A 69,842-nucleotide genomic window follows, 5' to 3' on the forward strand; every position below is an offset into this window, starting at 1 on the left:
GTGCCTTGTACAATGGTAATGCCACTTCCCTATCTCAACTGGAAATACCTCGTCTAATGCATACGAGGATTACATTAGCCTTTTTCACGGTCACATCACATTGACGGCTCATAGTCATCCCTGTGATCAACCCATACACCCAGGCCTTTCTCCTCCACTCTCACTTCCAACTGATAAGTCCCCAGCTTATAGCAAAAATTCTTGTTAGTCCTTAAATGTATGACCTTGCACTTTGCACTATCAAATTTCATCCCATTTCTATTACTCCAGTTTACAAGGTCATCCAGATCTTCTTGTATGATATTCCAGTCCTCCTCCGTATTGGCAATACCTCCCAGCTTTGTGTCATCCACTTATTTTATGAGCACCTTCATATTTTTTGTGCCAAGGTGTCACGGAGTCCCCGGGTGATGCTTTGGAACTGCTCTCCACAAAGCCAGTCAGGACTTTGGGGAGCCTCCTCTCCCTTGGAGCAGACCGTCTTCAGGGCAAGAAGCTCACACGGCTTCACCTTCCTGGGTCTGGCCTTGGAGCAAGCAGCATATGCCCCTCCGTGCGCTTCCCACAGCGAGTCCACCCAGGCGGGGTCCTGGGGAAGCCGGAGAGTCCTGCACCCCCACTTTGCAGTCAGACGTGACTCTCAGCCAGCCAGTAAAACAGAGGTTTATTAGATGACAGGAACGCGGTCTAAAACAGAGCTTGTAGGTACAGAGAACGGGACCCCTCAGCCGGGTCCACTCTGGGGCCCAGAGAGCCAGACAACCCCGTCTGCACTCACTTCCCGTCCCCCACCAGCTCCCAACTGAAAACCCCCTCCAGTCCCTCCTTTCTGGCCTTTGTCTCTTTTTCGGGCCAGGAGGTCACCTGATCTCTTTGTTCACCTTTAGCTATCCCCTTGCAGGGGGGGAGGGCCCCAGCCATTTGTTGCCAGGAGACAGAGTGTCAGCCATTTATGCACACTGGAGACTTAAGAAATGCATAGGGGAAACTGAGGCACCGACAGTATTCAGAGGAAACATTAAGAACAGTCCCACTTTGTCACACAAGGTCATTAATGAAATGTCAAATAAGACTGGTCTTAAGACCGATCCCTGAAGAACTCCACTAGTAACCTCTCTCTAGCCTGACAATTCATCTTTCAGCATGACTTGTTGTAGTCTCTCCTTGAATCAGTTCTTTACCCACCTTTCAACTCTCATATTAATCCTAATCTTCTCCAATTAAACTAATAATTTTCCAGGTAGATTAGATCTATTGCATTTCCTTTGCCTAGAAAATCAGTTCTCTTCTCAAAGAAAGAGATCAGGTTGGTCTAGCACAATCTACCTTTTGTAAAACCATGTGGTATTTTATCCCAATTACCATTTACCTCTATATTCTTAACGATTTCCTCTTTCAAAATTTGTTCTAAGACTTTACATACAACAGAGGCCAAACTAATGAGCCTGAAGTTTCTTAGATCACTTTTTTTCTTTCTTAAATATAGGATACTGTATTTGCAATTCTCCAGTCATAGGGTACAACCCCAGAGTTTACGGATTCATTAAAAATCCTGCTATTGGATTTGCAATTTCATGTGCCAATTCTTTTAATATTCTTGGATGGAGATTATCCAGGGTCCCTGATTTGGTCCCATTAAGCTGTTTGAGTTTGGCTTCCACCTTGCTTATGGTAATTTCAGCTTCCATATCTTGCTCCCATTAGCCACCCTGCCACTGCCCCTAAGCTCCTCATTACCCTTATTCAAAATTGAGGTAAAGTATTCATTTAGGCATTGGGCCATAATCTTTAATCTCCACCCCACCTGCAGTGCTTAGAGGTCTCACTTCTGCTTTTCTTGTTTTATTTTTATTTATATGGCTGAAGAACCTTTTACTGGTGGTTTTAATTTCCTTTCCAAGGTCCAGCTCTGCTTAACTTTTGGCAATTCTCACTTTCCCCCTCCCAAAAAGGTTGCTGTCCTTGATGATCCCTTCCATTCCTTGTAGGCTTTCTGCTTTCTCATCTGTTGGTTCACCCTACTTGGCCTGCAGCCTTAGAATCATAGACTATCAGGGACCTCATCTAGTCCAACCCCCTGCTCATAGTAGGACCAACCCCCCCAGGCAGATTTCTGCCCCACATCCCTAAATGGCCCCCTGAAGAATTGAACTCACAACCCTGGGTTTAGCAGGCTAATGCTCAAACTACAGAGCTATCCCTCTCTTCCCACCCCAATATGTTTTTCCCTTCCCTACGCATTTTTTCCCCTTGCTTGAGATGCAGGCTTCCGATAATTTCTACAACTTTGACTAAAAGTAATTCCAGGCCTCCTCCATATTCAGATCCTCGAGTTCATCAGTCCACTTCCCTGACTACTTCCCTTAATTTGTTTAAAGTTTGACCTTTTGAAATCAAGGACTCTAATTACAGCAGTGGTTCTCAAACTTTAGTAGTGATGACCCCTTTCACATAGCAAGCCTCTCATTGCAACCTCCCCCTCCTATAAATTAAAAACACTTGTTTATATATTTAACACCATTATAAATGCTGGAGGCAAAGCGGGGTTGGGATGGAGGCTGACAGCTTGTGACCCCCCATGTAATAACCTTGCGACCCCCTGAGGGGTCCTGACCCCCACTTTGAGAACCCCTGAGTTACAGCCCTATTTTTGTTTATCTGTGTCAAGTTGTCTTGCAGTTGTCCAGAACATTAAGAACAAGGGCACAAACCCCAAATTTGTTGAGTTCTGTACTTATATTTCATCAACCAATCGTTAAGTGTAAACTCCTCAGGCACTATAACGGCCTTAACATGGAGTCAAAGAAAGTTCCCTGATTACTCCCATCTATCTCATCCCTCAGCTGAGTTGGTCCCTTACACCAAGAATCACAGCAATATTCAGGTTACTCCCAGTCCCAAAGGACCAGTCACTTACACCTTAGATCTCACACCAAAGACAATGCTTGTATAATAAAATATCTAAAGATTTATTATTAGCAAAAAGGAAATGAGAGTTATTTTCAAGGTAAAGCAGGTAAACATACCCACACCAGTTGCAATCGTAAATTTCAAAAGATAATAGAAGCTTCTATGATAAGCAAGCCCAATGTGTCCTTTAGGGCTAACCCAGGCTGGGGTTCTCTTGCTTATGATTAGAAAACCTTGCCTCCCAGAGTCAAAGCCCCATAGAAATCCAGTTCCTTCTTGTTGGGGATTTTTGTTCCCTCCCATCATGTCTTTTGTCCTTTTCAATGTCCCACAATAGTCCACGTGGTGTTGATGCCCTTTTCCTGTTGGGGAGGACTTAACACCTTCTGCTGGAGACCAGCATTTTACACTAGTTAACATCTCTCTCCTGTCTGCTGATTTGCAGTTACGGAGGCTCACAATATAAAGGTTTAAATAGTAGCTTACAATATGGGATACAGATGTTATAAGTGATTAATGCTGCAGCAACTCACAAGCGTTCAATAAAGTCCAAACACATTCTCATAAGCTTAACGCCTATTTTAATAATATTACCACACAGGTGAGCCAGACTGGGTCCAGCTGTGTATTTGTCAACGTTCAGTGGAGATGTGGGGGCCTTGGCATGAGCTGGCTCTTGGTCTACCAGTGTCACAATCTGTCCATTTAGCTTAAACTGAATTAACTCATGATCACTCGAACCGAGGTTCCTCTACAGCCAGTTCTATGAGGTCCTTGCTAATTAACATATACTAAATCTAAAATGGCATCTCCTCTTGTTGGTTTGGGGACTATTTGGTGAAGAAATGTGTCAGCGCCCTCTGGGGCACCTGGCATTGGCCACTATTGGTAGACAGGATACTGGGCTAGATGGACTTTTGGTCTGACCCAGTACAGCCGTTCTTATGCTCTTAGCTATCACATCCAGGAATATCTGGGCCTTACCATTATAAATAGCACTTGCCCTCCAATATATATCTGGGAAATTAAAATCTCCCATAATCACACAATTCCCAATAGTATCTATTTGATCAAAAATACTAAAAAGGTCTCTATCCATATCCAAATTGACTCCTGGGGGTCTGTAACAGACCCCAAGCACTATCCCAGTGGAGACTCTGTTACCTTTCTTCCCCAAAAACAGATTCCATTTTATCCATTCAATCACTCCTAATTTCTTTACGGTCTACCTCGTCATTAATATAGAGTGCTACTCCGTTATTTCTGTCTTTCCCGAACAGCACATACCCTTCAATACCTGTGCTCCAGTCATGACTACTATTCCACCATGTTTCAATTATCCCTATATCTGGTTTCACTTTGAGACATCATCAAGTCCCCTGTGCTCAGTTAGGCCCAAATAAACCTAGACCACCATGGACAGGTGTTTGTCTAACCCGTTCTTAAAAACTAATTGAAGTCTTTGCACTTGTTTTATTGAATTTCATCTTCTTGGTTTTAGAACAATTCTCCAATTTGTCAAGGTCATTGTGACAGGTTCCCCCCGGGGTTCCACCTGGAACTGGGGCACCACTGAGCCCCCTTACCCACCAGCCTGGGCTCTCTCACACACTATATTGCCGTGACAAGCTGCAAAGCCCTCCAGCCTGCACTTTCACCAGCATACATACAAGTAGGGACACACCCAGATAGGGTGACCAGATGACAGGAAGAAAATATCGGGACACAAGGGGGGGGGGGTCACTGGCGGAGCAAAAAAAACCAAAAAACCGAGTGCTGCCGGTGTAAGGACACAAACAGCTCCCTCTCCCAATTCCCTACTGTGACCCAGTGCTGCCGGCAGTCGGGGGCGGGAGCTGAGAACAGCCCAGGGCTGCGGGCAGTCAGAGGAGATTATGCACCCTTCCTTAGGTATGCATACCTTCAGCCTCTGGTTTTTAGGAGCGGGGGAAAAAAACCAACAGAGAACAGCTGAGTGCTGCCGGCAGAGAAAAAAAAAAAAAAAAGCGGAGTGCGGCGTCCCGACCGAAGATCAATCGGGACGCGGGATAAATACCTAAATATCGGGACGGTCCCGATTTTATCGGGATGTCTGGTCACCCTAGACCCAGATGCAGTTACATGTAGGCTCTCTGACCAGCCTGGGCATAGGAAGGCTACAGTTAAGACAACTCCCAGTTCCCCAGGCACGCACCCCCTCTGGAGTATAAACCCAAAATTATACCATCTTGTGTTGCACACGGAACTGTACAGCATAAGCTCATAAAATTCACCCCCTCCCTCAATGTGGAGAGGAATATGCAACAGCCTTTGCCCTTGAGTTACGATTCCCACACACTTCACTCCAACTCACTGGTTTAGATAAAGCAAAAACTAGTTTATTAACTACAACAGATAGATTTTAAGAGAGTAGAAATTTTAGCAAACAGATCAAAGCAGATTACCTAGCAAATAAACAAAAAACACAAACTAAGCTTAATATACTTAATAGATTGGATATGAATTAGCAGATTCTCACCCTAAGAGATGATACAAGCAGGCTGCAGATTCTTAAGGGGAAAGCTGCACTTGCTTACTGCTTGTAATCCCCAGGTGTTTCATTCAGAGGCTAGAAATCCCTTCAGCCTGGGTCCAGCACTTCCCCCAGTTCAGTTTTTGTTCCTCAGGTGTTTCCAGGGCTTGGGTTGGGAGTGAACACCAGATGATATCACTCCCCACTTTATATAGCTTTTGCATATGGTGGGAACCCTTTGTTCCCAAAGCTTGGTTCCCAGACCAGTATTTTTTTCTGTGGAAAAATACTGACATCCCAAGATTGAGTCCATCACATGGCCTTGTAGAGTCATAGCAGCCATTACTCAGGGGCTGTCTGTGGCGTTTTCAGGAAGGCTCCCCAGGTGGGAGATAAGCTTCTCCTAAGGCCTATTGTTTTTTCCTACTGGCCCATTGCCATGAATAGGCCCTTCCCCGCCCACTATTTAGACTGAAAGCACCTTGTCTAGTAAGCGTTACCCAGGTGTAACTACAGTTGAAATACAGATACATAATCAATATTCATAACTTCAGATACAAAAAAGATACATGCATACAAATAGGATAATCATATTCAGCAAATCATAACTTTTCCATAGACACTTCACATGACTTAGCTTGCATAAAATACATCGTAATTATGCCATACTTGTAACATAATAATATCACTGTGAAGAATATGGGGTGCAGTGTCAGTCATTTTGAATTCTAATCCTGCCCTCCAAAGTGCTTGCGATCCCTCCCAGGTTGGTGTCATCTGAACATTTTATAGGCATACTCTCCACTCCAAGTCATTAATAAAAATATTGAACAGTACTGGACCCAGGACTGACTCCTGCAGGGCCCCACTAGATATGCCCTCCCAGTTTGACAGCAAACCATTCTTTGAGTATGGTCTTTCAACCAGGTTTGCCCTCACCTTATAGTAATTTTATCTATACCACATTTCCCTAGTCTGCTTATGAAACTAGTAAGTAATGAGTGGTGATATTATTGGTTGGTAGCCAATCACATACTGAGGCATTGCCACGATTGTGTATTTGTTTAGCATGAACCATGTGTAAGACTCCAAATTAAGGGCTGTTCTGAACTCAGCAGACAGAGATGGAGAAGGCAACACACATAGGGAGACCCAAGGGCAGATGTGAGCTCAGCTGAAGGCCAGGGTTGTGGGGAAGACACCTGGCAGAGGTACAGGGTTCTGGTCCTATCTCTGCTCAGACTCCCTGTCTGACCTGGGGGCCGGGGCCAAGTCACTCAATGCTCCAGATTCTTTCTTGTGTCAGAGCCCTGCTTGGAGGGTGGGGGCAGGGAACCAGTTACAGCTCCCTCAGCCTAAGCCTGTCCCAGTTGCAGAGCTCCACGCCCCCTGTGGGAGTCAGAGGGGCAGGGAGCGGAACCAGTACTGATGTCTGTGCTAGCAGCGAGCTCCAGAGGAATTCTCTGCTGCCCATTGGCTGCCCTTGGTGCTGCCTGACTGACAGGAAGGGGCTGTAATATGTTCCAGAAAGTGTCGGCCTCTGTTCTCCGTCTGTAAAATGGGGTGATCCCGGCCCCTCTGGTGCATTTTGATGGGGAGCTCTCTAGGGCAGGGACTGTCCCTCACTGTGCGTACATGCAGCAGTACAGGAGAGTTCCCTCAATGAGAGGTGTGTTTGCCACTAGTTAGTTAGTGGATATGGGGCCAGCAGATGGCGCTCAAACACAGTGTTTGGGTTCTGCAGGCCCAGCAAGTGGGTCCCAGCGTGCAGCTCTTAGCACAAAGCACCTGATCTCTGGGGGTCTGGTCTGGCCACTGCTGGGGTATGCTAATACAACACTCATTTCCCTTTGTTATCAGATCGAGCTCCCCTCCAAGGCCCCTTTGCAGGGAAATGCATCTCCTGCCATGCCCCTTGCCTTTTATACAGGGAGGTGCCAGTGTGTTTTGGAGGAATCTAGCTGCCCTTCACTATGTCTGCCATTGCACTGGGCTCCCGCAGGGCCCTGGACAGGCACCCCCACAAGGAGGCCAGGAGTGAATGTCCATAGGAGCTGGACTCCCCTCGCACTCTCGGGAGCATGAGGCACATAGCCAGGGAGCAGTGGCTCAGGGCAGCTTCCACCCTAGTTCAGGGCAGGCTTTTAGCAGAACCTTACGTGCAGTGAGTGCCACCTCATGGCCACAGAGCAGTCTGCACTCAGGCAATGCCCGCGTCCAGACAGCAACTACGGCAACCCCTCCCGCCTCTCGGTTCCCCAGGAGTGATCTGGTGTACCCACCGCCTAGTGGGTCCTAATGGCAGAGTCTCCACTCGGACTGGCAGGAAGGAAAGGGCATGATCCTTCTCCCTTAGGTGGATCCACATCACCCTCTATCCAGACCAAGGGCTCAAGGCCACTGTTTGGTCCTTAGATCTTGTCGGGGAGTCCAGTGGCTATAGAGACCATGGAAGGATTCTGCTCCCATGTCCACCAGTGTAAATCCAGGGTCTCCGGAGCGCTTCCAGCATTACAGAGGAACTTGGCGGGGCAGGGTCCAAAGGCAACCAGCATTGCCCTGGCTAGGCCATTGCAGTTAAGGGGAGTGCTACCAGTGACTTCAATGTGAGCAGTTAGGCCAACGCCAAGCACCATCGATGAGCTGCGGCCATGGGCCAGATGTTCGTGGAACTCCACAGGCCATGTACTGAATTTTCCGGGCAATCCCCCTGGGCCAAACCCAGCCCGCCATGCCAGTGGAGAAGACGCTTTCTCCATCCCAAAGCAACCCTCAGCTTGTGTCGCCAATGGAAATTAGCTGAAGAAATTAGCACCCCCACATCCCAGGGGCAGGGAGAGGCGTCTGTGCAGCCAGACAATCACCATGTCACAAAGGAAGCCAGGCCAACTCCTTCAAAGCATCTTTTATTTAACTTGTCTGCATTAATTCCCATCTGTCACATTAGACACTCGACACTTCTTATCACTCTTCTGCTGGACGAGGGACACATGCTTGGGAAGGGAACCGGGAGCTTCTTCGGGGCTACAGACAGTTCATATTTCTTTTCTTCCTTCCTTCCTTCATTGTGCAGGTGTCTCAGAGGGCCCTAGCTTCCTTCAGCACCACGCAAACATAATGCATATGCAGCAAGATCATTTAACCCCACCAAGGCAGGGCCTAGGCCTGGCCGGTGCAGAAGAGAGTGATCGGCACCTTGCGGTCTGTGCCCCCTCTATGAGCCCAAGTTTCCTGGTGCAGCTGTATGCTCCCAGGATGTCACCACCACCCTTCCCCCTCCCTGTGCCTCCCCGCAGCTGGGATCGTTGGCAGCATTAGGATGATGTCACGTAGGCAGTCGCTATATACTTCCTGTCGTTGCCATAGGTGGATTTGGTCCAGGTGTAGGTCTTAATGCCCAGCTGATGGCCTCCCAAGCTCAGCCGGCACCTGAAGGAGGAAAGTCCACATTTCAGCACTGCCTTGCTCCTGACTCCACCCCTCTCGCAGACGAGCAGCTCGGTGCTCAGGGACTGAGCCCATGCCAGGCAGTGCTGAGGGTAGCCATGCTGACCCCAGAGCTCAGTCCAGAATGCAATTGGATTCACGTCTCCCCCACATCACCTAGGCCAAGACAAGCCTCCTCTTAATTCCCCTCACCCCATACTCCGTCCAGAACCAGGCTCTGACTGGGAGCCCAGCAGGGAGGTCAGACCGAGAGGTCACCTAGAACAGGTATGCTGGGACAGGTCTGTGTGCCCACCTTGGCCCTGGAATTCCAGGGGGTGAGCGGAGTCTGGTTGAATATCCTCCCACCACAGGGCAGTGGAAGTGGGTGCTTCTGGCTCCACCACCTTCCCCTTGGTGGGGCAGACTGAGTGACACACAAGGTATGCAGTACTGTTGGTCCAACACAAGACATGATCTCACCCACCATGTCTCTCTGACTTGGAAGGGACAGACGCTAGGGACAGGCACAGTACTTACATCTTCCCCGGCCGAGCAATGAAGCACAAAGTGTAGAGGCCAAATTCAAACTCAGGGCTGCAGCCAATGAAGGCAGAGCCCACCTCCTTGATATAGCCATCCCAGCTGAACTGCAGCCCCAGCACGTCAGGGTATGAGTCCCACTAAAGAGAAAGAGAGAGAGCAAGGGATGAGAGCTGTGACCCACCCAGAGACCCAGGGTCGCTCTCAGAGCGAGGGGTCAGAGCTGTGACTCACCCAGAGACCCAGGGTGGCTCTCAGAGCGAGGGGTCAGAGTTGTGACCCACCCAGAGATCCGGGATCACTCTCAGAGCGAGGGATCAGAGCTGTGAGTCACCCAGAGATCCAGGGTCGCTCTCAGAGCGAGGGATCAGAGCTGTGAGTCACCCAGAGATCCAGGGTCGCTCTCAGAGCGAGGGATCAGAGCTGTGAGTCACCCAGAGATCCAGGGTCGCTCTCAGAGCGAGGGATCAGAGCTGTGACCCACCCAGAGATCCAGGGTCGCTCTCAGAGCGAGGGATCAGAGCTGTGAGTCACCCAGAGATCCAGGGTCGCTCTCAGAGAAAGGGGTCAGAGCTGTGTACCCAGCCAGAGATCGAGGGACACTTTCATTTGCAGAAATATCAGAGCAAGAGGATGTTAACACAAGGAAATTAATGCTTCCCCTGGGCCGTCCTTCCACACTGGAGCTCGTCTATCCCAGGCCCAGCCCTTCCCATCTTGCCCTCCGGGGTCCTGGCAGGAAAAACGCACGTAAGGAAGTGTCCCCGATGTGACACTCAGACTGGGGTCAAATGGGCCATTGCTGATACTGGCTGGGATCCTCAACGGAACTGAAGAGAGCAAGCACTCAACTGCCCTTGGATTCCAATGGGATTGCACCGGCTGGGTCCCTGAGACTGCTCTGAAAACCCTCCGTGTCGCACATATGGGGCCAAACCCCCGGCTAGTGCGAATTGGCAAAATGTCATTGACTCCAGAGGAGTGATGCCGATTTGCACCAGCCAGGGATCTGGCCCACTGACTCCAGTGGGGCTGTGCTGGGTTTCACTTGCCCATCACCAGTACTTACAGGCCCGTCGTAGTTATGGCTGTGGTAGTCAACCAGCCCCTGCTTCTCCAGAAGGTAGAAACGAATCCAGTTGTGGAATCCGGACACTTTTCCTTTTTTGACTTCCCCTAAATAACAAAGGAGACAATCACTGGTTAGCTGCACCCTGAGGAAGAGGCCTAGCGACCCCTCAGCCCTGCCGACACTGGGCCAGCAGAGCGTGGCTGGGCACACACATTGAACCCTAGGGGGAAGAGGGTTTCCTCTGCCTTCGTCTGGGAGCAAGTCTGCTCAGTACATGCTTGGCGCTGCCCATCACTCCAGCCAACCTCTGCCCGGGCTGTGTGTACCCAGCACCGTACTGTACCTGAAAAGACGTGCTCAAAGCCGCTGGAATCCCCCTCATCCTTGCCTCTGGAGTAAAGGCCAAACCACATCTCCTTCAGGTCGCTGACAAACTCCTCCTGGGTGCTGTAGCGCTCTGGAGAGAAAGCAACATGGACAGGGCCCCGGGCAAGTGAGAGGAGGGAAACCAAATTTCAGAGAGAGGCATCTTCTGGCCATGTGTAACGCTGACAGACCCGGTTGTGTCAGTGTCTCTGGAGCTAAATGCATGAGCCTCTATTGATGGACTAAAAGCCACATGGCTCTTAGCCAAGGCTGTAGCAGACATATGGATCTCTAGCTGGGCTAGGTGCCACTAGAGGGGAACAGAGCGCCACACCCAGCAGGGGAGAGAAGCCGGGGCCCCGCGGCTGCCGGGGACAGAGAACTCAGGTTGCGGGCGCGGTGTTCTCAGTTCCCGGCAGACACGGGGCCCGCCTAATGCCCAGCAGGGGAGAGAAGCCGGGGCCCCGCGCCTGCCGGGGACAGAACTCAGGCTGCGGGCGCGGTGTTCTGAGTTCCCGGCAGACGCGGGGCCCGCCTAGTGCCCAGCAGGGGAGAGAAGCCGGGGCCCCGCGCCTGCCGGGGACAGAGAACTCAGGCTGCGGGCGCGGTGTTCTGAGTTCACAGCAGACACGGGGCCCGCCTAGTGCCCAGCAGGGGAGAGAAGCCGGGGCCCCGCGCCTGCCGGGGACAGAGAACTCAGGCTGCGGGCGCGGTGTTCTGAGTTCCCAGCAGACGCGGGGCCCGCCTAGTGCCCAGCAGGGGAGAGAAGCCGGGGCCCTGTGGCTGCCGGGGACAGAGAACTCAGGCTGCGGGCGCGGTGTTCTCAGTTCCCGGCAGACGCGGGGCCCGCCTAGTGCCCAGCAGGGGAGAGAAGCCGGGGCCCCGCGCCTGCCGGGGACAGAACTCAGGCTGCGGGCGCGGTGTTCTGAGTTCCCAGCAGACGCGGGGCCCGCCTAGTGCCCAGCAGGGGAGAGAAGCCGGGGCCCTGTGGCTGCCGGGGACAGAACTCAGGCTGCGGGCGCGGTGTTCTCTGTTCCCAGCAGACGCGGGGCCCGCCTAATGCCCAGCAGGGGAGAGAAGCCGGGGCCCCGCGCCTGCCGGGGACAGAGAACTCAGGCTGCGGGCGCGGTGTTCTCAGTTCCCGGCAGACACGGGGCCCGCCTAGTGCCCAGCAGGGGAGAGAAGCCGGGGCCCCGCGCCTGCCGGGGACAGAACTCAGGCTGCGGGCGCGGTGTTCTCAGTTCCCGGCAGACACGGGGCCCGCCTAGTGCCCAGCAGGGGAGAGAAGCCGGGGCCCCGCGGCTGCCGGGGACAGAGAACTCAGGCTGCGGGCGCGGTGTTCTCAGTTCCCAGCAGACGGGGGGCCCGCCTAGTGCCCAGCAGGGGAGAGAAGCCGGGGCCCCGCGCCTGCCGGGGACAGAACTCAGGCTGCGGGCGCGGTGTTCTCAGTTCCCAGCAGACGCGGGGCCCGCCTAGTGCCCAGCAGGGGAGAGAAGCCGGGGCCCCGCGCCTGCCGGGGACAGAACTCAGGCTGCGGGCGCGGTGTTCTCAGTTCCCAGCAGACGCGGGGCCCGCCTAATGCCCAGCAGGGGAGAGAAGCCGGGGCCCCGCGCCTGCCGGGGACAGAACTCAGGCTGCGGGCGCGGTGTTCTCAGTTCCCAGCAGACGCGGGGCCCGCCTAGTGCCCAGCAGGGGAAAAAGCTAGGGCCCCGTGCCTGCTGGGGACAGAGAACTCCGAGGCTGCAGGTTGCGGGCGTCAGTGTTCTCTGTCCCCGGCAGGCGCGGGGCCCGTCTAGTGCCCAGCAGGGGAGAGAAACTGGGGCCCCGCGCCTGCTGGGGACAGAGAACTCCGGGGCTGCGGGCGCGGTGTTCTCTGTCCTCGCAGCTTCTCTCCGGCTTCTCTCTTCTCTCTGGATTCATATATTATGTAATATTAAATATGATGTTTTTTGTATTATTTAATGTACAAATGCAAAATAAGCCTTGAAAAATTGTTGGCGCCCGCCACACTCTTCTGAACACATGAATGTGCTACTGGCCACAAAAAGGTTGGGGACCACTGGCTTAGGCAGTGCTGGACGGCTGCCCATGCACCGTGCCCCTCTTTATATATGTTAATCTTCCCACCTGCAGGGACCCATCCCGTTGCACAACTAGCCTGCACCTTCTTGGTTCATAATTCTCAGTGCTGGAGAGAGCTGCTGCATTGACAGCCCTGGGAGCAGTGTGCCCCCGGCACAGCGGAAGCAGAGAGTGGGCCCCCCAGTGCCACCAGCGGGACTCACCTCTCTAGGAGGGAGGCGGTGCTCAGGTTCTGTGCCCCATTCAGACCCTGGCTTCTCTGCTGAGAGCAGCCACGGGAGCTGGTTGGGATGGAGGAGTGTCCTATTATGGTCCCTGAAACTTTGAGCAGGGGTGTGCACAGGAATTTAAATTTGACCCCTTCTGGGGGGGGACACAGAAGCTCGCTCACCCCCCTTCCTCCCCAGCCCTGGCAGGAGCTCGATATTCCCTACCTCCATGGCCCCGGGACCGGAGAAGTTCTGTGCCCATGACGATTATTGGAGGGCCCATGCCCCTGCTTGCCCGCCCCTTGCGCACACCCCTGATTTTGTGGAACAGGTGATACCTGCTGCTGTCAGCCATTGGGAAATGTTCGGATGCAGCAAACACCTGTTCTCAGGGTAACTCACATGCTCAGACAGTCTGAGCAATACACACGGCAGGAAGGTTGGTGACCAGGCCTATCCCTTGCTCAGCAGGCCCTTCCCAGTACGACCCCAGCAGGCCCTGGCTGTCCAGTGCTACCCCAGTAGGGTGACCAGATGAGATGAAGAAAATATCGGGACACTGGGGAGGACGGGGAGGTGTGAGGGGGACACACAAAAAAAGCAGAGTGATCTCGGTGGCGCAAAATATCGGGACAAAAATTGCGTCCCGACCACAGATCGGTCGGGACACGGGACAAACAGCTCAAAATCGGGACGGTCCCGATTTTATCGGGACGTCTGGTCACCCTATACCCCAGCAGGCCCTTCCCAGTACAACCCCAGCAGGCCCTGGCCGCCCAGTGCTACCCCAGGCACAGCACGGGATCCACTTACTTTTCTTGTGCAGGAAACTGTAAAGCTGTTTCATGAGCTCCGTTTTCATGACCTCCTGCAGGAAGTTCTCCTGCTCCTTCAGCTGCTCGGCACTGAAGGCTTCCCCTCGGCCCATCATCCGTTGGTAATTATCCAGCAGCTTAATGAAGCTGGCATAGGTGGGTTTGGAGAAGAGCTTCTCATTGACGTACGTGTAGAGTCTGAAATGGAGAGATCATTGGAGCTGGGGGGGCAGGAGCGGCCAGGACAGCAGCTTTCTGGACCCAGGGCCAGTGACCAGGGACGCCAGGGGCCCAATGTGAGGTTCCTTAAAGGGCCTGGACTGCCAGAGCCAGTGTGCTCGGCACACCCTGAGAATCAGGCCCCTTTAAACTGTCTCAGGTCCAGTGACCAAAATCACTGGGCACTTTTGAAAATTTAGGCCTCAGCTCTTTGAAACTGCCCCCCACCCCACTTGCTCTGCCTGCCCCCTCCGCTCCCCTGACTCCCCCAGCTGGGGCCCCAGCAATCAAGGGGCTCTCCCTGCTCTCTCTCCCCGCCCCAGGAACTCACATTCTCTAACATCGTAACACGGCCCTTCAGCCCATCCCCTCCCGTGCAGGCTCCCTGCTCGGAGCCCTGCATGGCACCGGGCCACGTTCCACCCTCATGCTGGAGCTGTGCGGGGGTTGGGAGCAGGTCACCCAGCCCAAGGCAATGGCGAGCACACACAGCACTCACGGCTCAGGAGAACGATCCTCTTTGTCTCTGGTCTCGGCGGAGGAGGTGAGATGCTGCGGGTTAATGGTGATGTCTGACTTCTGGGCTTTGTTGTGGTCCACCTTGAAAAGCTGCTCGGAGATGCTCAGAAGCTCCTCGTTGGTGATGGAGTCGTGACTGCTGGAGAATCCCTCTGCAGGGGTCAGGGCCATTGCACAAGCAGATGAGTGGATGTGAAGAGCCAGGCCTGGGGGAGCTTACCCTTGAGGGAGGGCCCAGCACCCCACTTTCAGCAATTCCAGCAACTCAATTGTCCCACATCAGGGAGCTAGTCCTGATTTAGGCTTCCCCCTAACACAGAGCTGCAGGGAGTGGGGCAGGGCTATTGAAAGCCACAGCAATGCTGGGGAGAGGGAGAACTGAGGCTTCTAAGTGGGGGAGCCCCAAAACCCCAGTACGACCTCGCTGCTAAGGCAAAAGTCACCCCAGGGCATAGGGAGCACAAGGCTGTGGCACCACTTCAGTCCCACTTCAGCCCACAGGGCGCCCAGGCTTCGTGCTGGTCTCAGCCCCACGCTGGATTATCTGCAGACTGCAAGTGCATTGGGGCAAGGGCATCACCTGCAATGTGCCTTGCACACAAGATGATACTGAAGCTCTGGGAGGCAGTGGGAAGAGGTCACAAGGGCAGGGGAAATTCAGGAGCTACGGGGGCTGAGCATTCCCAAAGGGGGCCAGGTTTGCAACTGAGAGGAGTTCCCAGCGGACAAGGCTTCCCAACCCTTGGAACTAGTGAGTCTGCAGGGAAGGGCCCTGGTTGTCTAGGGCAGGAGTTCTCCCTACAGACAGGCCCCTCGCCCTGGGCACCAGCAGGAGCAGTGCTGCTAGCTCTAACGATTTCACCAGGAGGCTCCCACTATTTATTTTTTTGCATCAAGCCCTGGCTCCTGGAGTCAGGTGATTATGGGGGAGTGACAGTTTACAGTCCGACTGCCCAATTTTGCCTGGGTCTGAGCTCAGGTGGCCAGCCCAAGCTGCTACCCATGCGGCAACGTCCATCCTGCTATTTTTAGAACATTAGCTCAAGCAGTGCTAATGTGTCTGTCTACCTGGGCTGCAAGGCACGCTACCAGCTGCACTGTAGACAGACCCTCTAAGTCTAAAAGGGACCACTCTGATCATCTAGTGGGACCTGTATAACACAGGCCAGAGACCTTCCCCAATTCAATTCCTTTTTGAACTAGAGCAGATCTTGTAGCACAGGGGTTTTCAACCTTTTTTCATTTGTGGACTCCTAAAAGATTTCAAATGGAGGTACGGATCTCTTTGGAAATCTTAGACAGTCTGTGGACCCCCTGTGGTCCATGGACCATGGATTGAAAACCACTGTTTTAGGAAAGTATCCAGTCTTGATTTTAAAATGGACAGTGTTGGAGAATCTACCACAACGCTTGGTAATTTTTATAAAGTTTAATTACCCTCACTGTTAAAATTTGCACCTTATTTATCTGAATTTGTCTAGCTTCAACTTCCAACCATTGGATTGTATTAGATCTTTGTCTGTTAGATTGAAGAGCCCATTATTAAATATTTGCTCCCATGTAGGTACTTGTAGACCGTAATCAAGTTACCCCTTGCCCTTCTCTTTGTTAAGCTAAATAGATTGAGATCCTTGAGTCTGTCACTATAAGGCATGTTTTCCAATCCCTTAATCACTCTTGTGGCTCTTCTCTGAACCCTCTCCAATTTATCAACACCCCTGTTGAACTGTGGGCACCAGAATTGGACACATTATTCCAGCCGCAGCCACTCCAGTGCCAAGCAGAGAGGTATAACAACCTCTCTACTCCTACTTGAGATTCCCCTGTTTATGCATCCCAGGATTGCATTTGCCATTTTGGCCAAAGCATCACACTGGGAGCTCATGTTTACCTGATTATCCACCACAACTCCCAAATTTTTCTCAGAATCACTGCTTCCCAGGCTGTAAATATGCCTGCATTCTCTGTTCCTGGGTATAGATATAGATATAAATGCTTCCCCCAGCACCACACAGCACCATCTACCTGCACTGTGCACTGAAGGGGGTCGATGCTACAGATGCCACGGGTCGATGTCATGCCCCACATCGGAGCAGGCAGGGAGAGAGCCTGATCTCCTCACTCAGATAACCAGGGAGGGATCCCGGCGAGATCAGCTCCTCTCTGGCGTAGGAACAAAGAATGCCTGACATGCTGTGTGCTGGAGAGCAGGACTCTGAAAGGGACTTGGGGTTGATGATGGAAACCAACCGAACATGAGGTCCCAGTGTGGCTGCGTCTGGGAGTGTGAACACGGTGCTTCGCCATGACAACAGGACTATCAAATCAGAGCAGGGAAGTGCTATTACCCTGTATACAGCGTCGGCGAGCCTGATACTGGATATTGTACCCACACTTCAGACACAAGGTTGAACAATTGGAAAGGGTTCCGAGAAAGGCCACAGGAATGATTCGAAGTCAGGAAAACCAGACTGAAGGAGCTCTATCTGTGATCTTATCCAAGAGCAGGTGAAAAGGTGATTTGAGCCGGGTCTGTAAGTACCACATGGGGAGGAGGTTTCTGGTAGCCGTGGGCGTTTTGAATGGCAAACCAAGGCAGAATGAGATCCAGTTGAACTCTGAAAAATTGAAACAGAAAATGAAATGCAAATTTGTAGCAATGGGAGAATTCCCCGTTGGAGCAGCTCACCAAGGGGCATTCTCTGTCACTCGGAGTCCTTCAATCAAGCCCGGGCATCTCCTTCAGAAAGATCTGCTCTGGCCCAATCACAGACTATCACTACAATCACTGACTGCTGGGCCCATGCAAAGATCCTGGTGGATTCTCTGGCTTGTACTATCCGGGAGCTCCGACTGGATGATCACAATGGCCTTAAAGTCCATGACTCTTTGAGGCCATAGAGGCATGTGGGGACCGAGAGGCCTTATGACATTGTCTGGCACCTCCTAGCACCTTTCATCTGCAGCTTATTACAAATCCTGCCCCTCAGGTTAGGGTTACCATTCGTCCGGATTCCCCCGGACATGTCCGGCTTTTTTGAGTTAAAAATAGCGTCCGGGGGGAATTTGTCAATGTCCGGACTTCCCCCCCATGCAGAGCGTGCGTGGCTTACAGGGCAGCCGGCCGGATCGTGCCACTCGCACGGGCTCCGGCAGCCAGAGCCCTTCCTCCACTTCCCCCTCCTTTCCCCTGCAACTTGAGACCACTCCCCTCCTCTCTCTCCCTCCCTCCCCCTCCCTCCCTGCATTCGCAGATCGCCGGCTGGCTGTTCGCCTCGGCCTCCGGCAGTCTGGAGCTCTGACCCTGCTCCCCTCCCGCGCTGTCGAGCGCGCTGCTCTGCAGCACAGTAAGGGGGCCGGGGGTCAGAGAAGCGGCAGGGAGGTTCTGGGGGGGGTTGTCAAGAGACAGGGAGCAGGGGGGAGGGTTGGATGGGTCAGGAGTTCGGGGGGGGCTGTCTGGGGGCGGGGCTAGGACAGGACGGGGGCGGGGCTAGGGCGGGGCTCCTCCCGTCCTCTTTTTTGATTGTTGAAATATGGTAACCCTACCTCAGGTTTACACCTGGATCTACTTCTGTGGCACACAGCCCTACAACTTTTCTACCACAGACTGAACCACATTGCCGTAACTGCAGAAAAACTGCTGAATCATGAGATTCACGGCTTTGGAAACCCATGGCCTTTGTACTGATAGGAAATGCAGAAGAGCAATAACACATGTGCAGAGCCTTGTGTTTGGGGAAACAGCAGGGGCTCGCTGGAAAATGGCCGCAGGTCACACACTTTGCTAGCGACAAGTGCAGCTACTCACCCGTGGAGTCTGCAGACCCTGCCATGGGGTCCGTCTGTCTCCCATCTACATTAAGTGAAAAGAAAAAAGAAAGCAAACGATCACTCAGTAGACAGTCCCGGACTCAGGCACCTGGGTTGTGTGGACTTCCCAGGGACTTACACTGACTGTGTTATCTAGAGCAACCGAGGGTAGCAGTTGGTGCCTGATTGTCATTTGTTTTCTACTCATTAGAGGACCTCACACACGTGGGCACACACACACATGTTTGCACACGCAAGGGCACATCCAAGCACACACAGACACAAGCGCACACAGCCAGTGCATTGCTCTGCTGTGTCGTTCTCCGTGTTCCATTTGGGACCCATAAGTGTGAGAATTGGACAGACTAATAAGCATAATCCACAACCGATAATAATGGTGGAATGGGAGAGCGACAGGAAGCAACCCAGAGCCCAGCCTAGTCCCGTGTCCCGCCAGAGGCCGCTCACCCTTACTGCAGTGCATATGGTAATCTTCACAGCAGTTGCGATGTTTTTCACACTTGGTATTACAGTGACACTCATCCTGCTTGTTGTACGGCTCGTGGCAGCGCCCCCTGCAGGAGTCGGGATCTGTGTACAAGCCTGGGGGAAAGGAAAAACAAGCTTTCAGTTTAAAAGGCAGCAACACCGTCCCTTGGGCTAGTCATGCAGGAATCACGCTGCTGAATCCGACCAATGACGTGGGTCGGGATCAGGGCCAGCTCCAGGGTTTTGGCCACCCCAAGCAGCACAAAAAAAAAGCTGCAATCGCGATCTGCGGCGGCAATTCGGCGGGAGGTCCTTCGCTCCGAGCGGGAGTGAGGGACTGTCCGCCGAATTGCCGCCGAATAGCTGGACCTGCCGCCCCTCTCCGGAGTGGCCGCCCCAAGCACCTACTTGGCAAGCTGGTGCCTGGAGCCGGCCCTGGTCGGGACCCGCATTGTGACAGCTGCCCATGCCACCCACTCCAGAGGAAAGTGCAGAATACTCCCTCGTGGGTAAGTGGGGATCACCTGGGAGGATGGAAGTTCCTTCTCAGTGAACAGCAACCTGGAGCCACGTGGTCGTGGGCACAGATGCTCCAGCCCGATCCCCTGGGAGAGGCTGTTCTGGCCCAGGCCAGGAGAAGGGGCGTCGATCGCACTCAGAATTTTGCTGCTGACCGAGTCAGCTACGTGGCATAGGGGAGTAGCAATGGTCTCAACCCGCAACGTTTGGGTCCCAGCCTGACGTTCTCTAACATTCAGGGGAGTTTGGATCGGGTCTGGCGGTTCTGTTTGGGCAGAGGCTGCGAGTCATTCTGCGCAGAGCACGCAGTGGAGTCTCCGTGAGCTGGAGTCCGCTCATCGAGTGTGGGACAGGCTCGGCCAGGGGTCGCTGGGGGGTTCCATGCCCTGGGCGGTGCTGGAGCTCGAGCTGGACGGTCACGATGGTCCCTTCTGGCCTTGAATTTGATGACTCTGGGAATGAGGCCTAGGCAGCTCGTAAGCCCCATTTAACGCTGCTTTCACAGCTTCTGCAATTCTAAAGCCAGGAGGGACCGTTGTGATCATCCAGTCTGAGCCCCACGCAGGCCTGAGACTCCCCTGGCCCCAGCCCGCTGGCTTGTGGCAGAGCCCTGAGGTGACTGCAGGCCTGTGCTGAGGTGAATTTCACCCTGGGAAGGGCCAGCAAGGGAGTTAATAGAAAGTTGTGTTAATTCCCAGCATTGTGAATCCCGGACTGCAGCCCCTAGGCATTGATAGAGACTCACCGGCAGAGCTGGCATGTGCTGTCTCTGTTTCCTCTTTATCCCCAGCAGCTGCAATAAAGGGAAAGGAAAAGCCATGACTGTCTGTAACTGGCGGTGGAGGGGCTGAGAGACGGGAAGGTATGAGCGGGGCTACCCTGTCTTATTTGGACATGGCCCACTTATGGCTGCACCACCTGACGAGCAGCCCATGAAAATAATTAACCATTGGAACAATATAAGGGTCATGGTGGATTTACCATCACTGAAAATTTGTAAGTCATTTTGGATGTTTTTCTAAAATATATCCTCTAGGAATTCTTTTGGGGAAAGTCCTGTGGCCTGCGTTACACAGGTCAGACTAGAGGATCACAGCAGTCCCTACTGGCCTTGGAATCTAGGAAGCTTGAATCGTGGTGAGCAGGGCCGGCTCCAGGCACCAGCCTGGCAAGCAGGTGCTTGGGGCGGCCGCTCCGGAGAGGGGCGGCACGTCCAGGTATTCGGCGGCAATTCGGCAGACGGTCCCTCACTCCCGCTGGGAGCAAAGGACCTCCCGCCGAATTGCCGCCGCAGATCGCAATCGCGATCGCGGCTTTTTTTTTTTTTTTTTGGCTGCTTGGGGCAGCCAAAACCCTGGAGCCGGCCCTGATGGTGGGACTGGGTTTGCTGCAGAGCTGCCTGGGAACTGGTGTTTCTTCCCGGCCAAAAGTTTCAGTGAAAAAGGAAACGGTTTTGTTTTTGCCAAAAACAATTGTCTGACATCTGGGGGGCGGGGGGGTTGCTGACCAATAGAAAGCATTAGAAATGAATGTTTTCCTTCTTTTTGTAACTGAAAACTGAAACATTTTATCTGGGTGAGTGAAATATTTTGGTAAGACCAAAACTTTCCACCCAACTAGTTCACATTTTTCAGTCACCAAAAATACGAAAAAAAATTAAAACATTTTGTTTTCCGATTCCTGAAATCTGTTTTGGCCTTTGGCTTTTCACCGAAAACCCAGAGAATTTCATCTGCTGCGGCCGTTGTGGAATATCCCAATGAACGAGCCGGAAAAGCATTTGGAGGTAAAATTCTCAGCCGCCTCTCGTCTGGGTCTGAAGTGAGAGGGAGCTGAGGCTGCAGGCTGGGAGAGTGCATGAAAGAGCAGGTGGGCGACACAGCCAGCCAATGGCGACTGGTGTCGCTAGCCAGGACAGGCCTGCCAGGTGCAGGCAAGAAGCATGAATGTGATGGAGAAGCAGTGGAGAGATTCCTGGGAGGGGAGTGACCCGGTCGCAGCGCAGGCCAGCGACACTTTGATCTGACCAGCCAGGCTCCAGCGTGGCCCCAGAATCAGCAATAGCAGAGTGACTTAAAGGCATCTTTGCCCATGCATGCCCGCACGCAGGCCCCTCCCTCACTGGGCTGCACTGAGTACTTCTGGACCCCAGCTGAGGTCAGTGTCTTTTAGCTGCACCTGGTGCCTGCACCTTTGAAATGTCACCAACAGTAGCGACTAAGAGAGGCTTTTCGTTTCCCTGCCATAAATCAGCTGTAGCTAGAAACTCGCTGCTGTGCCAGGGTTTATGAGATGCACTTGAAAACGGAGGCAATTAGCATTTGCCCTGGAGTGATCCCGCAATCCTGTACTCACCTGCCCCACGCCAGGACTGTGGGAAATTTCTGCACGCTGTCATACTGTGATATTGCACCTGGGATCCAGCAATCCCCATGGAAGGAGCCAGGCTCCTGCTGGCTTTGCTCCGTGTGGGAATCAGTGGGGGTTGTTAGTGAGCCCATAGCATGGCCATGCCTCACAGTATCAGTGCTTCAGTGTTGTATAGCTCCAGGCGCTGGACCTGTCAGCTTCCCTGTTAATAACTTGTATGCAAATTCCTCACAGATTGGGTTCCTTTATGCAACTTCTTTTGGACTGATGCAACCCTAGATGATAAGCCGCGAAGCATGATTCTCCCTGGAATGGAGCAATGCCCAGGGGCCGAAGCTGAGGGCAGGGACGGAGCTGGGAGTGATCAATAAACTTCTTTAGAAGTAGGCCACGTTATTTTAGACTAGTCACTTTCAAACAAGAATAACTTCTGCCCTTGCACTAGTCAGGAAACAAATGACAAGGGCAACCAGTAATCCTCATGCTAATCTAATTGCTAGACAGCATCAGGAGAAAAAAAGTTCCTTCTACATGGCAGCATGGCACAAATGCCCTCTCCGTGAGCGCTCAGGAGGGGGTGAGTTTGCCTTCTTCGAAAGTGTCTCTGCACTGGCAGAGGCAGGACCTGGGGCTAGCTGGACCGCTGGGCTGTCCCCGTCTGCGGAATGCTACCTTCTAAAGCTGGTTGGGAATTTCCCATCACACCTTTTTTTGATGAAGAATGGCGGATTTGACTAAATGAAAATGTTTGTGGAAAGCGTCTGAAAAGTCTGATTTCTTGTCAAAAACTCAAAAACCCGAAAAGAGAAAAATATTCCGCTTTTGAGTTTTCAATGAAAAACCCCATTTTCTGAGGAGCTCTAGCAGTGCCTGATGTGTTGGAGTATGAGCAGTGCCCTGAAAATCTGCTCTCTGGGCCCCAGGAGTTCTGCGGTCAGTGCCATGGTATCTAACAGGATAGATGAAGCAACAGAACCTCAGTACGTTCCTGTCCCAGTCCTCCCACTCCAGTCAGTGCAGTGGTGCAAGTGGAGCCCAAGCCGCCTGCTTCCAGCTGCTCTTGCAGATAGATCCTGGTTTGCAAATCAGGGAAGAAGAACCTGGTTATGATTAAACGTCCCAGTGTTGTGCCACCTAATGCTGGGAACTCCTGACAAATTGTGAGTCAAACCGAGCAGCTCCCGTGAGTCCGGTGTGTCCTCAGGAAGTACCGTGAGCTCAGTGTACAATGAAATCATCCAGGCCACTTGCTGCAAACCACCACCAAGGCACCAAAGAAATTCCTGACTTGGGACATCCCGGATGCTGGCAGGAGAGAAGGGTGTGGGGTTCAAGCATCACGCAGTGCTTAAGGCACTTTATTCTGTGTCCCATTCCAACTGGCTGTGCTTCCCAGCACCACACCCAGCCTCTCTGTCTGGGAAGCTCAGCCCTTAAAGCAGTGGTCCCCAAACTTTACAGGGTTGCCCCCTCCCTTACCCCTGTGCACGCTTCCCCCCTCCCCACACAAGCCAGGGCCGGGAGTGGGGCCACAGCTCCCAGGGCAGGTGGGAGGGAAATGCAGATGGGGGTAAGGGGGTTGAGGCTGCGGTTGCAGCTCGGGGAGGGGACGGAGCTGGGAGTGAAGCCATAGCTGGGCCCTGGTGGGGGCTGGCAGCCATAGCCACAGACAGGTGTGGACCTGTCCTGAGGCTGGGGACGCAGCCAGAACAGACAGAGCTGGGGGAGGAGCTGAAAGTGGGGCTGGGTGGTGCTCCCTCCCCATCCCCTGTGGGGGCTGGCCCAGGCCGCACTGCACCCCAAACATTTTTGTGTGCCCCCTTAGGGGAGTGAACCCCACAGTTTGGGGACCTCTGCTTTAAAGGCATTGTCCCCAGTACCACAGGATGCCACCAAACAGCTGATAGGCAGCGCCACCAAACCCCTGTTTAGCGGCTCGAGGAGGGGCTTGGGAGAGGGCGGAGACCAGCGAGCAGTGGGCAGGGCCTCAAGGAAGGCGCAGAGTGGGGGCGCAAAGAGGTGGAGCGGGGTTGGGGCCTTGGTGGAAGGAGAGGAGTGGGGGCAGGAAGATATGGAGCAAAGGTGGGGCCGAGTGGGGGCGGGGCCTCAGGGCGGAGCAGGAGTAGAGCACCCCCGGAGAAAAGTCAAAGTCGGCGCCTATGAGTGGAGATGGCTCACAAGGTGGAAGACAGCAGAAAATCAGGCCTTTGGCTAGTGATTTGGGCTGAGACTTTCAAAGCTGGCTAAAGGATTTAGATGCACAATTCCTGGGGGTTTCTGAGACTGGAGTGTCCAGCTCCCCTGGCGGAGCAACAAGTTCATCTTTGCTGACTAAAGGGTCAAACCTGCTCCTCGGTCGTTCCCAGAGACTGACGTTTGCCCCAGGCCTCGGGCGCTTGCACAAAGCCCCCCGCCAGAGATCCAGGCCAGTAGAGCATGGGGGTGGGGCTAAGCCTCTGCAAAGGGATTGATTTCAACCGGACATAAAAAAGCAATCCTGCTGTTTAGAAAGGTTAGGTCATTCAGTCTGGAAACAGTGACTTGACTAACACAATATCACGTGACTCGACTCACCATTCAAACAGAGCAAACACCCAATCACAGAGAGTTAATACTCACGGCAAATATAAACTGTTGAATTCCTTATTCAGAAATGTAATGTATCAGAATAGGGTAATATCCCTTTAAATAGTGTGTGAGCCTTCTAGTGGTACTCACTGTGTTCTCTGTTTCCATAGCTGCAAGAACCAGCCAGAGCAGCACCCTGCCTGTAGCTAGGGTGAGGGTGCTGTGTGTGTTTAGTAAACCTGGTTCTTTGGGACCTTACTGTGCCCTGGTGATTTCTTCATATTGTCTTTGTTGCATGAAGAGGAAAAGACACACACGAACTTTGCATTAGCCACTATCATCTGATTAGCACCAGCGCTAGTCACAAACTGCCCACGCAATGTGTCACTTGGTGAATAATAGTGATACTTGGGAAAGAAGGTCTCTGAGGAAAACATAGTCAGTCATGGCCTCCACCCAGCACTGGGAGACTCCAGGCTGCCGAGGAGCCCATGGAAAGTGTCTCACAGACTATCCATGAATGAAAAACAAATCAGAGCAAATCACAGCCTGAGCTTGGACAGAAAGTAAAGGGGACATTTGCAGGGATGGGGTGTAAATTATTCACAATAAATAATTGGAGGAGCCCAGGCAGTATTTCTGAGACGGGTATAACCCCAGCGGTGGCTGTGCCCAGTGGTGCTGGAACAATTTGTATAGTGAGGGTGCTGAGAGCCATTCAGCCAATCTGTAAATCCTGTGTCTAATGGAAACCACTTCAAGCCAGGAGGTGCGACGGCACCTCCAGCCCCAGCACCTATGGCTGTGCCATCACAACACTCCAAATACTAGAGCAGCCTCCAGTTTCTACCTTCTTCTCAAACCTTCTCCTGCTAAGTCCTGGGGGCCTCAACTTCACAAGAAGCTGAGCAATTCCTAGAGGCACTTAGGATGACCAGACATCCTGATATTAGGGGCTTTATATGGGCCCTATTACCACCCATAGGACCCTATTACCCGCCCCTCCACCCCCCCTAGAAGCCTATTACCCTTCCTGTCCCAATTTTCCACACTTGTTATCCGGTCACCCTAGAGACGCTAAGCGCCCCAATGGGGAGAGGCCTCAGACCCTTCCATGGTCAAGCCCCCGTTGGGAAGATCTGCTGCCTGTCATAGCATTCTGTGAAACAAAGCATCTCTACTTACTGCCAGAGGCCAAGCTGCAGGCGATTCCTGCTGTGATGAGAAGGAGCCAGGCCTTCATTGTTCCAGAGACGCAGCAGATGAAGCTTCCAAGGTGTCAGTGAGACGGAGACTCCCGAATTCCCAAACACCTGTCTGCCCGTCCCTGCTATCTATGGGAGGCTCACAGCAATGCCAGGGGAGAGGGCGCTGGGGAAGTTTGCTTGGAGCCCTTGTGGGAGGAGAGTGCGGTGGATACGGTGACAGCTGAGTGATGCATGGAGAGGTGTGCACATCAACCTTGCCAAAATTCCACTTTTTACAAATGTTTATTGCTTAAGATAGGCGGAAGGCTGGAAATTCCGGCTGAGTCTATAGCTATGGTCTGCCCGCCGCAACATGCATGTGGCCCCAGGACTCTGGGTGCTCTGGTAGCAGAAATGAATAATCCAAGTACTAATGTGTGAGACATCTCTGAGTGTCCTCTCACTGGGGAGTGTATTGCTGACACTCACTGAGCTGGGCTGTCATCCTGCCAGACTCCCCAGACCTGGGCTGCAGGGTGCTGCTCCCTCCAGTGGCCAGGAGAGTAAAGAGGAAACATGCACATGAAAAGACTGTGGCACTCATTGGGCTAGTTACCAGCTCCTCACCCTGCTCCGCTGTCTGGCTGCTGGCACGTCCTATGCAATAGCTAACCCCCCTCACCCATTGTCTCCCAGACCCTCTGTAGGAAAGCCCCACCCCATTCCCTCCCTTTGAGGTGGCACCGGGCGCTCCCAGTTACCCAACAGCGGTCTCTGCAGTTTCTTGCTCCCTGCCCTGTTCCTCCTGCCCTTTGGGGCCTTCAATTATGTTACCTCAGAGTCTCTGGGAGACGCCCGACTGCTCCTGATGGTTTCCAGTCCCAGAACACGTTGTGTAAGCTGGGCAGGACACACACAAGGACCCAGCTCATGGGAGCTGCCGGATGGGATCAAACCAGAGGCCATCTAGCCCGGTCTCCCAGCTCCGAGACTCCCAGCATAGTTGCTTCAGAGGAAGGTGCTAGGAGCCCCGCAGTGGCAGTCATGGGATAACCTGCCCTAGGGAAAGTTCCCAACTCCTGCCCCCTGGTAGTGACCAGTTGGCTCATGCCCCAGAGGGAGGGAGTTCCAAGCCCTTCCCAGCTTACTTAGGTCATGTCTACACTACAAACTGATGCAAGTGTCACTGATCCATATGATCAGTGCTAGACTCCCAGCTTTGGGACAGTCCCTTGGAGGAACCCCTTCCATGTGCCAGACCCCCAAGGGGTCTCCCTCTTCCTTCAGGTTGGGCCACTCAGCCTCACTGCCTCTGGGGCTCCAGCCCTCCTGCCTCATCCTGTGAATTCTGCTCGGTGAGTCCAACTGAGACAAACTCCTGGTGGAGACTTGTCCACTCCTCAAGGATAAGTGCATCTCAGCAAGCATTTGCAGTGGCACTCAAACAGTGATGTCAAAACAGTCGGGTTCATAAGTTTCCTGGAACACAGCTTAGGAAGTCCTTAGGTTAGCAGAGAAATGGAGGTTAAAGCATAATCCAAGTCCACTCTGGTTAGCCAAGCTGTAGTGAACTCCATCATTCAAATTTTGTCTCTCTGTCTGACTTCCTTGGTCAGATCTCAGGTGACAGCACTGACTCCTTCCAGCAACCAACTCTTATCCCATTCACCCCCACCCCACATACACACACCTTCCCCATCCTTTGTTCTCAAGCTGGGGAATGTTTCTCAGCTTCCCTGCTGAGAGGTGGGGGAATCCATCTCCCTCTGGGTCGTTGGTTGCTCGTGTGAATGTCCTGGTGATTGGCTTTGCTGTTGCCTTCATGTATTCTCCATGGATATGGGGTTGGCCTCAGTGTGACATTCTGTACCCCAAAGCAACACCCCCATTCTCACCATGGTGATATAATTATGATATGTTTTGTGCAAAGTCTGCCTTGTGAGGTATCATTTTAAAAGTCTTGATCTGTTGAGTATTAATATCCTGTTGGATTGTATGTGCTGTCATTGTATCTGGAGTTATGAAGTTTTGCTATGTGTGTGTTGCCGAAATATGCTGTGAAGTTAAAAGCACCCAAAACCAGCCTTTCAGATACAACAATAAAAAGGCCCAACAGTATTGATAGCCTATTGAGGGAAATACACACACTAACAAGGATTACCCCAGAAACTGTGTACAATAGAAACCTCTCAGAGATAACACATACACAGTGGACACTGTTTGAATCATGTCACAGCAAAGATCTTTCCAGCAAGATGGAAGAAGCTATAAAAGGGGGAAGCAACTTCACCACTTGGCCTCACGCCCACTACAACTCAACACCTGGAAACACCTTAGGAGCAAAAACTTAACTGGGGAGGGTGGTCCCAGGCTAAAGGGATTTCGAGCCTGTGTATGGAAGATTGGTGGACTGATTATACCATCACAGTGAGACACTGCTTGATTCAAATCCTCTCTAGTGTATAGAACTTAGATTGCGATTTTGTTTTATTCCTCAGGTAACCAACTTTGATCTGTACAATATTACTTATAATCACATAAAATCTATCTTTCTGTAGTTAATAAATCTGGTTTATATTTTTTATCTAAAACAGTGTGTTGTTGGAAGTGCAAAGGGAAATGTGCTCAGGAACAGCTGGTGCATTGTCCTCTCCACATTGAGGGAGGGGAGGACTGGGTAATAACTTATACTGGTCAGGCTTCTGGTCAGGGCAGGACAGTACAGCTCTGGGGTCCTAGGCTAGGGAGCTGGGGGAAGTTGGCTGGAGCCTCTCTATTGTTATTTCATGAGTGGCTAGGAGAAGCATTCATGTAACTGCAGCTGGGTGTGTCCCTGCATGTGTATGGCTGTGTGGGTGTAAGACCTGGAGGGGTCTGCAGCTTGTCATCGCCTTACAATATGAGAGGGAGCCTAGGCTTGTGAGATAGAGGGCTCAGCAGAAGACAGTTCCAAGTGGCACCCCGGGGCAGTACATCACACTCAACCAGTCTTTTTTAATGACTCATCACAGCTCAGACACTTGGGCAACATTCAGACCTAGGTCTCTTAGCCTGCCCTGTGAGCAAACAGTCCTTTTTCACTCACTGGGTAACCCTACTGTGTATAGGGGAAACTGAGGCACACATAGGCTTCATAAAAATATTACAGAAAATTCTCACTTTATCACATTACCTTACATTGGTGTACAGCCGCTGAAGTTTGCCTATAGCTCGTGTGCATGCATACTTGGCTGCTTGCATTGGCATTCTGTGTACTCATCAGGAGAGCTTGTGGTGATGCAAAGTCTGCTGCACCACAGGTAGGTATCCCAGTGTGACGTGCTGCTGTCCCACACAATGTCTTTTGGAAAATTTTTGCAATGTGTTGTGGGGCAGAAACGACTGGCCCAGGGATCTCTGGGAGCTAGGGGTCAATTTCCCAACCTGCAACATTATCCATCCCATAATGTCATCTGTGACACTCTGGCACCCCAATATTCACCACTGTCATGGAATTCGGAAATGTTTCGTACAAAGTATGCCTTGTGAGGTATCATTCTAAAAGTCGTGATCTGCTGGACATTAATATCTCGTTGGATTGTATGTGCTCTTGTCATATGTGACGTTATGAAGTCTGGCTATGGCTGTGTTACTGAAACATGTTGTGAGGTTGAAAACACCCACAAGCCGCCTTTCGGGTACAACAGTAAAAAGGGCAAACAATGTTAATGGCTTATTGAGGAAATGCACACAAGCACAAGGACTGCCGCGGGAATTGTGTACAATAGAAACCTCTCCGAGATAGCACTACATTTGTTAGTCTCTAAGGTGCCACAAGTACTCCTGTTCTTTTCACTACACAATGGGAACTGTTTGACCCAGGTCAGAGCAAAAGAGCTTTCCAGCAAGTGGGAAGAAGATATAAAAGGGAGAGCTCATTCTCCCTGCAACAACACACCTGGAAACACTTGAGGAATAAAGGAACGGGGGGAAGTGATGGTCCCAGGCTAGAGGGATTTCTAGCCTATGTATGAAAACCTGGAAAACACAAGCTGCAGAACCTTAGGATTCTGCCAGCCTGTTTATCACGCAGGGGGAAAATTTGCTAATTCATATCCTACCTATCTAGTGTGTTAAGCTCGATATTTATTTACTAGGTAATCTGCTCTGATGTGTTTGCTATTACTTATAGTCACTTAACATCTATCCTTTTGTAGTTAATAAACGTATTTTATGTTTTAATCCAAACCAGTGGATTGGCTTTTGTTTGACTAAGGTCTCTGGGGAACATCTCAGCTTGGTTACCACAAGTGTGCATGGTCCTCTTCACATTGAGGGAGAGGCGGACTGGGTGTTAAACCCATATGCTGGCCACATTTGACCATGGCAGGACGGTACTGCTCTGGGGTCCTAGGCTGGGAAGCTGGGTGTGTCCCTACCTGTGTGAATGCCGGTGAAAGTGCAAACCTGGAGGGCTTTGCAACTTGTCACAGCAGCCCAGTGTGAGAGGGAGCCCGTGCTGGTGAGTCAGAGGGCTCAGTGGCACTGTAGTTCCAGGTGGCACCCCGGGGGGAACCCGTCACACCATCCATATCCCATAATTTTCACACCTTTTTAAAAAAAATCCCACAACACTTTTTGGTGTCTGCCATCCAGCCTTGAGAGAAGCACAGAGCCCCCAGAGTGCTGAACTATTCTCATGACCGATGCAAACACAGGACGCACAATCCTCTTGTATTTGCAGACCTGCAGGCAGTACCGCAACCACAGGGGACATGACAATCTCTTCAAGGACAATTTGCTAAAGGACATGGCGAAAATCATTCAAAGGTTTTGGTGGCATTCACAGAGGCGCTGCAGATGACAGAGCACCACTTCTGGGCCCAAGAAATGAGCACTGACTAGGGTGATCACATAGTAATGCAGGTTGGGGATGACAAGCAGTGGCAGCAGATCTTTTGGTGCAAAAGCTCACATTTCTGGACCTGTGTGCCATGCTCGCCCAAGCCCGGAAGTGTAGAGCGGAATTGACAGTGGAGAAGTGAATAGCGATTGCACTATGGAAGCTTTCAACGCCAAATTGCTACTGGTCAGTGGGAAATCATTTTGGAGTGGGCAAATCCACAGTGTCATGCAAGTGTGCAGAGCCATTAAGCATTTCTGCCATGCAAGATTGTGAGTCTTGGCAATGTGCAGGCACATACGGGGTGGATTTGCAGCAATGGGGTTCCTAAACTGCAGTGGGGTGCTAGAAGGCATGCATATCTCTATTTGGGCACCCGCCCACCTTGCCACGGAGCACCTCAACAGAAAGGACTGTTTTTCTATGGTTCTGCAAGCTTTAGTGGCTTCACTGATATTAGGGGCTACTTAGGCACCTAAAAACTCTGGGGTTTTGTTTGTTTTTGCAGATAACAACTTAGCAATTAGCTGACAGGAGCATGGTATCTAATTCCTATATCAAGAAAGAAAATTAAATAAAAATTAGACCCACTCTGCTCTAATACTAACATGTTCTGACAGCTTGTGTCAAGTCACTTAAGGGACACTGGGTTAGGTTTCAAATTGTAATGCATATTCTTACCCTTGAACACAACAATTGAAACAGTTGTAGAAAAATCTAGATTACGTTCTATCATTCAGCCTACTTACTTTTTGCAGTTCACAAAGCTTGGAATAGATAATTTAGTTGGGGATTGTCCATTTAGTTTTTGATTTAGTTGGGGATTGGTCCTGCTTTAGTTGGGAATTGGTCCTGCTTTGAGCAGGGGGTTGGACTAGATGACCTCCTGAGGTCCCTTCCAACCCTGATATTCTAGGATTCTATGATTTAACTTTTGGAAACATCCTACTAAGGCAAGGCCCCGTGAGTTTATACTGCACCTGCACCTGGGGCTCTAGAAGAGTTACCCCACTACAAATAATAGACGAGGCACTGACTTTAAACAGGAGTGAAACTGACACTTGCAAGTCACTTTCAAAGTGTTGCCAACCCCAAATGCTCAAAAATCATGAGTCAGGCTCACCAAAAATCACGAGATTGTCTTAAAAATCATGAGATTATGAACAAATAATAGATTTGGGTTTTTTTATTTGCCTTCTGCTTTTTGAGCCTTTAGGGTGCACTGGGGGTACTGTTTTGAAGCTTTCTCCACAGCCATCCGGGCTAGAAACTTCATTTTTCTTTAACAATGAAGGCTGAAATCATCATGTATCTACTTGGCTCCAGGAATTGGGGCTTTAAGGAGAACAAAAATTATCACGAGAGTCATGACAAAATCATGAGTTGTCAACACTGCTTTCACTTCTGTTTAAAGGGTAGTTACTTTCCAGAAGGCCCTTAAACACAACACTGCAGTGATTGAGTTGCAGTTCTCTCAGGAGAATATTTAAAACCAAACAGCAAGAAAATTTCACATTTTAAAACTGAGAAAAAAATCGAGTCTTCTGAGGTATCTCAGGGCCACTACAGGCAGGAAAGGAAAATAAACAGACACAGGAGCTCTGGGCAGCTCTTCTTCTTGAAAAAAAGTTGGAGGGTCAAATCTTCTAGTCCTTAATCAGGTAAAACTTCTATTGTCATCAGCGCCTCCACTTATAGATATTAACATGTGTGCAATAACGATACACTTCATACTTATATATCTGAGCCATCTTATCCCTAGCTACACATTTTATACACATTGGCTCAGGGATTATATTTTCTGGCATATGCTGAACAGTGCTTGTGTGGCAGTGAATAATACAAATCATGACAATAATCATCGACTTTATGGACTCTGTGGATCAGTTTCTGTTCTTTGTTCTGGAATTGGCCTGAATACAGCTGAAACGTTAAGAATTTGAGGCATAACCTGATGCTCATACGACACTTTCTCCTTCCTTCCTTTTCTCAAACTCAGAACAAAAAATGACAAAACAAATGGTTTTCAGTTAAAATGTAAAATGGCACAGCAGGCATTGCAGAACCTGCTACCCTTAGAGGGTTAAGTGATCGCCTCTGATCTGACTCACATTCTCTCTCTCTCTTCATCCTTCCTGACCTCCTTTTCATGCTGGCAGCCATGACATCCTTCCCAATCGCCTGGGTCTATTTGCTGGCGTCTCAGAGAACTGTCCTTTTTGGTTTTGCTCCCATCTATCAGAGTCATCTTTGAGGAGAGAGAAGCTGGTCCAGTAGGTAGACAGCTAGCCCTGAGAGCCCTGGGTTCTATTCACCCCATGGACTTCCTGTACGACCTCAGGCCAGTGCCTTAGGTACAGAGTTTCAAAGATTTTTCGGCACCCAAAGATGCAGCTATGCATTTAATGAGGTTTACAAAGCACGTAACCTTCTAGGCGCGTTTGAAAATCCCACTAGGTGCCTAAATACCTTTGAAAAACTGGCCTTTAGTCTGTGTGTGCCTCAGTGTCCCACCTGTATAATGGGGATAACAGCACTGCTCACCCTCACCGAGGGGCTGTGAGGAGACATAGGTTGGACATTATGAGGAGCTCAGATACTATGGTGATGGGGCCACATAAGATAGAGTGGGAACTTCTCTATACCACTGCTATTCCTTCCCTGGGTTTTGGTCCCTTCTTTTCTCCTAGCCCCCTCACATCTCCCTCTTTTCTGAATGTAACCTTGGCTCAGAGGGCTTGGCTGCAGGGCCGGCTTTAGGAAGGGCGGGGCCCAATTCGAACATTTTTGGCGGGGCCCCGGCAGGGATGACTAACAAAAAAAATAATGTAAAAAAAAAGCCTTTCATTTCCTCCATGTATTATTTACTTTCCATAACTATATAAATAATAAAATTATATATTATGTACATTGCATCATATATGCTGTTGATCGGTTATTAATGAGCTCCGTTTCACGTGTGTGGGTCCCCGCCACTCCCTGGGAGTGTGCTAGGGTGACCAGCTGTCCTGATTTTATAGGGACAGTCCCGATTTTTGGGTCTTTTTCTTATAGGATCCTATTATCCCCCACCCCCTGTCCCGATTTTTCACACTTGCTGTCTGGTCACCCTAGTGGTGTGCACATGTGTGGGTCCCAGCTGCTCCCTGCCCCCCTCATTGAAGCAGGTGTGCAGGGTAACTGCCCTGGGAACTGCAGGGCACCAGTGGACATGGGGCTGGCTGGAGGCAGGGCAGGGGCTGACTGGAGGTAGGGTCTGGCTGCAGGCAGGGCAAGGGGTGCGGGGCTGGCTGGAGACAGGGGTGTGTGGGGCTGGCTGGCTTCGGGCAGGGCTGCAGAGGGGTGCGGCAGGGGTTGCCTGGAGACAGGGCAGGGGCTGCGCCAGAGGCTGGCTGTGGGCAGGGGGTGCAGGGCTGGCTGCAGGCAGGGCAGGGGGGCGGGGCTGGTGCGGGGACGGGGTGCAGCAGAGGCAGCTGGAGCCCCGGCCCTTTAAATAGCCCCGAGTCCCCCGCTATCCCAGGGCTCTGGGGGCTATTTAAAGGGCCCAGGGCTCCCTTGCTTCTACCGCCCCGGCCCTTTAAATAGCCGCGGGAGCTCTGGGGAAGCAGCGGGAGCCTCGGACTTTTTAAATAGCCCCCAGAGCCCCGCAGCCCTACCCCAGGGCTCCAGCAGTAGGGGTCTGGTGGCAATTTAAAGGGCTTGGGGCTCCGGCCCCTGCTGGGAGCCCTAGGTCCTTTAAATTGCCCCCTGGGGAAGCCGGGCCACCCTGGTACTGCACACCGGCTCTTGCCGGTACACCGTACCTGGGCTTTGGCCTGGGGCCCGATTCATGGGAATTGGTTGAATTGGCCTAAAGCCGGCCCTGGTGGGGGTATGGCCACAGAGCCGCAGGGAGGGGAACCCTGAGGTGTGGGGGCTGGGTGGGTACTGGGAGTTCCTCCTGAAGGGACGGGGGTTGGCCAAGGTCACTCAGCCCCGGGGTGTGGGAGGGGCACTGGCTGAGGGCACTCAGAGCCCCAGGAAGTGGGGGGGGGGCTGAGGGGAGGGACTGGCCAGGGGCACTCAGAGCTCGGGGGGGGGAGGGGCTGTCCGGGGGGGGGCACTCACAGCCCCAGGAGGTGGGTGGGGGAGGGGCACACAGGATTTCAGGAATTCCCTGGCAGTGAAGAGCTGCTGGCGGCAGGGAGGAGCCAGCCGTGACAATCCCCACTTAGGATCCCTGGCTGGGCTAGTGGCTATCGGGGCCCGTGGCCAAGCTGCAGCGGAAGGTGATCTGAAGGAAATGCCTCGGCCTCGGCCTCCGGCTAGGAAGGGCCTGGGCCAGACAATGACCCACCGCGCAGTGTCCCAGCTCCCTGCCCCACACCTGCGGGGCACGGCCCCTCCTCTGTAGGGAGGTTGGCATGTACCTTAGTGCTGCTTCCTCCATCCCCAAAGGCCTCTCCCAGCCAGTCTCTGGCAACCCCTGCCGTTCAATACGCACATTACCCTGCTGTGACATACTGGGGGGGACCCCTCGGGAATGGGGGGGCTGTCACACAGCTGGGCAATTTAACCCGGCTGGGCCGGGATGACTGTCTCCCTGGAGCTGGGGTCTCAGCCCAGGTGTCTCTCTGCCCTTCCCCCCAGTCGCCCCTGGGAGAGGTGGGAGCGCCCCACGTTGCGTTCCAGCCCCACATTCGCACCCACAAGTGCTGGTGGGTTCCAATCCTAGGGTTACCATCTTTTAGTTTTTAAAAAGGAGGACACTCCATGGGGACCCGGCCCCGCCCCAACCCCGCCCCTTCCCCACCCTCAGCCCCGCCCCAACTTTGCCCCCTCCCCTGAACGCTCCGCCCCCTGCTCCTCCCCCTCCCCTGCTTCCCGCGAATCTATGTTCGCGGGAAGCCTGAAACAGGGAGGCTGCAGGTAGGCTGGGGCGGGGTGCGGCACGGCTCAGTCCGGCCCTCCTGGCCGAGCGGCTCCCTTCGGTCGCTGGCCTGCCCAGGCCAAGAGGCTCTGGCCCCAGCATCTCCCGCCCGGCTTGGCTCGGGCCCTGGGGCACTGGCTCCTGGCCCGGCCCCGTGACCCCGGCCCCCGGCCCAGCACTGCGACCCCAGTGGACCAGATCTAAGCTGGTAGTTAAGCTTAGCAGTTTTCATGCAGGCCCCCACATTTGTACCCTAAAGTTCAGAGTGGGGAAGCAGCCTTGACAAGAGTCTAGTGACTCTCTCACCCTGGGCTCTCCCCAGTATAGACTCTTGTTCACACTAGTCGAATGATGTTCAAATGCTGAGAAGGAGCAGGGAAGAGGCACAGAAATGACTTGTGGCCTGGCCAGCACACCTTCGAGCAGGCAACCCGAGGTGCTGCAGCTAGTCAGCTTGACTAAGCAGTTCCGAGCTCTGTCATTAAGGTCTATAGTCACCCAGCAGGAGGAGGTTGCTGCATTTCAGGTTTTTGCTCTAGCAGACAGAGGTGTAAGGAGAGCTGGCAAAGCTGATGTTAGAAACATTGACATTGGAAATCCATGTAAGTGTAGAAGAGTGACGGAACCAATCGTGCGGGGACGTGGGAATTCACTCTCACCTGGCCTCTGGGGATGGAGGCAGCACGTGGCTGGCACTTCTCGCTCCGGCCGTACGAGGGGCAGGTGCTGCTACCAACTGCTCCCCCTAACCCCCGCCCTGCTGCGCTCTGGGGATGCTGCCCTGCTGTGGAGCTCTCAGGTGTCTTGAACTGGAATTTGTTTGGAGAGAAACTGCTAAGAAGCCTTATCAGCCCCGAGCAGAGAGTACCTGGGAGCCTGCCTGGGTCGGGCGGGTCTGGTACAGCCTCCCCCAGATAAGGCTCTTCCCTGGACCTGCCACCCATTGGAATCTGGAATGATTCCCTCCGAGGTAACACCCGGGGCAGCCAGGGCAGGGCAGGGCACGGCCTGCTCCCCTGGAGCGTTAGGGCTTTCAGGAGTCAGAGGTGCCAGCGGAGCAGGTTGTACGTTAAAGCAGCGAAGGCAGTTGGGGAGCAGAGGAATTGGGTGCTTTGCCATTGCACTTGATCAGCTCAATTTGAAAATTCTTTCAAAGGAAATCCAGATGTATACATCTGACTGGGGTACATGTACACACATACACACGCACACTCACATGTGCACACACTCATGTGCACATACATGTACGCACATGTACACATACATATATATACAGACGTACACATACACGCACATACGCTGTCCCTGGAGCGCCCCAGGATGCGACTGACGGGGTGGCTGGCTATTATGGAGGCACAAAGGGGTTGGGAGAAAATAATCAAGAACTTTTGTTGAAAATGCAAACCTAAGCTGGAAATCTGTGCAGGGCTGGGCTCAACGAAAATGATCTTTTGAGCTGCTCTTATAAACCGTGGTCCTGAACTTCCTGGTTTGCGTCGGACCCAGGCAGGAGACTGGGCTGCTCTCAGCTGTAGAAGCCATTGGAATGAGCCAGGTCGGCAGGGCCGGCTTTAGCAAGGGCGGGGCCCGATTCCTGGGGGCGGGGCTTGCTGCAAGCCCCGCCCACAGGACCCGAGCCGCGCCGCCGGAGGGGGCTGGGGGGGCCCTGAGCCGAGCCGCGCCGCCGGGGGGGCCCCGAGCCGAGCCGTGCCGCCGGGGGGGCCCCGAGCCATGCCGCGCCGCAGGGGGGCCGGGGGGACCCGAGCCCAGCCGCGCCGCAGGAGGGCCGGGGGGGACCCGAGCCGCGCCGCGCCGCCGGGGGGGGACGGGGGGGACCCGAGCCGAGCCGCGCCGCCGGGGGGGGACGGGGGGGCCCGAGCCGCAGGGACCGGGCCGGAGCCGGGCCACGGGGACCGTGCTGGGGCCTGCGGGAACGGGCCGCGCCTCCCCGGAGCCCTTCTCCCGCCCCCACCCCAGCTTACCTCGTGCTGCCGGCCAGCCCGCCCCTGCTGCTTAGTCTCAGACTAAGGGGAGGGGGCGGGGCGTGCAGGGCAGGGGAGGAGGGGGAAGTGAGCTGGGGGCAGCGCGGGGCCCTCTTGGCACGGGGCCCAATTCAGCCGAATCGGCTGAATCGGCCTAAAGCCGGCCCTGCAGGTCGGAATGAGCCAGGCCCTCAGAGCCTTCTGCCACCAATCGCCCCAGCAGTCATTGATCCACACCAAACCACGTCCTTCCAGGACCCTTGGTTTGCCACTCAGACACCACGGTGATGGGCACTGTAAGGACCGAGAGACGCTAAACAGGCAGACAGACAAGGAAATAGTGGCCCTGCCTACAGGTGTGTGTGTGGTGCAAACGGATGAACACCAGTTGCTGGCTGAAGGCACAACCTTAATTCCCGCATCTCCTGTCTGTCAGCTATCGTTCGCTTGGCAGCCTGAGCTCCGATTTCTAATGCAGCGTTTTGCTCTGGCCTATTGTGGTTCTCATGTCCGGGGGCGCCTTGGCCCCTGGCATCAGGAGCGGTGCTAAGGAGGCTGCTTTTCAAAGGTCCTTAAGTAGAGTTGTCAACTTTCTACTTGCACAAAACCAAACGCCCTTGACCCAACCCCTTTCATGCCCTTCCCCAAGGCCCCACCCCCACTCACTCCAGCCCAGCCCACCTCCCTCAGTCGCTCGTTCTCACACCCTCACTCACTTTCACTGGGCTCGAGCTGGGGGTTGGAGTGCAGGGAGGGGTGAGGGCTCCAGTGGGGATGTGGGCTCTGGGATTGGGGTGGAGATTAGGGGTTTGGGGTGCCAGAGGGGGATCCGGGCTGGGGTAGAGGGTTGGGGTGCGGACTCTGGGAGGGAGTTTGGGTGTGGGAGGGGGCTCAGGGCTGGGGTAGGGGATTGGGGTGCGGGTGGGGGTGTGGGGTCTGGGAGGGATTAGGGTACAGGAGGGGGTTCCGACCTGGGGCAAGGGGCTGGGGTGCGGACTCTGGGAGGGAGTTTGGGTGCGGGAGGGGGCTCAGGGCTGGGGTAGGGGATTGGGGTGCGGGTGGGGGTGGGGGTCTGGGAGGGATTAGGGTACAGGAGCGGGTTCCGACCTGGGGCAGGGGGTTGGGGTGCCGGGTGTGAGGTCTGGGAGGGAATTTGGGTGTGGGAGGGGGTTCCGACCTGGGGCAGGGGGTTGGGGTGCCGGGTGTGAGGTCTGGGAGGGAATTTGGGTGTGGGAGGGGGTTCCAACCTGGGGCAGGGGGTTGGGGTGCCGGGTGTGAGGTCTAGGAGGGAATTTGGGTGTGGGAGGGGGTTCCGACCTGGGGCAGGGGGTTGGGGTGCCGGGTGTGAGGTCTGGGAGGGAATTTGGGTGTGGGAGGGGGTTCCGACCTGGGGCAGGGGGTTGGGGTGCTGACTCTGGGGGGAGTTTGGGTGCGGGAGGGGGCTCAGGGCTGGGGTAGGGGATTGGGGTGCGGGTGGGGGTGTGGGGTCTGGGAGGGATTAGGGTACAGGAGGGGGTTCCGACCTGGGGCAGGGGGTTGGGGTGCCGGGTGTGAGGTCTGGGAGGGAATTTGGGTGTGGGAGGGGGTTCCGACCTGGGGCAGGGGGTTGGGGTGCCGGGTGTGAGGTCTGGGAGGGAATTTGGGTGTGGGAGGGGGTTCCGACCTGGGGCAGGGTTTCTGGGTGCGAGCTCCGGCCAGGCGGCGCTTACCTCAGCCAGCTCCTGGTCAATGGCATACCGGTGCTAATGCAGGCTCCTGACCCCTGGTCTCCCTCCGCTGGCAGGCTCTGAGCAAGGCCTGCCCAGAGAACATGGATGACGAGCTCTCGATCCTGCTGACAGCACCCCCCAGCACAGACAAACTCCAGCACATCTTGGAGGTGAGCAGAATGGGGAGGGGCCGCAGGGGTTTTACCTTAGCCCTGGGGACTCCTAGAAAGAAGAGACTGGAAAATCCATGTTTCTATTGGATCCTTCCGAGTATGCATTCGTGATATAAACTCACTGGGTGACCTTGGGGTAACTCACTTCCCCCTTACGGCATCAGTCTTCTCCACTATCAAATCTACACTGGGGAAGAAGGACAGAAGCCCCGACAACCACCTTCATCTCTGGGTGTCTGGTCCTGGGAGCCGAAACCAACTGGACTATCTGCCCCATCTCCTAAACTGCCCTGTCTTTCCCTCCTAGGGCCCGGTCCTTAGTGCTCAGCCTGGCCCCTTCCCAGCTTGTCCCTGACCTTTAAAGGACGCTCCAAGCCCCTCCCATGCCTGCTTCCCTTGGGGTCTCTCTCCTGGCTGAGCACAGGCTGCCCTTCTATCTCTCAGCAGGCCTGGGTCCTAGTCACAGGCTGCGTCTTGTCACGTGACCCCCACACTTATTCCCTGGTGCAGTTGAGCTCCAACCCCTTTCCTGGCCATCTCACCCTGGGACAGGTTGAAACTGGTAACCTGTGGGTAACAGTAACTGGTTGCTCGCAAAGGTGCTGAAGACACAATGGAAGAGGAAATCCTTTGGCCTGGATTGAAATTATTCCGACTGAAAGTGAATGAGAGAAAATAGGTCCAGAGTTCTCTTCCTAGCAGCAGAAAATGTAGCGCTTGATAGAGGTTCAGGTCAGAAAGGACCATTCTGTGCATCTAGTCGCCCCTCCTGTATAACTCAGGGCCTAGAATGTCACCAAGTGGTTCCTTCAGCCAACCATAGCATGGGACTGAGCCAGAGCACGTCTTTTGGAACGACATCCACATGCAGGAGAGCCAGCTGGCTACCAGAAAATCTCTCTTCTGCAGTGACGTGGGGTTAAGGGACACGGGGGAAAAGACATGGAGGCTGTGACTAAACTTAGAGCAGCAAGGCCAGGAAAACCAGGGTTAGGTCCCAGGCCTGGCTATCAGATCTGCTGTTTTCTATTCCTGGCTTTGGGACCATGAGTGAGTCTCTGCACCGCTGGGTGCCTCGGTTTCCCCAGCTATCAAATGGAGCTAATCAAGGTTTTGTTTGTTCTCCCCATTTTACAGGGTGGGAAACTGAGACACAGTTGGGACCTGTCTACGCTACAGGTCTGTCGTGTGTTTGTAATCTGCTGACCCCCACATGTTGTTCAGAGCCTATGGACAACACAGCTCCTAAAGGTACGTTTGTTCTGTGCTTATCCCCTATGTACCAGCAGGGCTGGACGGCATTTCTCACTGTGCTGTGGGGAGCAGGTCCTGGGTACTAAGGGTCTGAAGAAGCTCTCAAGGACTAATTTTTTAAAATAATTGTTATCAATGAATTGGGAGAAAACATACAATCACTGCGGATAAGATTGGGGGGTGACAAAATACAGGCAGAGTCGTAATTCCTGATGGTGAGAGGGCAGTTATACAGAGCGATCTGGCTCATTCGGCAAGCTGGACCCATTCAAAGAAAACAAGTTTGAGCAGAGCCCAGTGCAAGGTCCTATACGTAGCCACAAGGCACGCCGGCCACACCTCCAGAATGGGGACGTGTATCCAGGAAAGCAGTGACTCTGAAAAGGATTTAGGGGCCAGAGTGGAAAAGCCACTCAACATGAGCTCCCAGTGTGATGCTGTGGTGAACAGGGCTAAAGCCATCATTAGACGTAGGAGCAGAGCCGTGAGTAGGATAGGGAGGTGACACAGCAGCAGTGAGACTGCTATTGGAATACTGCCTCCAGTCTTGGTGTCCTCCTTTGAAAAAGATGGTCCTAGAAATTGGAGCTGGGGCAGCAAAGAGCCACCAAATGTTCTGAGGGCTGGAGAAAAATGCCTTCTAGTGAGCTATTGAAAGAGCTCAACTTGTTTAGCTTATCAAAAGAAGATTGAAGGGGACTTCATTGAAGTGTTGAAGTGCCTTAATGGAGAGAAAATACTGGGTATTAAAGGGCTCTCTAGTCTAGCAGAGAAAGGCAGAACAAGACCCAATGGCTGGAAGGTGAAAAGAGACAAATTCCTATGACAAATAAGGCACAAATATTCAACAGCGAGGATGATTGAACACAGGAAGAAGCTACCAAGGAAAGTGGTGGATTCTCCATCTCTTGATGTCATTAATAAAGACTAGATGCCTTTCCGGAATGTGTTTGCCCCAAAAGTAGCTATTGTGGTGGACAGGAGGCCTGTGATATGCAGGGGGTCAGATTAGATGCTCTAACTGTCTCTTCTACCCATAAAGTCTACTCATTTCTGAGAAACCGAGTGTAGCATTCGGAGCAGCTTCTGCTGTTTTACTGTCTAGCCGGCTTGCTTCCTAGAATGAATACTCATTGAGCGGGGTGATCCACAGGGAGTAGCTCAAACCTCCAAAGTGTCTGCCCTGTGGCAGGACATTAGCACTGCAGGGGAGGGGTGGGTGTGGCAGTGACATCACAAAGGGCTTTTGCAGGACCTCAACCTATTGGCCAAAGGTGCTGGGGAGGTGGTGACCTCACAGAGAGATGCTGACATCAGCCAGGCAGGACAGGGGCGCAGGGCTAGGGAAACCTCAGAGACCCCTGTGGCTTTGCTTCAGCAAGTCTCCTTCTCGAGATCTCTCTTTGAGGTCTGAGAGAGTATTAGGGGTCACGTACGTGAGCACCAGGAGGAACCTCTTTTGAGTTTTCTCCTTTCTTTTTCCTGATTTCACTAGAAAACTGACGTCCCTGTTTAGAAGGTAAGAGCCTCTGAGAGGTTTGGAACCTGTTCAGTCTGCTGCATCTGGCGCCAGCTGAATTTTAGGCATGGAAAACACTAGCTTAAGGTGGCCAAATTTTATTCCCCACCTGGGATTTTGTCCCTTAGAATCTCTGGGGACATTAAGGTTTGTCCTTTTTCTTTTACCTTTTCCTCCATCCCTCCCTCCTTTCTTTTCATCTCTTACGTCTTTTGTCCTTTCCCTGTTCCCCTCCCACCACCAGGAGGGGTGTGTGTGTCGTGGGGGGTGCTCTACAACTCCCATTGTGGGAGGTCCACCGAAAAATGTGGGGCTGAAATAGTGCTCAGACAGTGATCCCCAGCAGTGACCTGGGCCATCCTTTGGGCTCTCTGGTGAGAACCCTCATCCTCCCGCCCCTCGGTCCCTACCCTGATTGGCTGAGCAGGGGGTTATTGACAGGGAGGAGACTCAGGTCCCTGTTGTTTTCTTTTAAGACCAAGTATATAGTCATAACCAGTCATATGTTCGACAAATTTTGCTGCTTCTCTGCAGTTCATTATTTTCTCTACCATTCCAGTTCTCCTAAAATACTTGCTGAATAATTACTATGAACTCTTGCTGGTCTGGAACTCACTTGAGAGCACTTTATTCAGGTCATTCAATGTCTGAAATTCAAGATCCGATGGTTAGTTTGAAAATCAGGGCTCTTGGGTCCTATTCCCAACTCTGCCACGGACTGGCTGTGTGACCTAAGACAAGTCAATTCTCCTTTCTCAGCCTTAGCTTCTCCCTCTTTCAAGTAGGGATAACAATCCGCTCCTACCTACCTCCCGGCAGGTGGAGGATGGGGATCTATTGGAGAGTGTCACTAGGAGCAGTGCATAAGATGAGGTGTCCTATCATGTTTACTCAGATCAGATTAGGACATAATAGAATGGCTGAAATAGTTTATTTTATTTGTATTTTATTATGTTGCAATTGTTAAGAGCAGCACCTACTTAGCTCAGACTGAAACATCTCATCTAATTTTTGAGATCTAAGTGTCTCCTCTTTGTGTAGCTCAAACCTCCAAAGTGTCTGGCCTGCGGCAGGACATTAACACTGCAGGGGAGGAGTGGGTGTGGCAGTGACATCACAAAGGCCTTTTGCAGGACCTCAACCTATTGGTCAAAGGTGCTGGGGAGGTGGTGACCTCACAGAGAGATGCTGACATCAGCCAGGCAGGACAGGGGCGCAGGGCCAGGGAAACCTCAGAATCCCCTGTAGCTTTGCTTCAGCAAGTCTCCTTCTCGAGGTCTCTCTTTGAGGACTGAGAGAGTATTTAGGTTCACGTACATGAGCGCCAGGAGGAACCTCTTTCGAGTTTTCTCTTTTCTTTTTCCTGATTTTACTAGAAAACAGACGTCCCTGTTTAGAAGGTAAGAGCCTCCGAGAGGTTTGGAACCTGTTCAGCACCTACAGGACAATTTGGTTCTTAGGACTAATGAGCATGGACTTGTCAAGAACAAATCATTCCAAACCAATCCTAGCTCCTTCTTTGGCAGGGTTACGGGCCTAGTGGAGGTGGGTAAACAGTAGATGTGATCCATCTTGGTGTTAATAAGGACATTCTCACAAACAAACTAGGGAGATGTGGTCTAGATGCAATTAGTATAATATGTGTGCACAGATGGTTGCAAGCCCGTACTCCAACAACCCAGAACAAAACACTCCTTCTCCTGGGCAGTGCGCTCCGACCTCTAATGGTCAGATGCTGCTTAGCACTGTCAGAGCAGCTTTTGCTGGGGGATTCTCCCAGCACTTTCCAATAGTGGGAAAATATGAAATCCCATTTGACTGCTGGGGACAGAGCCTAGAGCGGGGAGCAACTTACCCCAAGTCCCACAGGTCAATAGGAAACCAGCAATGGAACCCAGGAGTCCTGACTCCCAGTTCCCTGCTCCAATCACTCCAGCGGAGCACACTCCCTCCCAAAGCAGGGGGCTGGACATGAGGGCCTGGTTGTAATTGCCAGTTGTGGGAGGGAGTGTGCAGCAGTGGTTAGTGAAGGGGCCTGGAAATAAGGACTGCTGGGTCCCATCCCTGACTCTGACACTTGGTGTGACCCTGAGCCAGTAGCTTCCCCGCCCCAGGCCTGGTTCTCAACAGTGGGGTTGGGGTCGCAGCCCCTACAGCCCAGGGGGGTTGGGAGGCTCCAGGAAGGTGTGTAAAGTGCTGGGATGGGAGGAGCTGGGAGATGCTGTCACCCCCGCACTAGGCCAGTATTCTGCACCCCCTGCTGCTGGCCGAGATTCTCTGTCCCTTGGCAATAAGACAGACTCTTGTTTTCACAGCCAGTCGATCGCCCAGTGCTATCACCCTGCCTGCTGGCTGGGCAGGGTAACTCCTCAGGTCACCACCACCCTCTCCAGCGTGCCTTGGCTTTGGGGAGTGAGGAGAAGGGCGAGGAATGACACTGAACATCCTCCATCCATCGCTCCGTCAGCAGAGCAAGTGAGTGGCATTAGGGTTCCCCATTGGCGTCCCCTGTCTGTCTGGGGAGAGGCAGAAAGAGGGGGAAAGAATCTCTCCCAAAGGAGATTGGATTTGCAAACCTCCCCCAGGAGCCCCTCGCTCTCAGACGGGGGAGGGGCTTCTCCAGAGCCGTCTCCAGTGTGTTTGGAAAGGTCCCAGCAATGGGGCTCCCAACCCTTCCCTTGTGGGAGACCGTTCCCCAGGCTGAGCGTCTCTGAGCTGGGCCAGACCCTATGAGCTGCTGAGCATGGAAATCAATGGGAAAGGCAGGGGTCCTGGCCTTGCTCTGCCTCGGGACTTTGACGTGGGGAATGGTTTCCCAGGGGAAGTCCGGACTCCTGGGTTCTGTTCCTTCTCTAGCTTGGGGGGGGGGGGAGTGTGGCCTGGGACGGCAGGAGGGAGCTGCTTGTCCAAAGTGACTGAATCCAGTGTTCGAAAAGGAGGAGACTCCCCGGGCATTGTAGCCCCAGGGGTGACGAGGGGGAACGCTGGGAGCAGATCATGCAATGAACTCCTGCCAGTGCGTGTAGATTGCATTACATGCACCCCTGTGGGGGAGGAGGAGCTGCTCTGGCTGGGGCAGGGATGGGGAGGGACCAAACAGGCTGGTTAGTGAGAGGCTGCCTTGACCCCAGACTCACGCTCGCTCCCTGCTCGGTTCCAGGATGGCCAGGCTCCTGAGGATGTTCAGGAAGAAGGCTCTGCAGGTGGCCCCAGAGCCTGAGGGAAGCAGCTGCCATCTTCCCCAGGAGCACAGCGGCTCCTCCATCCCCACTGGCGGGGAAGGAGCTCCCGGCCAGGCCAGGAGGTGGAAGTGCCCAGCCTTCTGGCGGAGAAAACCCACTCCCAGCGCAGGCACCGAGGTGGGAGAGGCCAGGTCGAAATGGAGCTGGGCCAGGCTGCGGCTGGGCAGGCAGGACCCAGCGCAGGAGGGGAGCCGGGCAGGGTGACTCTGGGGCATGGTGTGTGGGCAGCAGCGGCCCCAAGAGCCCAGACCTGATTCCCAGCAGGAGGCATCGCCCTGCCCGGTCACTGAGGACCTTCCAGCCTCCCCAGGGCAGGAGGTGGAGGATCCCTGTCCCACCACCAGCAGCTCGGCCCGCTCCCCATGGGACAGCAGCAGTGCCTGGGACTCGGGCAGCAGCGAGGCCGATGGGCGCCGCTGCTTTGTTCCAGGTGAGGAGCCAGGCTGGGCTCAGAGAGAGGTGAGGGCGGGACTGTGAACACCCTGGGCCCAGGCCCTCGATCAGTGCTATGGGGGCGGGTCCCCAGCCCAGGGGTCTGGCCTGAGCCACATGAAGCCCACTGACACTAGATGCTGCCACTTTGGTCCTTGGTGCTCCAGTTGGGGGGAGGCACCTCTCAGGGAGTCCAGGACAGCGTGGGGGGGTCTCTTTGCTATGGGCTCCTGAAGGAGTTGGGGGCTGAAGGCATCACTGAGAGGGGGGAGTGTGGGGCCCGATCTGCCCTGGGTCCCGGAGGTGGGAAGGGGACACATTGCCCCACCCTGTCCCTGTCCTTCCCCCGAGTGGCAGCAGGCGTCACCCTGTCCCCTTCTCTCCCTGGTGCAGGGACCGCCAGGGACTCAGGGGACGAGGAGGAGGAATGGGTGGACGTGGCCACAGAGGAGGCTGCTCTCAATAACAGCCGAGAGCAGCTCCAAGACGGAGAAAAGGTACAAACGTACCCCAGCTGTGCTGGAACCAACACTGTCCTGCCCCTTCCCAGCACCTGACCCCCTGCAGAGGGTCTTGTCCCTGATGATCCACCAGCCCTAATGGGGACCTTTCTCCTCCATGATCTGGGACCCCAGAGGTGGGGGTGTCTGTCACACACCAGCCGGGTCTCCTCCCCCCACAGGCACTGTCCCAGTTCCTGACCCTGTTTGCGGTGGAGTGGTGGGTGATTTGGACAATGGGCGGGTCCCCACTATCCCCCATTCAGGCCTGAGTCCTGCAGCTGCTGTGTGGGGGCAGGGAGGTCCCTGGCTAACTGGCTCTCTCTCCCCTAACCCCACTCCTTTGGGTCTCACAGGAGCTCATTGAGGAGCTGCCTGATAACTCTCCACCCGGCGCCGTCCTTGCTAACTCCCTGATTGCTGTGGGCAACCTCAGGTACCGAGACCCTCCGGCCCGGTTCCCCTAACCCCAGTGCTGCTCAGGCCCAGGGCTGGGAGTCACTGCCCCTCCCACTCCCAGGTCACCGCCCAAGGGTGGCTCCTCTGGCAGAGGTGCGGGGAAGGTTCACTCTCTCCTGGCTGGGCTGTTCTTTTCACTCCAGTAACATTGCAACGGCTTTGGGGAGAGGCTCACACCCAGGATCAGATACAGGAGGGGCAGCAGGGTCCAGGGAACAGGGGCTATTCCTGCCCTGCCACTGTCTGTCTGAGAAACCTTGGCCTTGTCATTCCCTGGCTCGGTGCCTCAGTTTCCCTTCTTGCCAGCCTGTGCCTATTTCGCTGCAGTTTCACCTGCGTGTTGGTGCCAGTCCCATCCCCGCACTGCACAGTCTAATACCGGCTCCTCTCTCTTGCCAGCACCATGACGCCTGCCCTGGAGCCAGAGCTGGAGACCCACCTCCTCCGAGCTGCCCTGCACGCCGTCTTCACCCTGGGCATGGAGAAGGACACCACCCAAGTGCAGGTAGATCATGCTAAAGTCATGGATTGAAGAGCCAGCTGTCATCCTGCCATGAATCCTTGCTAATTGCCTGCAGTGGGATGTGAATGAGAGAGGCCAGGATATGTGTTTGGGGGTCTCACCAGTGCTTCCCAGAGACCCGTCTTCCCATCCTGTGGCAGGTGTAGCCCCAGTTTCCCTAACTGTGACCCATGGCTCTCCCTTGCTTTCAGGATCTGCCTAGGGTCTTGCCAGACCTCCTGGACGCCATGCTGGGGAACCGGCTGGCAGAGTCCCCAGACACCGACAGGCTCCAGTATATCTTGGAGGTGAGCCCGACGAGAGGGGTGGGGGCAATTTTACCTTCACTCTTAGATCCATTTTCCAGTCTGTCCTCCTAGCCGGGCCCCCAGTGGGCATCCTTGGTCAGGGCAGTCAGTGCAATGCCTCCTTTCCCCACAGCACATTAACTACTGGATCGTGTCCAGGGTGCCGCGAGAGAGAAGCAGGGCCGTTAAGAGCAGCACGGCCCTGCTCAGATCCACCATCACCCTCCCTGAGTTTGACGTAAGTGACCTCTGACCCCAGCTTCCTGACTCCAGGGGTAGGTGGGCTGGCTCCGACGGGCTGTAGGATCTGCTGCTGCAGGGGCTGTGGGTTAGGAGTGTTCCTCTTGGGGAGGCAGAGTCAGAGCAGAGCGTGAGCCTGGCTTGAGTCAAGTTCTTCTTGTCCTAGTTAAGTGGTGACTCTGGGCTTTTAAGGGGACTGTGCTCCAGGTTCATGCCTCCCTGTCATCCTGGAGCAGCTGAGGAAGCAAGTCCTCATGGAGGGCCCTGCCCACAGCCCTGTGCTCCAGGCTTCCTTGGGGGCAGAGGAAATTAAGGGTCTGGCTCTAGCTCCTATCCTCTAGCATCTCCTGCAGAGGGGCTGAGGGGAAGCAGAGTCCTGGCCCGGGGGGGACTGGGAGTTGACAGGAAAATGCTGATCGAGTCCCCTCTCTCTCTCCCGTCCATTAGAACTCAGCGGAATTCCCCAGGATGGGTCACCACATGGCACAGCTAGCTCTGTCCGTCAGTGACCCAGCCAAGGACATCAGCCGGCAGGCCAGGGAGGTGGTTTACCGGCTCTACCAGCTGCTGCTGCACCAGAGGGATAAGGAACCCAGCTGGGAAATGGCACCCGCTAGAAGAGTGAGACTGGGACCCCAGCCAATTTCTCTCAGACTGACCCCGGCTGGAGGATGAGTCTCTCTATCTCTTTCTGTGTTCCACACCACGCCCTGCAATTCTGTTGGGCCGGGCACACAGCGAGGACTCTGCCCACTGTGCAGCCACCAATGGGATTGGAAGGACACAAGCCCTGCAACCAGAAGGACAAATGTGTGTGTGTCTCTCTCCCTGTCACCTACTCCCTCCTGGGGGAAACCCAGCAGCTGATGGGGGACAAGGTGAGCAGCTGCATTAGACTCAGGAGATTGGGGCGGGGCCCAGGCCTCATTCCCATCCTGTGGCCATTCGCTGGCCTGGCACAAGGAGCCTGGTGGGGAATGAAAGGGAGAGCAGGTGCTCCTGGGAAGGGAGATGAATTCACCTCCATGAGCAGGAGCGAGCCAGCTTGTCCCCGGAGCAGCTCCACCCAGCTCTTTAGCCAGGCTAATTAATGACAAGCTTTGCCTCATCCCAGACTTATGTTCTCAGGACAGGGTGCTATCGCACTTGGGAAGGGCAGGAGAGTCCCCCAAGTGCCCTCTGCGAGACTCTCCTGTCCCACAGGGCCGCACCCAATTCGTAGTGGTCTGTTGTCTGTGTCACCCGAGCCACCACCCAGAGTTGCTCCCATCACTGGAAGCCTGGGAGGCCAAGGACTGACGGGTGATGGCATCTGACCAGGCAGGGCTGAGGCACATGGGCAGGGGACGCTTGTCCTGCTGCTGGCAAGGCTGGACCCGTTCTGGAGAGAACAGGAGGATTCAGTCAGCAGTAGGGTTACCATGTCTAATAAATAAAAAAAGAGGACCCTCCACGGGCCCTGGCCCCGCCCATTTCCCCACCCCTAGCCCTGCCCCAACTCCGCTCCTTCCCCGCCATAACTCCGCCCCCTCCTCCCTCCCACTCCCAGCCATGGGGAAAGGGCTGCCCCAGCGCTACTGGCTTCACGGTTTGCCGGGCCCGGGCAGCCCCCAGACCCTGCGCCCCCGGCCGGCGCTTCCCCAGCGCAGCTGGAGCCTTAAGGTCTGAGAGGAGAGGAGCAGAGCAGCTCAGCTGGAGCCTGGGAAGGGAAGTGCCTGGCCCGTGGCTCGGGGTCCAGAGGCACGGGGGCTGCCCGAAGCCGGTAGCGCTGGCTCGGGCAGCTCGGCTCTTAAAGTGTGAGAGGGGAGGAGTGGAGCAGCTCAGCTGGAGCCCGAGAAGGGAAGTGCCTGGCCGGCGGCTCGGGGTCCGGAGGCAGTGGGGGGTTGCCCGAAGCCAGTAGCGCTGGCTCGGGAAGCTCGGCTCTTAAAATCTGAGAGGGGAGGAGCGGAGCAGAGCAGCCGCGGGAGGGGAAGTGCCCGGCTGGCATTTTCCCGGACATGTTTGGCTTTTCGGCAATTCTCCCCGGACGGGGGTTTGATTGCCGAAAAGCAGGACATGTCTGGGAAAAAAACGGACGTATGGTAACCCTAGTCAGCAGGGGCTGCCGATCCGTCCCATTCACCAGGGCTGCCATCCTGTGGCTTCAGCATTAGTGGCTGGGGTGACTTGGGGAAAGGTCTCAACCTCCCCACATCCCACTTCACTGCTGCCAGAATCCCTCCTGCGCCCCCCCCCCGCTACAGTCCCCTCCCTACCCAACCTGGGTGGGGCTGGAGGAGAGGGGTCTGAGAACTTGAGCTGTGGATTGGAGGTGGAACAGCTGTCAGGGGCACTGAGGGGGAAGTGGCAGGAGCTCCCCGTACAAGGAGGGGGGTTGCCACTGGAGGTCACTAGGAAGGACAACAAGACTCCATCCTGGGGGTCAGGAGTGGGAATCCATCCCTCAGAGGTGGGCAGGGGCTGGGTGGAAATGTTGCTGGTTCCAGGGGCCGTTAATCCCCCCTGATTCCTCGGAGGCGTCTGAGTCTCAGACAGGTTCTCGTTCCCTTGCAGCAGGAGGACGTCACGGCCAATGTGATGCGCCAGCTCCGTATCATGCGGCACTTGCGCCAGGTGCCCGAGGCGCTGCAGGGCCTGTGCCTCTGAGGCCACCAGCAACTCCCGCTCCCTGCTGCAGGTACTGCTCTGGCTCTCTGTAAATGGGGAGCTAGTGGAAGGGGAAATGGAGCCCCCTGGCACTCACAGAAACCCTCTCCCCTCTCTGTGGAGCAGGGTCCTTTCCTCTGCCCCCAAATTCCTTCATCTGGGACAGGAGCTCTTTCCCTCACACCCATTCCCCTCCCCCCTTTCCTTGATCTACCCCCATCCCATTCCCCCTGCGCCCAGGCAGAGCTCCGCCTGCCCCATATGGTGCAGAAAGGCCTGTGATATGCAGGGGGTCAGATTAGATGCTCTAACTGTCTCTTCTGCCCATAAAGTCTACTCATTTCTGAGAAACCGAGTGTAGCATTCGGAGCAGCCTCTGCTGTTTTACTGTCTAGCCGGCTTGCTTCCTAGAATGAACACTCATTGAGCGGGGTGATCCACAGGGAGTAGCTCAAACCTCCAAAGTGTCTGCCCTGTGGCAGGACATTAGCACTGCAGGGGAGGGGTGGGTGTGGCAGTGACATCACAAAGGCCTTTTGCAGGACCTCAGCCTATTGGTCAAAGGTGCTGGGGAGGTGGTGACTTCACAGAGAGATGCTGACATCAGCCAGGCAGGACAGGGGCTCAGGGCCAGGGAAACCTCTGAGTCCCCTGTAGCTTTCCTTCAGCAAGTCTCCTTCTCGAGGTCTCTCTTTGAGGACTGAGAGAGTATTAGGGGTCACGTACGTGAGCGCCAGGAGGAACCTCTTTTGAGTTTTCTCCTTTCCTTTTCCTGATTTTACTAGAAAACAGACGTCCCTGTTTAGAAGGTAAGAGCCTCCGAGAGATTCGGAACCTGTTCAGTCTGATCCATCTGCTCCACAAGTCCTTCAGTCCAATCCACTTCCCTAACTAATTTCCTTAATTTTTTAAAGTTAGCCCTTTTGAAAAAAAAAAACCCTAGTCACAGATCTAATTTTGTTTACCCTTCCATTTAGTTTAAACTGAATTAGCTCATGATCGCTTAAACCAAGGCTGTCCCCTACAACCATTTCTTCTAAGAGATCCTCACTACTCACCAAAACCAAATCTAAAATGGCATCCCCTCTTGTTGGTTCAGCAACTACTTGGTGAAGGAATCCATCAGCTATCACATCTAGGAAAATCTGAGCCCTATTATATTACTAGCACTTGTCCTCCGGTCTATATCTGGGAAGTTAAAGTCTCCCATGATCACACAATTCCCATTCGTATTTACTTCATTAAAAACATTGAAGAGGTCTCTATCCCTATCCAAATTAGACTCTTGTTCTAACAGACAGCAACCCCCCCCCCCCCCCCGAAAGGCAGAGATAGAGCCCAGGAATCGAGATGGTGGGGAAATTTCATTGAAACCGTTTCTAAACCAGTTTGTTTCTTGAAATCATAACAAGTGGCAATGAAAATTCTTTGTCACAATGTGTTAAATTGTCTCGTGGCACTCAAAGAGGAGACATTTAGATCTCAAAAATTAGATAAGATGCTTCAGTCTGAGCTAAGTAGTTGCTGCTCTTAACAATTGCAAAATAATACAATGCAAATAAAATAAACTATTTCAGCCATTCTATTATGTCCTAATCTGATCTGAGTAAACATGATAGGACACCTCATCTTATGCACTGCTCCTAGTGACACTCTCCAATAGACCCAGCAGTCCTTATTTCCAGGCCCCTTCACTAACCACTGCTGCACACTCCCTCCCACAGCTGGCAATTACAACCAGGCCCTCATGTCCGGTCCCCCTGCTTTGGGAGGGAGTGTGCTCCGCTGGAGTGATTGGAGCAGGGAACTGGGAGTCAGGACTCCTGGGTTCCATTGCTGGTTTCCTATTGACCTGTGGGACTTGGGGTAAGTTGCTCCCCGCTCTAGGCTCTGTCCCCAGCAGTCAAATGGGGATTTCATACTTTCCCACTATTGGAAAGTGCTGGGAGAATCCCCCAGCAAAAGCTGCTCTGACAGTGCTAAGCAGCATCTGTTTGCTTGTGAGAATGTCCTATGGGACTGTGTCAAAAGCCTTATTAACACCAAGATAGATCACATCTACTGTTTACCCACCTCCACTAGGCCCCTAACCCTGCCAAAGAAGGAGCTAGGATTGGTCTGGAATGATTTGTTCTTGACAAGTCCATGCTCACTAGTCCTAAGAACCAAATTGTCCTGCAGGCGCTGACAAACTGATTGTTTAATAAACAGAGGCTGCTCCCAATGCTACACTCGGTTTCTCAGAAATGAGTAGACTTTATGGGTAGCAGAGACCGTTAGAGCATCTAATCTGACCCCCTGCATATCACAGGCCTCCTGTCTACCACAATAGCTACTTTGGGGGCAAACACATTCCGGAAAGGCATCTAGTCTTTATTAAATGACATCAAGAGATGGAGAATCCACCACTTTCCATGGTAGCTTCTTCCTGTTGTCAATCATCCTCGCTGTTGAATATTTGTGCCTTATTTGTCATAGGAATTTGTCTCTTTTCACCTTCCAACCATTGGGTCTTGCTCTGCCTTTCTCTGCTCGATTAAAGAGCCCTTTAATACCCAATATTGTCTCTCCATTAAGGCATTTCAACACTTCAGTGAAGTCACCTTTCAATCTTCTTTTGATAAGCTAAACAGGTTGAGCTCTTTCAATAGTTCACTAGAAGGCATTTTTCTCCAGCCCTCAGAACATTTGGTGGCTCTTTGCTGCCCCAGCTCCAATTTCTAGGACCATCTTTTTCAAAGGAGGACACCAAGACTGGAGGCAGTATTCCAATAGCAGTCTCACTGCTGCTGTGTCACCTCCTATCCTACTCACGGCTCTTCTCCTTCGTCTAATGATGGCTTTAGCCCTGTTCACCACAGCATCACACTGGGAGCTCATGTTGAGTGGCTTCTCCACTATGGCCCCTAAATCCTTTTCAGAGTCACTGCTTTCCTGGATACACGTCCCCATTCTGGAGGTGTGGCCAGCGTGCCTTGTTGCCACGTATAGGACCTTGCATTGGGAGAAATGCCGTCCAGCCCTGCTGGTACATAGGGGATAAGCACAGAACAAACGTACCTTTAGGAGCTGTGTTGTCGATAGCCTCTGAACAACATGTGGGGGTCAGCAGATTACAAATGCACAACAGATCTGTAGTGTAGACAGGTCCCAACTGCGTCTCCGTTTCCCACCCTGCTCTAAGTTTAGTCACAGCCGCCATGTCTTTTCCGCCATGTCCCTTAACCCCACGTCACTGCAGAAGAGAGATTTTCTGGTAGCCAGCTGGCTCTCCTGCATGTGGATGTGATTCCAAAAGACGTGCTCTGGCTCAGTCCCATGCTATGGTTGGCTGAAGGAACCACTTGGTGACATTCTAGGCCCTGAGTTATACAGGAGGGACGACTAGATGCACATAATGGTCCTTTCTGACCTGAACCTCTATCAATCGCTACATTTTCTGCTGCTAGGAAGAGAACTCTGGACCTATTTTCTCTCATTCACTTTCAGTCGGAATAATTTCAATCCAGGCCAAAGGATTTCCTCTTCCATTGTGTCTTCAGCACCTTTGTGAGCAACCAGTTACTGTTACCCACAGGTTACCAGTTTCAACCTGTCCCTGGGTGAGATGGCCAGAAAAGGGGTTGGAGCTCAACTGCACCTGGCCCAGGTGATGCAGCTCCCTAGGGTGAAGGGAATAAGTGTGGGGGTCATGTGACAAGACGCAGCCTGTGACTAGGACTCAGGCCTGCTGAAAGATAGAAGGGCAGCCTGTGCTCAGCCAGGAGGGAGACCGCAAGGGAAGCAGGCATGGGAGGGGCTTGGAGAGTCCTTTAAAGGTCAGGGACAAGCTGGGAAGGGGCCAGGCTGAGCACTAAGGACAAGGCCCTAGGAGGGAAAGACAGGGCAGTTTAGGAGATGGGGCAGATAGTCCAGTTGGTTTCGGCTCCCAGGACCAGACACCCAGAGGTGAAGGTGGTTGTCGGGGCTTCTGTCCTTCTTCCCCAGTGTAGATTTGATAGTGGAGAAGACTGATGCCGTAAGGGGGAAGTAAGTTACCCCAAGGTCACCCAGTTAGTTTATATCACGAATGCATACTCAGAAGGATCCAATAGAAACATGGACTTTCCAGTCTCTTCTTTCTAGGAGTCCCCGGAGCTAAGGTAAAACCACTTCGGCCCCTCCCCATTCTGCTCACCTCCAAGATGTGCTGGAGTTTGTCTGTGCTGGGGGGTGCTGTCAGCAGGATCGAGAGCTCGTCATCCATGTTCTCTGGGCAGGCCTTGCTCAGAGCCTGCCAGCGGAGGGAGACCAGGGTCAGGATTATGGAACCTAGGGTGACACGTGCCAGGATGACAGCAGGCCCTGTAGTCCTTGCCCAGAGCAGCTCTCTGCAGAGGGCCTGGTGCACAGCAGTGTAGGGAACAGCCAAGCTGCTAGGGATGGGAGCTGGGCTTCCTGGCAGAGTCCAGCACCCAAAGCCCAGCATCTGCAAGGAAGGGATTCCCCACAGAGGGGCAACATCATCTCCCACACACAGGGAGTCTCCCCCTGACACTTGATTCATCCTATGGCCTGTTCCCATCTCTGCCCACCACACTCCCAACTCAGCAGCTCCAGCTACCGAAGGGAGCACGAACCAGAGGCCTTCCTGCTCCTGGGACAGAGGAGTAGGTTGATGATCTACCTGGATGTGAGTGTTGGCCTTCCCCATGCCCAGGGTCTAGACTCCATTCAGGGCAGCGCACAGGAACTGCGATTCCTATTCTGGATCTAGTGGCAGCTTCAGTTTGCTGGCAGGAGACTGTACATGAGACCTTGCAGTTGCGGGGGTGACACAGGCCCTAACATGTGCATGGGAGTTTGAGCAACAGGGCAGAGGCCTGTGTGGGGCAAGGAGGGCAGGGATTTGGGAAGCAGGCTTCCACAATGGAAGCAGGCTTGTAACAGAGTTCACTCACCGATAGGTGCCCCTTCCTTCAAGGCCTGGGGTCACAGATTTCTTGGGCTAGCACGCCCGCCAGCACGTTTTTGGCTGGGAACTCAGCCCTTCGGCCAGGCGACCATCTTTTAGTCCACTCCTTCCTGGGTCGCGCTCATCCCAAACGAAAAGTCAAAAAATGTCTTTAACTGAAACAAGATCCTCTGTCCCTTGGGGGCTTTTTCTCAGCCTGACTTTGGCTCGGCCTGCCCTTGCTGGCCTTGGTAGCCCTTTCTATGGCCCTGTACATCCCCTTCCTTAGAGACCGTGGGAGAACCAGTCCTACCCTGGATTCTAGGTTCTGCCCCAAGGCCCTGTACCGAACAGCTAGGCCTGCTCCTGTACCTTTGTTGCGGTTTCCCCTGGTTTCCCCTCAGCTGGAGCTCACTCTGTAATCCATTTGGCCTAGCTCCAGGCTTTATAGCCCACAGGCCAAGCCCCCCATTATATACCCTCCTCCTTAGAACCTGGCCCACGCGGGGGCAAGTTCTATTCTTCTCCAAGCTTCATCCCTCCTCATCTCATCACTGTCACCGGCTGCGTGCTTGTACAGGCTGTGCGCAGTGTCTGCAGCTCCACTGCCAGCTCGCTCGGGGCAAACCTTCTCTTCTTCAGTATCCCTATGCTCTTCCTGCAGCCACTCAGTCTCATGAACAGCTGCTTGCAGAGCCTCTTCTGAAGCCTTTAGCGTCTTCTGTTGCCTTTTTGCTACTGCCGCTGCATATGCCAAAACCTTTTCGGTCAGGGTCTGAGAACCCACCATGGACTGCTCCACCCTTGTGTTTGTCCCTCCTCCAGTCTGCTTCATCTCTGGGCCAATCATTTCGTCCTTCATCTCCCTGCAGCACCCGACAGGGTGTGTTGGTGGAGGGTCTGCAAGGTCCATGGCCACCCCAGCCACCTCCACCTTGCCTGCCTCATGGGGGTTTGTGTCAGAGGACACCTTCTCCTTTCTTTCTAACTTCTTAGGGCCCTGGCCCCTTGTTCAGCCACTCAGCAATTTCCTAAGCAGGCCGTGTCTTTTGATATGGCCTGCTTCTCTGCCCCCAAAACAAAGAACTCTTGCTCCCATCTTGGCATTAGGCCACGCTTGTACACTTTCTCATGCCCTTCTCCCTGGGCTAACCTTCTCAGCACAGCCCAGGCATGCTCTCCTTCTCTGCTCTTTTTGTCCATGGGCATAGCAGACCCTGGGTTGATTTCCCTTTGTAGGATCTCTCACAGGTATTGCTGCTGCTGCGTCTGTAGCTCCACCTGCACTTCCTTCTGCGTCTGTTGGTTTTCTAGGAGCTGCTGGAGAAACCCCTAGATCTGCTTTGGCTGCTTAGCCAGTCCCTGGAACTGAAGTGGGAAATCCAGCGACCAGCTTGGTCCCTTGATACACCTGCTTGGGGGAGGGATAGCTCAGTGGTTTGAGCATTGGCCTGCTAAACCCGGGGTTGTGAGCTCAATCCTTGAGGGGGCCATTTAGGGATCAGGGCAAAAAACTGTCTGGGGATTGGTCCTGCTTTGAGCAGTGGGTTGGACTAGATGACCTCCGGAGGTCCCTTCCAAACCTGATATTCTATGATTCCTTCAGCAACCAAGACTTCCCTCACGGATCACAGGGGGAACTCAATCCTGCCAACTATGCCAATCATAAATGAATCTACTCATCGTTAGGTGCCCCCCGGCGGCCAGGCATGGCATCACAGCCCTCTCGCTGGGCTAGCGTCCCCCCATCCATGGTCGCTCCAGCACCATGGCAGTTTCTCTGCCTGGTAACTCCGGCCAGGTCACCACCTTTAGTCCACCCTTCTGGGGCCCAGCTTGCCTCACACTAAAAGTCCAAAGAGGTCTTTCCACAGGCAGAAGTCCTTCTGCCATTGCTGGGGCACTTGCTCAGCCTGTAGCCCCCTTGCTGGGCTTGGGAACCCTCTGCAGGTGCGTGTACGCCGCCTCCTCTGGGGCCAGTAGGGGAACCCAGTCCCACCCTGACATTGATAGCAGCTCAGGGCCCTGGACCCAACAGCTAGGTCTGCACCTTTCTCTTTGCTGCACTTTTCCAACCTCTCTTCTCAAGTTCCCCTCCAGGCTTTCCTTGCTGCTCTGAACTTCCTACCTTGTTCTCAATCCTGTTGCTATCACCCCTGAAGTCTGGCTCTTTACGGGGGCGGATATGGTGCCTCTCAGTTCGGGCTCATTCTGTAATCAGCTTTCTGTGAGTGCCAGGGGGCTCCATTTCCCCTTCCACTAGCTCCCCATTTACAGAGAGCCAGAGCAGTACCTGCAGCAGGGAGCGGGAGTTGCTGGTGGCCTCAGAGGCACAGGCCCTGCAGCGCCTCGGGCACCTGGCGCAAGTGCCGCATGATACGGAGCTGGCGCATCACATTGGCCGTGACGTCCTCCTGCTGCAAGGGAACGAGAACCTGTCTGAGACTCAGACGCCTCCGAGGAATCAGGGGGGATTAACGGCCCCTGGAACCAGCAGCATTTCCACCCAGCCCCTGCCCACCTCTGAGGGATAGATTCCCCCTCCTGACCCCCAGGATGGAGACTTGTTGTCCTTCCTAGTGACCTCCAGTGGCAACCCCCCTCCTTGTACGGGGAGCTCCTACCACGTCCCCCTCAGTGCCCCTGACAGCTGTTCCACCTCCAATCCACAGCTCAAGTTCTCAGACCCCTCTCCTCCAGCCCCACCCAGGTTGGGTAGGGAGGGGACTGTAGCGGGGGGGGGGGGGGCGCAGGAGGGATTCTGGCAGCAGTGAAGTGGGATGTGGGGAGATTGAGACCTTTCCCCAAGTCACCCCAGCCACTAATGCTGAAGCCGCAGGATGGCAGCCCTGGTGAATGGGATGGATCGGCAGCCCCTGCTGACTGAATCCTCCTGTTCTCTCCAGTGCAGGGCCGGCTTTAGGAAGGGCGGGGCCCAATTCGAACATTTTTGGCGGGGCCCCGGCAGGGATGACTAACAAAAAAAAATAATGTAAAAAAAAGCCTTTCATTTCCTCCATGTATTTACTTTCCATAACTATATAAATAATAAAATTATATATTATGTACATTGCATCATATATGCTGTTGATCGGTTATTAATGAGCTCCGTTTCACGTGTGTGGGTCCCCGCCACTCCCTGGGAGTGTGCTAGGGTGACCAGATGTCCTGATTTTATAGGGACAGTCCCGATTTTAGGGTCTTTTTCTTATAGGATCCTATTATCCCCCACCCCCTGTCCCGATTTTTCACACTTGCTGTCTGGTCACCCTAGTGGTGTGCACATGTGTGAGTCCCAGCTGCGCCCTGCCCCCCTTATTGAAGCAGGTGTGCAGGGTTACTGCCCTGGGAACTGCAGGGCACCAGTGGACATGGGGCTGGCTGGAGGCAGGGCAGGGGCTCACTGGAGGTAGGGTCTGGCTGCAGGCAGGGCAAGGGGTGCGGGGCTGGCTGGAGACAGGGGTGTGTGGGGCTGGCTGGCTTTGGGCAGGGCCGCAGGGGGGTGCGGCAGGGGTTGCCTGGAGACAGGGCAGGGGGTGCGGCAGAGGCTGGCTGTGGGCAGGGGGTGCAGGGCTGGCGGCAGGCAGGGCAGGGGGGCGGGGCTGGTGCAGGCAGAACGGGGGGGCAGGGCTGGAGGTAGGGCAGGGGGTGCAGCAGGGGCTGGCTGCGGACAGGGGGTGCAGGGCTGGCTGGAGACGGGGCTGGCTGCGGGCAGGGCAGGGGGTGTGGGGCTGGTGCGGGGACGGGGTGCAGCAGAGGCAGCTTTAAATAGCCCCCGAATCCCCCGCTATCCCAGGGCTCTAGGGGCTATTTAAAGGGCCCAGGGCTCCCCTGCTTCTACCGCCCCGGCCCTTTAAATAGCCGCGGGAGCCCTGGGGAAGCAGCAGGGCTCCAGTGGCTATTTAAAGGGCCGGGGCGGTAGAGGCAGCGGAGCCCCGGACTTTTTAAATAGCCCCCAGAGCCCCGCAGCCCTACCCCAGGGCTCCAGCAGTGGGGGGCTGGTAGCAATTTAAAGGGCTTGGGGCTCCGGCCCCTGCTGGGAGCCCTAGGTCCTTTAAATTGCCCCCTGGGGAAGCTGGGCCACCCTGGTACAGCGCACCAGCTCTTGCCGGTACACCATACCGGGGCTTGGGCCCGGGGCCCGATTCAGAGCCGCAGGGAGGGGAACCCTGAGGTGTGGGGGCTGGGTGGGTACTGGGAGTTCTTCCTGAAGGGACTGGGGTTGGCCAAGGTCACTCAGCCCCGGGGTCTGGGAGGGGGACTGGCTGAGGGCACTCAGAGCCCCAGGAATTCGGGGGGGCTGAGGGGAGGGACTGGCCAGGGGCACTCAGAGTTCGGGGGCGGCTGTCCGGGGGGGCACTCAGAGCCCCAGGAGGTGGGTGGGGGAGGGCACACAGGATTTCAGGAATTCCCTGGCAGTGAAGAGCTGCTGGCGGCAGGGAGGAGCCAGCCGTGACAATCCCCACTTGGGATCCCTGGCTGGGCTAGTGGCTATGGGGGCCCGTGGCCAAGCTGCAGCGGAAGGTGACCTGAAGGAAATGCCTCGGCCTCCTGTTAGGAAGGGCCTGGGCCAGACAATGACCCACCGCGCAGTGTCCCAGCTCCCTGCCCCACACCTGCGGGGCACGGCCCCTCCTCTGTAGGGAGGTTGGCATGTACCTTAGTGCTGCTTCCTCCATCCCCAAAGGCCTCTCCCAGCCAGTCTCTGGCAACCTCTGCCGTTCAATACGCACATTGCCCTGCTGTGACATACCGGGGGGGGCGACCCCTTGGGGATGGGGGGGCTGTCAGACAGCTGGGCAATTTAACCCGCCTGGGCCGGGGTGACTGTCTCCCTGGAGCTGGGGTCTCAGCCCAGGTGTCTCTCTGCCCTTCCCCCCATTTGCCCCCGGGCGAGGTGGGAGCGCCCCACTTTGCGTTCCAGCCCCACATTCGCACCCACAAGTGCTGGTGGGTTCCAATCCCAGCTGAACACGCCCACCCGGCCCTAGTGCGGAGCAGAAGGGCCCAGCGCTGCCCCACAGACCCTCTGGCTCTCCGAGCCCGCTCTTACCCATCACCGCAGCACGTCTGGCCCAGGCTGAACGCTGCTGCTCTGTGCAGAGAGGCTGGCACTTCTCGCTCCTGCCGTACAAGGGGCAGGTGCTGCTACCGACTGCTCCCCCTAAACCCCGCCCTGCTGCGCTCTGGGGATGCTGCCCTGCTGTGGAGCTCTCAGGGGTCTTGAACTGGAATTTGTTTGGAGAGAAACTGCTAAGAAGCCTTATCAGCCCCGAGCAGAGAGTACCTGGGAGCCTGCCTGGGTCGGGCGGGTCTGGTACAGCCTCCCCCCAGATAAGGCTCTTCCCTGGACCTGCCACCCATTGGAATCTGGAACGATTCCCTCCGAGGTAACACCCGGGGCAGCCAGGGCAGGGCACGGCCTGCTCCCCTGGAGCGTTAGGGCTTTCAGGAGTCAGAGGTGCCAGCGGAGCAGGTTGTACGTTAAAGCAGCGAAGGCAGTTGGGGGGCAGAGGAATTGGGTGCTTTGCCATTGCACTTGATCAGCTCAATTTGAAAATTCTTTCAAAGGAAATCCAGATGTATACATCTGACTGGGGTACATGTACACACATACACACGCATACTCATGTGCACACACTCATGTGCACATACACGTACACACATACATACACACATGTACACATACACATATATACAGACGTACACATACACACACACACACACGCTGTCCCTGGAGCGCCCCAGGATGCGACTGACGGGGTGCCGGGTGTGAGGTCTGGGAGGGAATTTGGGTGTGGGAGGGGGTTCCGACCTGGGGCAGGGGGTTGGGGTGCCGGGTGTGAGGTCTGGGAGGGATTAGGGTACAGGAGGGGGTTCCGACCTGGGGCAGGGGGTTGGGGTGCCGGGTGTGAGGTCTGGGAGGGATTAGGGTACAGGAGGGGGTTCCGACCTGGGGCAGGGGGTTGGGGTGCCGGGTGTGAGGTCTGGGAGGGAATTTGGGTGTGGGAGGGGGTTCCGACCTGGGGCAGGGGGTTGGGGTGCCGGGTGTGAGGTCTGGGAGGGAATTTGGGTGTGGGAGGGGGTTCCGACCTGGGGCAGGGTTTCTGGGTGCGAGCTCCGGCCAGGCGGCGCTCAGCCGGCTCCTGGTTAATGGCACACCGGTGCTAAGGCAGGCTCCCTGCCTGCCCTGGCTCCGCAGGGCTCCCAGAAGCGGCCAGCACGTCCCTGCAGCCCCTAGGAGGAGGCATGGCCAGCAGGGCCGGCTTTAGGAAGTGCGGGGCCCGATTCGAACAGTTTCGACAGGGCCCCGGCAGGGATGACTAAAAAAAAACCACGTAAAAAAACACGTGGGGCTTGTACTCACCGGGCGGGGCTCCTAATCTTCGGGTCTTTCACTCGCTCTGGGTCTTCGGCGGCACTGAAGGACCTGCTGCCGAAGTGCCGCCAAAGACCCGGAGCGCCACCGGGTGAGTCAAAATTAAAAAGGAGCCTCTAGCCAGGGAAGGGATTCTCGGCCACTTCTTTCTCCCCTCCCCTCCGGCGGCCATGCCACTGGGCGCGGGGCCCTCTTAGGCGCGGGGCCCGATTCGGGGGAATTGGTGGAATTGGCCTAAAGCCGGCCCTGCTTGGCTGTATGTCTTCTAAGTCCCCTGAGTTCTGTCTTCAATTCTCCTCTCTTCACCCCCTCTCCATATGCGCCGACTCCCTGGGTGCTCCAGGTCTGGAGTACCCACGGGGAAAAATTAGTTGGTGCTCTGCACCCACCAGCAGCTCCCCGCTCCAGCTCACCTCTGCCTCCACTCCGCCTCCTCCCCTGAGCACGCCGCTGTGTCCTGCTTCTCCCCCTCCCTCCTAGCGCTTGCACCCCAAAACAGCTGTTTCCCGCGGCAAGCCTGGGAGGGAGGGGGGAGGGGGAACGCGGCACGCTTGGGGGAGGAGGCGGGGCCAGGGCAGGGATTTGGAGAGGGGTCCAATAGGGGCAGGGAGGGGCGGAGTTAGGCGGTGACTTTGGGACAGGGGTGGAGTCAGGGCAGAGCCGGGGGGGTGGGCACCCGCCGGAGGAAAAAAAAGTTGGCGCCTGTGCCACCCCTCCTACCCCCACAAGAGATTCCTGTTTTACAGGTTCAGCTAAGGACTTCCAGATCCTTAATTTAATTACCAGCCCTTTTAGATCTTAATCACCCTGCCTCTGTTTATAACTAAAATAAAGACTCCCTACCCCAGGGGCACAAGCTGGGAGCAGCACCTCTCCTCTGAGAACACACATTCCACACTCCGCTAAGAGCTCGGCCTGGGGGCCAGGACCTGTGCCGAAACTCGGGGGGGGTGGGGGGGGGGAGAACAGAAGCCTCTCCCCCTGCTCCTCCCCCCAAATGGCGCCCCTGCAGCTGAGGCCTAAAGTCTTGGCAAGAACTACCCCCGGTTTGCCAGCGTCATAGATGTGTTAACTACGGATCTAATAACGACTGTTGTTAAGTTACTAACAGTGAATTGTTACTAAGGCTCGTGGATTATTTGACCACAAAACACCACGTGAGTGACGGATAACAGAACTGGAAGACGTTAAATGGTCCCTTCCGGCCTTGGAATCTACGAATCTATAACACTGGGGGAAATCCCAGCCAAGAAATGGCAGTTTATCATTTCTTAGCTTAGTAGGTCGGGATGAACACTAGAGGGCAGCCTAGTCTTTAATTAACCTGCTAACACACGTTAATACTTCGAGGGCCCTAGCTTCACTAGTGCTCCCTGGTGCTAGGTAACGGCTGACTAACAGGAGGTTAAAACACTCACGGTTTTGCCTAGTGGAGACAAGGCCTTAGCTTCTGTGCAATGTCCTTGTACTCATCACTCCCTTCGCCCCAGGTCACCCAGCCATCCCTCGATTCTCCCACAGGCTTCCTGCCCCAGACAGCCTCCAGAATCCCTGCTTGTCTCTGCAGCTTTTGGCTCTGCATGGTCCAGTTCCCTGCTCCTAGCCCCGTGGCAGTTTTCACTCCTGTGTATTGGCCTCACTGGGGCAGCATTTCCATTTCCGGAAGGATCTCTGTTTGGCTCAAATCACCCCTGGACGTGCCATTAGACAGACTGGTTTACTACCCCTTGCCCTCCTGCTTCCCTCTTTGCTCAGGGGGTTCTGTGCCCCCCAGATGCAGGAGCATCCCAGCCAAAATCCTGGAGTTCAGTTTCCAAAACCCCGGCGTCCAGTTACTTTACTTTTGACTTCCAGCTTTTCCTGTGAACCTGCGCCTGCGTCTGAAGTCATCTTAGTGTCCCCTGCCAGTTGGGGGCCGAGGGAAGGGGAGAATGGAGGGGAGGGAGCAAGGGCGTTGGTCAAGGGGAGGAGTAGGGCTAGGGAGGGTGGATACAGAAACGTTATCTCCCACTGAAAGGTGGGACATGACAGTGATTAACAATAGTTCAGGACAGGAAATGTCTCCAGGTGAGTGGCCTGGGTTGGAGTTTGGCCATGCTCCTGGGGTTAACACAGCCCACTCTTGTGAAAAGTGCACAAGAGTTCAGGACCACGGCTTTACATCTCATTTGAGAAATGGCATCCCCAAAATCACAGTGCCCCCTAGTGCCATTGCTTGGTCACTGACTCAGTGGTAGCACCATTCACTGAATTGTCCATTAGGAATCACTATCACCTCTTCAAGCTGCAAAACACCCTTGAAGGCCAGGCTGGGACAAAGCCGTAGGGAACCCCTGACCAGCAGCCTGGAGAAAACCCGAATTGTGGGAAGGAGGTTGGACCAGCGGCATTGTTCCCAGAGGCCCTTCCTGGATCATTAGTGCAGGAGAAAATTCATCACCTGAATCTGCAAATGCAAAGAGATGGGGCAGACAATTCATGCTGGATAGACCCAGGAGATTCTGCAACCATCCGCCTGCTGGAGAAAGACATCAAGGTGAACTTGGCCCAGCCTGGAACTCCCTGTAGCCAATGGGATACATTTGGGCCAGAGTGAATATATGTCAAGAAGGCAAAACCGCTCCTTGAGAGAGGCATGGCAGTGAGCTAGGCCCAGCCTGAGGGCCTCAGAGGCCCCCTCGCCCCACCCTCTCTGCCTAGCTTCAGAAGAGTCTCGTGGGTTCTCTGTGTATGAAATTCCTCTCGCTGTGCCTTCATTACCGGGGCTGGAGGGGTGTTGGAATATTTAGCTGCATGCAGCACGTGGGGGTGAGCAGCTCTCAGGACGCAGTGAATGCTTTGCCAACTTATACAAGGCTATTGTAGTGCATTGTTTATTGGTGGGAGAAAATTACCTAGAGAGGTGCGGCTTATGGGCGAACAGGTCCCCCCTGGGTTTGAGTGCTGATGCACAGTCAGTGAGACCAGGGACAACACACGCACAGGGCTGTGGACAGCTCTGGCCCCCAGGCTGGGCTGGGATAGGCTCAGAAGCATCCAGCGGAAGGAAGGCTTCGGTATTTCACTCGAAGGGGGGATAGGTCAGAGGCAAATTGCTGATTGGAGCTGGCTCACTCGTATTGGCAGGCCCCACCCTTTACAGACACACGACTCCATCCTCGTGTCCACGCTCCACGAGCCCTTTAAAACAAGGGCAGTCAAAGGAAATGTATCCCATGGCCGCCCCAAGGAGCTTGGCTGCTGGAGGTTACAGGACTCAGGCAGCAACGCTCCACCTTGAACCAAGCGGCTAGGCCAGGAGCATGACACAAGGTCTCCACCAGCCACACCGCCTACTAAATACGGTGCAGCTGCATTCTTTGCAAACTGGGCAAGGCCCTCAGGCCTTTGCAAACTGGGCAAGGCCCTCTCACCCATCCCCTCCTGCTCCCTGGGCGTCCCCGCAGATGCTGCTGTCTCTGCATTCCAGTGCTGGGGAATGGCAATACTGGGTGGAGACTCCCCTACTGGGGCTGTGCAGGAAGGCCTAACAGTATGGGGGCGTTTATCGTGGGTCAGTGCTCCTGCTCTGTGGCTGAATGTCAGCTTCAGTGACCAACTTCTTGTTCTATCAGCACCCAGAGAGCACAGGATTTGCCGTGCTAGGTCACCGCAGTGCCCAAAAGCCAGGTATCCTGTCTTCATAACCAGAGGCTTCGAGGAAGGTACCAGAGACCCTGTAGTGTGTAATTATGGAATAACCTACTCTTTGGGGGAATGTGCCCCGTATAGTCAGTAGCAGGCTCCTGCCCCATGGATGTGGTTTTATAGTCCTGGTGTCCATAGGTGCCGACTTCTGCTGGCGCCGGTGGGTGCTCGACCCCCCCTCTGCCCCAGCCCCGCCCTGACTCCACCCCTGCCCCACCCCCTCCCGCCCCTGCCCACCCCCATTCCAACCCCTTCCCCAAAGTCCCCGCCCCAACTCTGCCCCCTCCCTGCCCCTATTCTGACTCCTTCCCCAAATCCCCACCCCGGCCCCGCCTCTTCTCCACCTCCTCCCCTGAGCGCGCCATGTTCACTCTCCTCCCCCTCCCTCCCAGAGCTTGTTACGCCGCGAAACAGATGTTTTTCGGCAGCAAGCACTGGGAGGTAGGCAGAGAAGTGGGGACACAGCGCGCTCAGGAGAGGAGGCGGAGCGGAGGTGAGCTAGTGCGGGGGGGCGGGGAGGGAAGCTTGACTGCCAGTGGGTGCAGAGCACCCACTAATTTTTCCCCGTGGGTGCTCCAGCCCCAGAGCACCCATGGAGTCACAGCCTATGCTGGTGTCTCCTGCCCTCTCTAGCTGGTGATGTTCGGATTATCCATATATATATCTCATCCATTTTTGAATCCCACTAGACATTTGTCCCCCTCAATATCCTGTGACAGTAAGTTCCACCAGTGAATTATGTGTTGTTAAGAACGCCTTTCATTGGTAAGTCCTGAAAGCCAAGGCGCCAAGGCCGCAGTGACTGGCTCATGGCTGCTGTGTGCCCGGTTGGAGGGTCAGCGGTGCATCATTCAGGCCGCCTGCCCGCACCCCCGGGTAGAAGTATGGCCGCAGGGGCTCCGAGAAGGTGTCACTGAAGGTGTAGATGTGAGAGCTACCAGTCACGTTGTAGAAGGCCACCTCTCCGGCCTCATAGTCCAGGAGGATGCCAACCTGCCAGGGCTTCACTTTCAGCGTGAGCTCGGTCAGGGGGGAGGTGAGCGCTGCATACTCATCCCCATTGCGCAGCCACACCGTCCAGAAGCCGGTCGCTGGTGAGGGCGTGAATATTCCCTGCCTGCTCACACGCTCTTCACAGACCCCCAGTGTCCAGCACGTCTTGTCCCCCACCTCCACCTCCCAGTAGTGTCTCCCGGCTGTGAACCGCTGCCAGCCCAGGACGCAGGTGCACGTGTCAAACCGCTCGGGGTTACTGGGGACGTCCTGCCTCTTGTCGCCCACCCTCATGCTCCGCCGATCCTGGGACAGGAGCAGGTAGGCATTGGCTGTGTTGGGGTCCAGAGTCACGTCCACTAGGGACAGAAAGAGAATCACATGGGGCATCCCATTAGTGTCTGTTGGTTAGTTATGTCCTGCCCTTTCCTAGCACCTCCCTCAGAGGTGCTGTATAGACTGGAATGAATCCAGCCCCATCCCCCGGGAGCTGGGTCAGTGTCATTCACCCCATATGACTGAGGCACAGAGAGGGGGAGAATTGCCCTCAGTCACACAGGGAGTAAGCAGCAAAGCCAGGAGGAGTCCTGACTTTCCATCTCCTGATCTAAGCAGTAGACAACCCTCCCTCACAGATCCAGGAATAGAACTCAGGAGTGCTGACTCCCACCCCCAGCCCCCCATTCATACCCACTAGACCTCACTCCCCGCCCAGAGCCGGGGATAGAACCCAGGAGTGCAGACTCACAGCCCCCCCGTTCATACCCACTAGACCTCATTCCCCGCCCAGAACCGGGGATAGAACCCAGGAGTGCAGACTCACAGCCCCCCCTCCCCGCTCATACCCACTAGACCTCACTCCCCACCCAGAGCTGGGGATAGAACCCAGGAGTGCAGACTCACAGCCCCTCCCCCCGCTCATACCCCACTAGACCTCACTCCCCGCCCAGAGCCGGGGATAGAACCCAGGAGTCCTAATTTCCAAGGTTGTTTCCTAACCACTGTCCTCTTTAATATTCCTCCTAGAAAGCACACTAGGCATTGCCTGTGATTGGCAGGCACTCAGTTCCATGTGTGTAGAAATCACCCCCTTTCCTCCCAACAGCTGGGCTTCTTCCTTTGCAGAAGGTAAAGGATGTCATTGGATGGTTATAAACATAGCTCTCCACTATCCATGTGCGGAAAGGTCCATGCCGCTCCCTTTGGCACAATTGAAATCTTCTGGGGCCAGGAAACACAATCTGTCCCCACCCTAGTGAACAGACCTGTCCTCTGTTCTAACTCAAAGCCTCAGCTACCCTCAATGGCTGACAGAGTTAAAATGAAACCACCATGATTTGATATCTTTGATGAAACGTTACATTGGGTTGACAAAGGTAAATGACTTGGACTTCTGTAAAGCGTTTGACTTGGTAACACATGACATTTTGATTAAAAACTAGAACAATGTAAACTTAACTTGGCCCACATTAAAGGATTAAAAACTGGTCAACTGATAGATCTCAAAATGTAATTGTAAATGGGGATTCATCAAGCAGCTGTGTTTCTAGTGGGTTTCTGCAGGGATTGGTTCTTGGCCCCTGTCATAAACATACAGCTAAGGGTAGCATAAAATCCCTCCTTTATCTGTAAGGGGTAAGAAACTCAAATAACCTGGTTGGCACCTGACCAAAAGGACCAATAAAGGACAAAAAGATACTTTCAAATCTGTGGGGGAAGGTTTTGTTTGTGCTTCTTTGTTGTCCTCTCTCTCGGACAGAGAGGGACCAGGGCAGGAAAAAAACATCTCCTAAAACCCTACCTGAAATAAGCATCTAAGATTACAAAAATTGTAAGTAAAAGCAAGGAAATGCGTCAGATTATCTTTTGTTTTAACTTGTGAATTTTCCCTATGCTAAGAGGTAATTTTATCCCTGTTTTGTACTGGGAAGCAGAATCAGAGGGGAATCCTCTGGGTTATAAATCTTTTTATTTACCCTGTAAAGTTATCTTCCATCCTGATTTTGCAGGTGTGATTCTTTTATTTTTTTTTTTAATAAAATTCTTCTTTTAAGAACCTAATTGATTTTCAGTGTCCTAAAAACCAGGGATTTGGTCTGTGCTCACTTTGTTAACCTAGCAGTCGGTATATGATTCTGAGACAAAGCCGGAGCCAATAGCCCTGGGGATGATGGAGAAAGGAAGGGAGAGTTGAGGCTGTGCAGCTCAAGCCAACAACCCTTAATCCAATGACTGCTTCATCTTGAGCAGATACTTCTGAATAACAAATTCCCTTCCAAACTGAGGTGGCACCTCCTCTCCTCCTGCTACCCCCAGATGATACACAGGAAAGGGCCCAGGCTGCCTGGCTGCGACAGGCCCAAGGCTCACAGCCCTTCAGCCTCTGTGCCGGGCCCGGGGCTTGCAGCCCTTCAGTCTCTAGTCTGGGCCCGGGGCTCGCAGCCCTTCAGCCTCTGTGCCAGGCCCGGGGCTCGCAGCCCTTCAGCCTCTGTGCCAGGCCCGGGGCTCGCAGCCCTTCAGCCTCTGTGCCAGGCCTGGGGCTCGCAGCCCTTCAACCTCTGTGCCAGGCCCGGGTCTCGCAGCCCTTCAGTGTCTGTGCCAGGCATGGGGCTCGCAGCCCTTCAGCCTCTGTGCCAGGCCCGGGGCTCGCAGCCCTTCAGTGTCTGCGCCGGGCCCGGGGCTCGCAGCCCTTCAGCCTCTAGTCTGGGCCCGGGGCTCGCAGCCCTTCAGCCTCTAGTCTAGGCCCGGGGCTCGCAGCCCTTCAGCCTCTGTGCCAGGCCTGGGGCTCACAGCCCTTCAGTGTCTGCGCCAGGCCTGGGGCTCGCAGCCCTTCAGCATCTCCACCAGCCTGCAACTCACAGCCCTTCAGCCCAACTCAGCCCCAGCCACTGAAAAGTTGGAATTCTTTTTTAAGCAGAAAGTGGATTTGTGCCCAGGACTCAAAAGCAGACAAGCTGTGCTCTTGGAGCAAGGCTCTTCTCTGCGCAGGTTCAGACCCCGCCTCACAGTGTCCTTACCTTTCCCTAATAAGGGAGGGGTTTGCTCCTTCCTCTCTTCCCGAAGCCCTGAGGATTGTCCAGCCCTGCTGAGCTCTCGATGGCTCCCTGTGACTGCCTTGACCTCACAGCCTGTCACGTTTCCCACTTCTGGTTTGGAAGGAACGTGCCTGCTAACATACAGCTGGGCTGGGCTTGGCGAGTTGTGCAGGGTCTCAGGCAGGGCCAGTTTGTAGTTTCATAATTTTATAGACTTTAACGGGACATTGGACTATCTAGTCCAACCTCCTGTATAACACAGGCTAGACAGTCCTTCCACCTTGACACCCCTTCCACCTGGACACCCCAACACCCCGTTGAGCTCAATGACTTCAATCAGACCAAAGCATTCCAGTCCCCAGGAGACTCCATTGTTGTGGGCCACAGGCAGAGAAGAGGAGAGACCGAGGTGCTGCCAATGCCTAAGGCCCCTGCTAGGGCA

General features: G+C 54.3%; 2 protein-coding genes across 4 annotated transcripts in view; both read right to left on the minus strand.

Moving 5' to 3' along the window:
* Positions 1–8,312: 8,312 nt before the first annotated feature.
* ENDOU (endonuclease, poly(U) specific) lies at positions 8,313–60,658 on the minus strand. 2 transcript variants are annotated; one of them, XM_065575578.1, is made up of 10 exons: positions 60,360–60,658; positions 20,237–20,284; positions 18,952–19,086; positions 18,482–18,526; positions 14,654–14,825; positions 13,934–14,133; positions 10,807–10,920; positions 10,461–10,567; positions 9,389–9,531; positions 8,313–8,851 (listed from the first exon to the last, which is right to left on the minus strand). In XM_065575578.1, exons 1-10 carry the CDS (start codon positions 60,361–60,363, stop codon positions 8,737–8,739), a joined length of 1,083 nt encoding a protein of 360 aa, XP_065431650.1. In that variant the 5' UTR covers positions 60,364–60,658; the 3' UTR covers positions 8,313–8,736. The 2 variants fall into 2 exon arrangements, with proteins under 2 accessions (XP_065431650.1, XP_065431652.1); XM_065575580.1 differs by lacking the exon at positions 60,360–60,658 and adding an exon at positions 25,615–30,108.
* Positions 60,659–66,108: 5,450 nt separating this feature from the next.
* LOC101932406 (E3 ubiquitin-protein ligase TRIM39-like) overlaps positions 66,109–69,842 on the minus strand; it is a 14,721-nt gene continuing 10,987 nt past the window's right edge. For both annotated transcript variants that reach the window (XM_024112737.3, XM_008176224.4), the window contains one exon: positions 66,109–66,724. In XM_024112737.3, coding sequence (XP_023968505.1) covers positions 66,180–66,724 — 545 coding nt within the window. In that variant the 3' untranslated portion in view covers positions 66,109–66,179. The remainder of the gene's footprint in view (positions 66,725–69,842) is intronic.

This window comes from Chrysemys picta, chromosome 22 (assembly GCF_011386835.1).
Source record: "Chrysemys picta bellii isolate R12L10 chromosome 22, ASM1138683v2, whole genome shotgun sequence".
NCBI lineage: Eukaryota > Metazoa > Chordata > Testudines > Emydidae > Chrysemys > Chrysemys picta.

Coding starts and splice junctions, on each gene's coding strand:
- ENDOU (XM_065575580.1), bottom strand. CDS start 25,672: ATGAAGGCCTGGCTCCTTCTCATCACAGCAGGAATCGCCTGCAGCTTG. Junction 14,134..14,653: donor GAGGATCGTTCTCCTGAGCC/GTGAGTGCTGTG, acceptor TCTCCATTTCAG/ACTCTACACGTACGTCAATG. Junction 9,532..10,460: donor GCCATAACTACGACGGGCCT/GTAAGTACTGGT, acceptor CTTTCTCTTTAG/TGGGACTCATACCCTGACGT.